Consider the following 72,089-nt stretch of genomic DNA (forward strand, 5'->3'; position numbering starts at 1 on the left):
GCATCATAATGTAGCCCTGTGATGGCTGATGATATTCCATACATTGTACATTGTACATTGTACAGTATTAGACAAATTAGAATGCCATGGAGGTGAACCCTCCAATAAATTGCATTGAGCATGGCTGTAGTCATCCAATAATGAATTGCTGTGACTGGCGGTGGTCAGCTTGTCATAAAGTTTCAAATGCCTTTTAACCACTTGAACCCCAGCATCCTGATTCTTAGGAGAACAGTCGCCAAGTGATGCAGATTTAAAAGCTCATAATGATTGAGAGCTTGTAGATCAGCATATTTGGTCAAAGAGATTTAATGTGGCGGGGAAAAGTCCAAGTAGTCCAGCTGCAACTCGGGTCCCTTAAAGGGGTACTGTCACCTAAAGGGGTTGAGGGGCAGATTACACTGTGAAAGCTCATGTCACAGTGTAATCTGCCCCTCGCCCCCCAACAACAGCTGACCAGTACAGTAAGTAGTCATACAGTCAGGCTTTACAGACAATTAATGTGATTGGCTTATAATTGCGCATCCCACAATGACATCATAAACATATTAACTCGTTTTTTAAGATGATTCTTAAAGTGACAGTAACCCTTTAGGTGACAGGCCCCCTTTAACTCTTTTACCGCTTTGGACGTTCCCGTTCGCCCCATTTTTCACGGCGGCGCGATGCCAATTGTACGTTCTTTCGCTCATTCTTTTGTACCTTGTTTTGATGTCTGCAAACTGATGAGGGGTAGCGCGGGTGTGTACAGTAAGCATCTCCTGTAATCCTGCTTTGAAATCTCCACCTCACGTAAACATCAATAATGTCCAAATTCACTTCTTGGCTGCTAGCTGTCATTCTATTGCTCTGATGCGACTCTGCGCCCTGAATGTATGGAAGCTGCAGCGGCCCATTTCACATTAATTCTTGCATGAGGCTGCCCTCTACTGCTAGTATGACCAAAGTGCACTATGTAATGAGAAAAAAAAGAAGAAAAAAAAAGATCTTTGTCTATAACCTTGCAAAGGTAAGCTGCTTTTGCTGGCACAAGACCCAATAAATAAATAATAACATCTGGCAGTAAGACTGTTAATAAAGGTGGAGTAAGTGGTTTTCTGTACTCATTGCTATAGAGTGTCACTAATAGTAGTCTCCAATAGTATAGTCTCCATTTCTCTCCAGTCCAGCTCTCAAACAGAAATCGCATTTTCAGGTCGGGATACCAATTATGTCCAATCAGGATCAGGATAGAGATCTCAGTCAGGATACAGACTTAAACAAGTGAAATTGGAACTGATGACACAAAGAAATTAACTGGAATTGGAACTGTTGCACAATTGGACCTGGAACACTATAAAAAGATTAAGCTGATAAATGGGAACTCTCTCCTGATTGGCTGAAATGTTGTCACCAACCTTAAAATGACTTTTTAAGAGCTGGAGAGACAGGGAGACTCCTGTGACTGAACAAACACTAGCAATGATTACTACAGGTATTTCTTCCCCTGCTCCTTTGAGCCTAGGAGATGCCAAACATAGTTAGTAAATAATGCAGTTATATATAGTACCGCTAGAAGTTTTGAAAACTTTACCTAGTTTGCTCTGTCCTCTGCCACTCCCCGAAAAGTGCACTGTACTCAGTCTGAAAAGGGCCATTAGAGTCCTGCTGCTATGCAAATAATATCTGAGACAGCTTACTAAGAACGATCTGATTCAAGACATAAAAATCACTTTGTGATCAAGAGCTCTGGTTTATTGCAAATATATGGAAGGGCGATACTCTGCACTCTATCGTTTTCTGCCTCTCCATCAAAAGGAATTCATCAAGACACACTCAGCAGGAAAACAGTCACATTGAGTTGAACTGTGAGGGTGTCCTAATCACTGCCACATCTGAAATTACATAGCTTTTGCGCTCAAACAGTATTGGAGCAGATTTATGGCCCCAGGAGAAAACAAATAGGCCTACACCAGATGGAAGTGCTTTAGATAAAATATGGAATTTAAATGGATGAGATATCATGGGTGCACACTGAGCCCAGCAAGCTCTTGTTAATCTCGTGCTTGTTTAAGTATATAATAAAGAACATAATGGTGTTGATTTATTTTCTATGTATATGAATTGGCTACCTGCCGAGAAGGTTTTATTAGATGCGACTTTCAACAGTAATTTCAAGTTTGACAAACAAATCAGTTCTCTGGTCGAAAGCAGTTTCTTTCAACTTGAGCGTTTGGCTAGGATAAAGAACTTCTTCTCCCAATCCAATCTGGGAGCACAGCTTGTGCAAGAAAAAGTGAGACCACATCCTCGTCTGACTCCACTGGCTCTCTGTCCGTTTTAGAATTGATTTGATGATTTAATTGTTTGTTTTTAAAGCCCTAAAATGGCTTCCCCCTGAGTCCCTGACCAACAAATTGAACAACAAAGACCAGATATCCCGGCGCCCGAAATCCCGGTTCCAGTGAAGTCTAATGTTCAGCACACAAAAGTTGAGCCCCATGAACCCCATGAGAACTTTCGGCATACAAAGACTTCTTCTGAAGTATGCAAGCTTTAGTCTTTTCCGATACACTGGAGAAAGTGTGCAAAGCATTGCTACGAATACATTTTCGGTGCCAGACACTACTGTCGCATATCTCAAAATGAATATTGTGTAAAAAGAAAAGAAAAAGTATGAAAAAAGAACAAAGGCAATGATTAATCGCCTGCAAAACAATGTTTAATACAAGTAATGTGTGGTCACACACAGACAACCAAACACTGAATTAATATCCTACACATGATAACGAATATGAACGTAAAAGCTCATTTAAATCACCCCAGAGCCATGTCAATAGACATCAATCATACTATACTGAATTACTATACAGCTCACACTCCATAACACTCACATGCGCACATACACACGCACACACGCACACACACGCCTCTGACAGTACTGATCTTAAATGGAGCTTGACAACAGCCTGCGTAAATGACTGTGGGCATTGATGAGCAAATTAATCCTGATTTGAATGGCTGGCAAGCAATCCACCGTACCTTACCTTCAAGAAACAGCCACTGTATACAGATGAAAGCTCTTACAAAAACGGTTCTACATCTACATGTATACAAATTTGAACAACTTTTAAAATATTCAGTTTATTAGTCCCACGCTTGATATAAATTGTTTAAAAGGTATAACCCAACTACTAACACATACAATACATTTGCACACCAGCACAGGCTGGTAAGAGTAGCGGCAGTCGGTCAAGAGCCCACCAGACAGTTGCGACTCCCCCACAATGCGACTGCAGTCGCCTAAAACTCAAATGCTGGATAACAAAGAAAACAGGTGCTGAAGCAGGCGAAATGCAACATTTGGATAATGGATTCATGAATCTGGAGGCCACATTACTCCAGGTACTTCAGGTTAGCTGAGGTTTGGCCCTAACATCTGGCCTACAAACAGTCTCTTGGCATTTCATTCGCAACCTCAACACTGAGGCATAGGAGGGCGCCTGAGGAACATAGGACCATTAAAAATAAATACAGCAAATGGTTTTAAAGCAAAACACCAATCCATTTCCTACCTTGCTCAGACAAGCCAGAGCATACAGAGAGAGGCTCAGAGAGCCAGGCTTTAAAGGGGAGTGTGTGTGTGTGTGTGTGTGTGTGTGTGTGTGTGTGTGTGTGTGTGTGTGTGTGTGTGTGTGTGTGTGTGTGTGTGTGTGTGTGTGTGTGTGTGTGTGTGTGTGTGTGTGTGTGTGTGTGTGTGTGCGCGCATGCATAGGCTATTTATTCATTTATATATTTGTCGCAAGTAAAACACTAGGAATTGTGTATGCAATGTGACAGTGGATGCCTGTTTGTAAATATGTTTTGCCATGGAACCCGAAAAGAGAAGATTTGTCAAGATTTGAAATTGCAGATCCAATAGATCTACAGATACAATTCTGCAGATGTACTGGCCCACAACGTCTCACTCCTCGCAATGTGAGTTTGTAGATCAGCTAATACTTACTGTAATGTGGCTTGTAATGTGGCTTAAGTAAATGTTCCTCATTTCGCTGGGGACCCCCTGGAACCCCCTCAAGGACCACTGGGGGACCCAGAACCCCACTTTGAGAACCAGGGTTCCAAACTATGCTTTGTGTTTAGCTGGTCTGTTGAAGTAAATTGGGTTACTTTCCCGTGAAGACCAGCTATGTGTTTTATAGAACATGATGAACATTGCTGTTTGTCAGACATGGCTGTGGCTAGTGCTCTCATCTACCTCCAGGGGCGTCACAAGGGGTAGGAAAGTGGGACTGAGTTACCAGGGCCCAAGGTGGAGGGGCCCTAGTAACTTTAGCTATTGAAAAATAGCAGATATACAAGCTCACAGCGCGGCACCGAGTGCCGCGCTGCGAGCTTGTAGATCTGCTATTTTTGAAAAGTTGTGAAAATGTGTGAAAATATTCGAATATATGTATTTTTTTAAGCGAACATTTCTAACTCAAATTTTGCTTCTGGGGGTTCCTGGAACTAAATATTTTGAGATCGGGGTCCGTGGCCAAATACATATCATCTTGGGGGTCCTTGACATAGGTTTCTTGCATACATTTTCACGATTTTTCAAAAATAGCAGATCTACAAGCTCGCAGCGCGGCACTCGGTGCCGCGCTGTGAGCTTGTATATCTGCTATTTTTCAATAGTTAACATTCATGGGGGGCTCGCTGTGAATCCTTGTACCCAGGGCCCAGAATTTGGTGTGACGCCCCTGTCTACCTCTTACTAAGATGAAAAGCCCACAGTGACACCACTGTGGTTTTTAAATGATGCACGTCTATGAAGGGGACATTCACTACTGGAGACAAAGGGTCTATTGTGATTGATGCTTTTCTACTAAAACACATTCTGGCAAACTGGCTGCAGAGTCTTGGTCATTAGTCTCTATTCCTGCCTCCTACAGCAGAGATCCACTTGATATTCAGAGTTAGAAGTGAGGCTCAGAGTAATGGATGCATTAGAAGAGATATTTGATGACAGCATGGCTATAGGGTGCTGGGCCCCGAAGGATAGACCTAGGGGTCTATCTAAATATATAAAGAGGCTTAGCCTAGTTGTAGCAGTATGGTTCCTAAGGTGTGAAGTCCATTGTCTTTCAGGACAACTGATTTACCCGCGTGGGACAATAAAGGTCTATCTAGGATGTTATAAACTTTTTACACTAGTCCTTACCCGTTCGAAGATAATGTGCTCCCAAATTGTGTGTGCACAGCATAGGATTTCAAAGTAACTTTGTGGGTGTTGTAGGAGCATCAGAAAAAAATTAGGAGAGCCCAGCAAAATGTAAGGAGCAATAATATGTAATGTAATAAAAGCAATATATAACGTGAACGATTGGTGTAAGTAGTTCTGTGTTAGGGGAACTGGCAATGTATTGTGACAGACAATGTTGTTAAATGTGTAGTTTACTATAATTTGGAATATAGACATAGTTGATCAGTAAAAAATGTAATAACAGTACATCATACTTTGAAATGAAAGTAGCACCACTACCAATAGTGGGATAGTTGGCAGTTGTGCACCTGCAATGTATAATGTATATTTATGATTAATAAAAAGAAATTAACATCAAAATTAGGTGAAAAGTTTTACTGGCAATGAAGTATGGGTTTTATGTATGTTTTAATATGTATTTGTATACAACAATGGCATTTTGGGTGTGGTTAGTGTTGTCCTCCTCATAGCTGGGAGGCAATCCGTCAAAAAACATCAACATTGTGCATTTGGTGACAAGTTTTTGATTTTTGGTATGGTGTTAGGTATGGTTATAAGGTTTACAAAAAACATCGCAAACAAGTTGGGCTCGCCCCCTAGTGGTCTGTTTGCAATGAATCAAATATTCGATACATCAGTTTTTGGTTCAAACCCCAAATAATTGATGAAAGAGATTTTTCAATGGATTATGTTACTATTGGGTATGATAAACAACATACTAAAAATTCAGGACAAAATAACTACCGGAAAGGCACCATTTTCAAGATGGCGTCCACAATGGCTGCCGGGAGCTGAAAATGCCTATAAACTGGGTTTTAATGTGTAAAAAATCATAATAAATCTGCACTTGGTGAAGAGTTTTAGATTTTTGGTATGGTGTTAGGTATGGGTATAAGGTTTTCAAAAACCATCGCAAACAAGTTGGGCTCGCCCCCTAGTGGTCTGTTTGCGATGAATCAAATATTCGATACATCAGTATATGGTTGAAACCCCAAATAATTGATATAAGAGATTTTTCAATGGATTCTGTTACTATTGGGTATGATAAACAACATACTAAAAAATCTGGAAAAAATAACTAGCGGAAAGGCACCATTTTCAAGATGGCGTCCACGATGGCTGCCGGGAGCTGAAAATGCCTATAAACTGGGTTTTAATGTGTAAAAAATCATAATAAATCTGCACTTGGTGAAGAGTTTTAGATTTTTGGTATGGTGTTAGGTATGGGCATAAGGTTTTCAAAAACCATCGCAAACAAGTTGGGCTTGCCCCCTAGTGGTATGTTTGCAATGGATCCAATATTAGATATTTCCCTATATGGTTGAAATCCAAAATAATTGACAGAAGAGTTTTTTCAATGGATTATGTTACTATTGGGTATGCTAAATAACATACAAAACATTTTTGAAAATGCAAGTTCTGGAAACAGATGTAAGTGCCACCGAGCTGGACTTCGCTGTACCACATTGTGCAAGTGTGATGGGGGCTGCACTAATAATGACGAGTGAGGTATTTGAATCAATATTGCTAGAGACCTAAAACCTATAGGGTTAGACAAAACAAAACACCTTTCTAGGTTGAGTAATAAATTAGGGCTTGCCACCTGCTTGCGACATCCAAGGAACCAGAGGAAAGAAAAACAAAAAACACAAAAAAAAATAAACTAAACAAAAAAAACAAAAAACACAAATAAACAAAAAAATAAAAATAAAAAAGGGGGAGAAGACGACAGCCTCCACGCGGCCTCCTCTGCAAGTAACAAGAAATGGTGCAAGGCCAGCTTGTGAAACGAATGTCGCCAACCAAGCTGCATGCGCATGGCAGACAATGCGTAAAACTGGTCTATAGGCCAGGTACAGGACTATGTACCTGGCCTAATTTTAGGCTCCCGTGAAGCCATTGAGAAATATTGCATTAGAGTTAGTTTCAACGGTATACTCATTTATCTAATATTTGAATTCATCGCAAACAGACCACTAGGGGGCGATGGTTTTTCTATGTTTTTTGAAAACCTTATGCCCAACACCATGCCAAAAATTAAAAACTTCCAAGTTATTATCTTTACATCTTAAATCCCAGTTTATAGGCAATTCAAGCTCCCGGCAGCCATCTTGGACGCCATCTTGAAAATTATGCCTTTCCAGAACTTGCATTTTCAAAAATGTTTTGTATGTTATTTAGCATACCCAATAGTAACATAATCCATTGAAAAAACTCTTCTGTCAATTATTTTGGATTTCAACCATATAGGGAAATATCTAATATTGGATCCATTGCAAACATACCACTAGGGGGCAAGCCCAACTTGTTTGCGATGGTTTTTGAAAACCTTATGCCCATACCTAACACCATACCAAAAATCTAAAACTCTTCACCAAGTGCAGATTTATTATGATTTTTTACACATTAAAACCCAGTTTATAGGCATTTTCAGCTCCCGGCAGCCATCGTGGACGCCATCTTGAAAATGGTGCCTTTCCGCTAGTTATTTTTTCCAGATTTTTTAGTATGTTGTTTATCATACCCAATAGTAACAGAATCCATTGAAAAATCTCTTATATCAATTATTTGGGGTTTCAACCATATACTGATGTATCGAATATTTGATTCATCGCAAACAGACCACTAGGGGGCGAGCCCAACTTGTTTGCGATGGTTTTTGAAAACCTTATACCCATACCTAACACCATACCAAAAATCTAAAACTCTTCACCAAGTGCAGATTTATTATGATTTTTTACACATTAAAACCCAGTTTATAGGCATTTTCAGCTCCCGGCAGCCATTGTGGACGCCATCTTGAAAATGGTGCCTTTCCGGTAGTTATTTTGTCCTGAATTTTTAGTATGTTGTTTATCATACCCAATAGTAACATAATCCATTGAAACATCTCTTTCATCAATTATTTGGGGTTTGAACCAAATACTGATGTATCGAATATTTGATTCATTGCAAACAGACCACTAGGGGGCGAGCCCAATTTGTTTGCGATGGTTTTTGAAAACCTTATACCCATACCTAACACCATACCAAAAATCAAAAACTTGTCACCAAATGCACAATGTTTACGAATTCCCTCCCAGCTATCATTGATTAGCAAGATTCAGAGTCGCAGGGGGTTGGCAACTGTGCTTGCTGCTACTGTACATTTTTAGTCCATACCCGTTGAAAGATATGAGGAAAGCCACCGAAAAAAACTATTTTCAATTAGTCGTTGATTAATCATTCAAATGTATTATTATTTATGTATTTATTTATTTTTACAGACAACATATAGGCTAAAACTACTGTACAGCAAATCGGCATTGATGTACTCTCTTCAATTCAGCAGCAGCAGGTTAAAGCACCTACTCATTCAATAGCACCATGGGTGCAGAAAGCACAGAAAAGCTTAATTTATGGTTTGTCTCAAGACACTCTGATACCTGTGACCTGTAGAATGATGTGACCATAGGCACTTGATCCATATGAGACACCTCCTAACACCTTTCTACAGGTCAATTGTATCAATATAACACTAAATTCACTAGAGTTCAACAGAAGTTTCAAGAAACTAGAAATACTGTTCCTTCGAAACAGTGTGGGCTCGCTTCCAACCCAACAAATAGGATACTTTAAGGTACTGTAAGGTACAGTAACTTACAGTATTGTACTGTACCTTACTATACTGTACTGCACCTTACTGTACTGTACTGTACTGTACTGTACTGTAACTTACTGTACTTTACTGTACTCTACTGTACTGTACCTTACTGTACTTTACTGTACTCTACTGTAACTTACTGTACTTTACTGTACTCTACTGTACCTTACTGTACTGTACTTTACTGTACTCTACTGTACCTTACTGTACTGTACTGTACCTTACTGTACTATACTATACTGTACTCTACTGTACCGTACTGTACCTTACTGTACTGTACTCTACTGTACCTTACTATACTGTACTTTACTGTACTCTACTGTACTTTACTGTACTCTACTGTACTTTGCTGTACTCCACTGTACCTTACTGTACTTTATTCTACTTTACTGTACTTTATTCTACTTTACTGTACTTTATTGTACTTTACTGTACTCTACTGTACTTTACTGTACTCTACTGTACCTTACTGTATTTTTTTGTACTTTACTGTACCTTACTGTACTTTACTGTACTCTACTGTAACTTACTGTACTTTACTGTACTCTACTGTACTGTACCTTACTGTACTTTACTGTACTCTACTGTACCTTACTGTACTGTACTTTACTGTACTCTACTGTACCTTACTGTACTGTACCTTACTGTACTATACTATACTGTACTCTACTGTACCGTACTGTACCTTACTGTACTGTACTCTACTGTACCTTACTATACTGTACTTTACTGTACTCTACTGTACTTTACTGTACTCCACTGTACCTTACTGTACTTTATTGTACTTTACTGTACTTTATTGTACTTTACTGTACCTTACTGTACTTTACTGTACTCTACTGAACCTTACTGTACTTTTACTGTACTCTACTGAACCTTACTGTACATATTCTATGTGTTCTAGAGGTGTATATTGAGTGCATATACTGTAGGTTAACAATCCCAGATCACATCTGTCCTCCACTATGTCTATAACCAAGGCGTTCTTCTATGTGGCCACTCCAGACTGAGGAGTGGAGCATGACTTTTATTGTGTTTGTGGATCTGATTTGAAAATGCATTGGTTGTGATATCTCCCTGAAAACCAACAACAACCACTAATACGGCTGATTGTCCCTGCGGGTTCTAGGATATATACTGTAAATCCCATTGCCCGGGATCCTAAAACCTTATTCTTTTTAAGTAACATTTCTAAAACACTACAAAACATGTCTCAAAGACAAATACAAGCAAACGTCTCCACAGTAACACAGTAACAGTTGTTGTGTGTGTGTGTGTGTGTGTGTGTGTGTGTGTGTGTGTGTGTGTGTGTGTGTGTGTGTGTGTGTGTGTGTGTGTGTGTGTGTGTGTGTGTGTGCGTGCGTGCGTGCGTGCATGTGCACATTGTAGATCAACTTCATAGCAGTATTAAGTGGTCCATCTATGTTTTTTATTAATAATAAAATCTGCAAAGTAACAAGTAACTGAGGCTGTCAAATGCTGTATTTATAGTAGAGTAAAAGTACCTCAAAATTGTACTGTAGGTACAAGTACTTGTATATACTTGAGTAAATGTACTTGGTTACTTTGCAGCACCACAGAACAGCCAATGACAGACAGGCCTTTAATCACAGCTGTCTCAATCAGTAGAGTGGAGAGGGACATTTATAGATATTTGTAGTTTTAACTCAGAATATATACATCACAAAGCTTAGATATTTGGATCAAATCAGAGAGCAGACCTGTGTGAACGCAATGATATAAATAGCATATCTGAAGTGTGAACATTGCAGCCACAGCGACTTAACATAAACATGGGTCCCTTTCCTCTGTCTACACTCTGTCCCCACTCACTAAACCCATTGGAAATGCATTGGGTGCTTAAAGTTAAACATTTTTATTTTTTTATAATTATTCTACAAAACATTTCAAAACGAAAAATACAAGCACACGTGTCCTCAGTAAGCTGAACACATAAAAATTTGAATGGTGTTGAAAGGTGTAAGCGTGTAGGAGATGAAGCGCGCCAAAGTTTTGAGGAGATACTGACTAGTATAGAAATATAGAAATAAACTAGAAATACTGTTCCTTCGAAACAGTGTGGGCTTGCTTCCAACCCAACAAATAGGATACTTTAAGGTACTGTAAGGTACAGTACCTTACAGTATTGTGCTGTACCTTATTATACTGTACTGCACCTTACTGTACTGTACTGTACTGTACTGTACTGTACTGTACTGTACTTTACTGTACTCTACTGTACCTTACTGTACTGTACTGTACCTTACTGTACTATACTATACTGTACTCTACTGTACCGTACTGTACCTTACTGTACTGTACTCTACTGTACCTTACTATACTGTACTTTACTGTACTCTACTGTACTTTACTGTACTCTACTGTACTTTACTGTACTCTACTGTACTGTACCTTACTGTACTTTACTGTACTCTACTGTACCTTACTGTACTGTACCTTACTGTACTGTACTTTACTGTACTCTACTGTACCTTACTGTACTGTACTGTACCTTACTGTACTATACTATACTGTACTCTACTGTACCGTACTGTACTGTACTCTACTGTACCTTACTATACTGTACTTTACTGTACTCTACTGTACCTTACTGTACTCTACTGTACTTTACTGTACTCTACTGTACCTTACTGTACTTTACTGTACCTTACTCTATTGTTTTGTACTTTACTGTACTGTACTCTACTATACCTTACTGTACTGTACCTTTCTGTACCTTACTGTACTTTACTGTACTCTACTGAACCTTACTGTACTTTTACTGTACTCTACTGATCCTTACTGTACTGTACATATTCTATGTGTTCTAGAGGTGTATATTGAGTGCATATACTGTAGGTTAACAATCCCAGATCACATCTGTCCTCCACTATGTCTATAACCAAGGCGTTCTTCTATGTGGCCACTCCAGACTGAGGAGTGGAGCATGACTTTTATTGTGTTTGTGGATCTGATTTGAAAATGCATTGGTTGTGATATCTCCCTGACAACCAACAACAACCACTAATACGGCTGAGTGTCCCTGCGGGTTCTAGGATATATATTGTAAATCCCATTGCCCGGGATCCTAAAACCTTATTCTTTTTAACTAAAATTTCTAAAACACTACAAAACATGTCTCAAAGACAAATACAAGCAAACGTCTCCACAGTAACACAGTAACAGTTGTTTGTGTGTGTGTGTGTGTGTGTGTGTGTGTGTGTGTGTGTGTGTGTGCGTGTGTGCGTGTGTGCGTGTGTGCATGCGTGCATGCGTGCGTGCGTGCGTGCGTGCATGCGTGCGTGTGTGTGTGTGCGCGCGCGTGCGTGCATGCGTGCGTGTGCGTGCACATTGTAGATCAACTTCATAGCAGTATTAAGTGGTCCATCTATGTTTTTTTATTAATAATAAAATCTACAAAGTAACAAGTAACTGAAGCTGTCAAATGCTGTATTTATAGTAGAGTATATGTAACAAAAATGGAAAGTAGAGTAAAAGTACCTCAAAATTGTACTGTAGGTACAACTACTTGTATACTTGAGTAAATGTACTTGGTTACTTTGCAGCACCACAGAACAGCCAATGACAGACAGGCCTTTAATCACAGCTGTTTCAATCAGTAGAGTGGAGAGGGACATTTAGAGATATTTGTAGTTTTAACTCAGAATATATACATCACACAGCTTAGATATTTGGATCAAATCAGAGAGCAGACCTGTGTGAACGCAATGATATAAATAGCATATCTGAAGTGTGAATATTGCAGCCACAGCGCCTTAACATAAACATGGGTCCCTTTCCTCTGTCTCACTCTGTCCCCACTCACTAAACCCATTGGAAATGCATTGGGTGCTTAAAGTTAAACATTTTTATTTTTTAATAATTATTCTACAAAACATTTCAAAACAAGAAATACAAGCACACGTGTCCTCAGTAAGCTGAACACATAAAAATTTGAATGGTGTTGAAAGGTGTAAGCGTGTAGGAGATGAATCGCGCCAAAGTTTTGAGGAGATACTGACTGATAGATAAACAAATAAACTAGAAATACTGTTCCTTCGAAACAGTGTGGGCTCACTTCCAACCAAAAAAATAATAGTAAAAAGTGTCAAGGTCCCAGGCAATGCTCTCTTTCATTTTACTGACGTAAAATGGTAATGAAAATACAATGTAGACAAGCAGTGTTATTACATGAACTTAACGTTATGGACAATTAAATCAAAATAAAATTAAAACATAATGTGGACGGTACCTTATGGTACTTTACCTTATTGTACTGTACTGTACTGTACTGTACTGTACTGTACTGTACTTGTACTGTACTGTACTGTACTGTATCATACCTTACTGTACCATACCGTATTGTACCGTACCGATTTGTACCGTACCTTACTGTACTTTACCTTACGGTACTTTACTGTACTGTACGTTACTGTCCCGTACTGTACATTACTGTACTTTACTGAAACGTACTGTACCTTACTGCACTGTACTGTACAGTACCTTACAGTATTGTACTGTACCTTACTATACTGTACTGCACCTTCCTGCAATGTACTGTACCTTACTGTACTGTACCTTACTGTACACTACTGTACTGTACTGTACCTTACAGTACTGTACTCTGCTGTACCTTACTGTACTTTACTGTACTCTACTGTAACTTACTGTACCTTACTGTACTGTACTTTACTCTACTCTACTGTACTGTACCTTACTGTACTTTACTGTACTCTACTGTACCTTACTGTACTGTACTTTACTGTACTCTACTGTACCTTACTGTACTGTACCTTACTGTACTATACTGTACTGTACTCTACTGTGCCGTACTGTACCTTACTGTACTGTACTCTACTGTACCTTACTATACTGTACTTTACTGTACTCTACTGTACCTTACTGTACTCTACTGTACTCTACTGTACCTTACTGTACTATACTCTACTGTACCTTACTGTACTCTACTGTACTCTACTGTACCTTACTGTACTATACTCTACTGTACCTTACTGTACTATACTCTACTGTACCTTACTGTACTGTACCTTTCTGTTCCTTACTGTACTTTACTGTACTCTACTGAACCTTACTGTACTTTTACTGTACTCTACTGAACCTTACTGTACTGTACATATTCTATGTGTTCTAGATCTACATTTTTGATTCTGTGTTTGGGAACCAGCAACTGTCAAATGCAATTGTAGTGGAGTATATTGAGTGCATATACTGTTGGCTAACAATCCCAGATCACATCTGTCCTCCACTATGTCTATAACCAAGGCGTTCTTCTATGTGGCCACTCCAGACTGAGGAGTGGAGCATGGCTTTTATTGCGTTTGTGGATCTGACTTGGAAATGCATTGGTTTTGATATCTCCCTGACAACCAACAACAACCACTAATATGTCTGACTGTCCCTGCGGGCTCTAGGATATATGGCTATGGGATTTACATCCCATCGCCCGGGATCAATCCTAAAACTTGATTCTTTTAAAGTTAAATTTCTCTAAAACTACAAAACATTTCAAAATGAAAAATACAAGCACACATGTCCACAGTAAGCTGAACACACAACCATTTGAATGGTGTTGAAAGGTGTAAGTGTGTAGGAGTTGAATCGCGCCAAAGTTTTGAGGAGATACTGACTGACTATAAATAATGAAGATAACATACGTGTGCTCGCCTTCTAGGCGAGCCCACAATAATGAAGATAACATACGTGTGCTCGCCTTCCAGGCGAGCCCACAATAATGAAGATAACATACGTGTGCTCGCCTTCCAGGCGAGCCCACAACTATGGTGACTGACTATGGTTGATATGGCTATTGACTATAGTACTGACTATGGTTGACTATCTATAGGTAGCCTATACTGAATATGGTTGAGACTATATGGTACTGTGACTATAGTTGAATATGGTTGACTATGGTAATGACTATGGTACTGACTATGGTTGGCTATTGGTTGACTATGGTAATGACTATGGTACTGACTATGGTTGGCTATGGGTACTAGCAAAACACAAAGTGAGAAGTGCACACCTACCACGCAGGTGAATACTGGCTATGGGTACTGACTGTGGTTAACTATGGGTACTGATTATGCTTTAGTTTAGTTGACTGTGGTTGACTATGGGTACTGACTATGGTTTAGTAAAGTAAAATAACTTTTTGAGAACCGTAACTGTAACTATAACTAGTCACTTTTTTAAGTAACTTGCCCAACACTTCAAACTACACACAGAACAACCAGAACTCCTTCCTGCACTGCCCACAGCCCTGCTAGGTAACCTGGGAAATGGACACGCCCGACACCTCGCCTTATGCTTTGCAGATGTGTTGGCTGGAGTTCATGTGTGACTGTCTGTAACCTCACTCCTGTCCCACACCTGTAAAGCAAACAGTGATGCGAGTCACATCCTCTTCAGTCTCTCACCATATGGGAGAAGATACTGAAGCCTCTGTTCCAGCAGAGTAACAGCTTCATCCGTCAGGCTGTCAAGGATGTTGATCTGTCTTCCTTCTGCCTCCAAAAAGTTTAGACTAGACACACACACACACGCACACACGCACGCACGCACACACATACACTACACTTAGTGCTAGCCATTTTGCACTGTTAAAAAATTAAACTGTTTCTCATCCAGGGGATATAGCTAAACTAAAGAGTGTGTGAAATATTCTTTTTCTGTGTACAAGCTCCCAACTTTTTTTCATTGAGAAATAGACATCTATATTCATTAGAATAGAGAAAGAAACAAAGGGGCAAAAAGTCAGATAAATAGACAACAACATCAATTATTCATAAAGTGTATTCTTAAAAAGAACAAGTAAAGAAAGGCAAAATATCCAAGTGCAAGTAAAGAGACATCACAAAGAGCCAGCCAGAACAGCACATTGCGATCACACACACGCACGCACGCACGCACGCACACTCCCCCCTGGCTGGCCAGGGGGAGGCATTAGTGGCATTTAGTGACAATTGAGGTCAGAGCAAAGTTAAATAATTTTACTCACAGGTATCAGGACTGTGCACAAGATGCAACATTAGAAACCCTGAACCTTGGGATGCTTGGGTCAGTTGGGGACAGGCACTGCAGTGCTGTGGACATCTTGAAGCCCGCAGTCAGGGGTGGATTAAGACTTCCGCACCTGGGGCTACAACCAGGTTTTGTAAGCAAACACATGACAGTATTTTAAGCACAGATATAGTGCCTTTATTTTAAACGGTCTTATACACCAAATAAAATGTTCCTGCTGTCGTCTTGTAGGTTCACTATTTATAATGTATTTTTATACGTTTGGATCCCAGGGAGAATTTCTCTTTTGGGTCTCGTACTGAAAAAGATTTGGAACCCAGGTGTTACTGTACGCTACCATGGCTCCTGTGCACTTAATTTCATGCTGGCACACAGAAACACATGCAAGCCCGATATCGCCATTTAACCATGGCTGAGGAAATCCTAAACATTCTACAATGACTATGAGGTGCTCGAAGGTAAATGTAGTGAGATATTAAACCACAGATACATCAACTATTATGGCGTTTAGCCCATAAAAGACCAACCTGTTACATGCTGGCACACAGAAACACTGTATGCAGGCCCAATATCGCCATTTAACCATGGCTGAGGAAATCCTAAACATTCTACAATGACTATGAGGTGCTCGAAGGTAAATGTAGTGAGATATTAAACCACAGATACATCAACTATTATGGCATTTATCCCATAAAACACACACTTAAGGTAGCTGGATTAAATCAGTTTCACCATTTCACCTCTCCTCCTGAGACAAGTTAATTTAATGGGGACGTTAAAGAACAGGTAGAGCGTCTGGAAACACTGAGGTTTCTTCTTTGAACCCATAATAAGCAGACTGATCTGCGAGCAATGGTGGACAAAGTATTCAAACCCAGTACTTGAGTCAAAATATCTACTCCTGGTAAAATATTACTCAAATACAAGTGAAAGCTGCTCTTTCAAATTTGTAGTTCACCCCCAAAATGACTTTTTTTCTATTGATTACTCATGCCATGGAGAGTAGAGTTCAATAATATTTTTTGGTTTTTGTCACATTCCTAAGACAAAAATTTGATTTGAGTAAATTTACCCCCATTGACTCCGGATGGGGACCCATTTGAAAAAGGGTCCCCATCCGGAACGAATGGGGGTAAATTTATTGTTATCACATTTTTGTCTTGCGACAAAAAACTAAAAATATTATTGAACTCTAGTCTCCATGGCGTGACTAATACATTGAGAAAAAAAAGTCATTTTGGGGGTGAACTACTCCTTTAAGTACTGGACTCGAGTACTTGCTTTTAAAAATGAACTAATAATATTAAATACAATAATATAATAATAGGCATATTCAAGAGCAAAATCATAATCCCTCTCCTTCAGCCGTTCTGGCCTGGTGTGGATAATGAACTGGCTGTACTCAAACTTTACACCCTATATGCATGTCTGTTTTCACCTTAGTGAGGGGTGTGTTCTCTCCCCTGGCAATTGGAGTGGCTTGCTGCTGTGGCAGTAAAGCCAAATAAAAATGGGCTTATATTGGCAAGGCAAAGTAGTCTGTGTCTGCAATTATTTATTAGCTGCATCTTTATTTGGTGATATAGGCTCGCAACAGCCAGACTGGGAGTTGTCCATAGACAACGCATTACGCGATGACGTAGTTACTTACTTTGACTGACAGGTCCAGTCAGTAGCCACCAGCGCATCAAACAGCAAACATGTCTTTTCCAGACAGAAATTCCAAAGGTGCAAACTGTTTTTATTAATTTATGAGATGCCGTTGATTTCAGATAAAACTTCGCTTAATGCAGCTTTTATTTGCGATTTGTGAACTTGCGTCGGACATGGGGTCCGCCATGTTTGTTTACAAAATGCGAGAGCTGTAGCAGCCGCTCGACCAATCAGGAGCGGTGTGAGGCGGGTTGCTCCAAATGCAGCCATATTGGAAATTTGAAAGTAAGTTCTCATAAGGACTTTTTGCAACTGTTTATTTTATTTATTTATTTTCCCTCTTCCCACTGTGATTGAGACACATGCAGAGATTTCGCACATCCAAGTACCAGTGGTACTTAATGCGTGTGCGCAGGCCCGGATTTATATGACATGAGGCCCCTGGGCAAGGGGAAATAAAGAGGCCCTCGTGCGCGCGCAAAAATTCCACCTCCGGTCCACCGGACCACACCGTGACCTCACCTTCGGACCGGCCCATGACTGTGTATCCTCATTGGCTCATTGGAAGGGTCTAAAGCGGATACAGAATTGGAGTTTGCGTGCATGTGTGTAGCCTATGTGTGTGGAAAGTACCGGATACATAGAGTGGGCGGGCTTTAGACTGCACTAAGCTTTCAGAGCAGCTACATGCAGTGCCAGTGCGGCCAGCAGAGCAGAAGCTCTCAATAATAAAACAAAATGTACTGTAACTAAACACAAATATCACTTTATTTGGATTGCAATACTTTAAAATGTCATCTTTAAATTTACTCATTCAGGGTCTTTTCAAAATGGCTTCCAAGTTCCACAACGCCTCCCTCTCCATAGACTTCCATGTAATTCATAGTGCACGGATCATGCACGCCCATGCCTAGATCATGCACCACGTGTCCACACTGTTCACAGCTTTCAAACATGGCTGCCATGTTTGTTGGTATGGGGGTTAAACATGGAATTTCGCGATTGCGATCATGCCTACTAAATGTTTTGGGGTCCAAAAAAAATTAAAAAAAAAAAAAAAAAATCTTTTTTTTTTTTTTTTTTTTTGAGGCCCCCCTCCCCTGAGGCCCCTGGGCTCGTGCCCACCCTAGCCCAATGGTAAGTCCGGCCCTGCGTGTGCGCATGAGTGTGTGTTTCTAACTCAAAGGCAGTCTACAGAAAGCATGACATGGCATTGCAGTAACATCACTATATCTCTGCATGTGTCTGTTTCTTATAGTGTAGATCATCTCCCTGGGTCTCTCTCGCTCTGTCTTTCCCTCCCTCACAGAGAGTTTGTGATATCAGAGAAGTGCTGTGAGTTGAGATAAAGAAGGAGAGGAGGGTCTCAGTGAAACAGTGTGACAGAAGAGTAGAGGAGCAGCTCAATTAGTGCTCTGCTGCAAACATTACCACAATGAAACACTCAGTCCGTTCTACTGAAGAAACCTTTCATTGTTGTGGGGTGGAAACAATGTACAGTATGTTTTATATAAAAATTAATTAACTCTATAACCGCTTTGGACGTTCCCGTTCGCCCCATTTTTCACGGCGGCGCGCCGCCAATAGTACGTTCTTTGGCTCGTTCTTTTGTACCTTGTTTTGATGTCTGTAAACTGATGAGGGGTCGCGCGGGTGTGTACCGTTAACACATCTCCCGTAAAAGTGCTCTCAAAAACCCACTGGACGTTAGCATCAATGGAGTAACAAAACACGTCCTTGTTATTTTCTCTGGGTCTATTGCTCTGTAGCGATTCAGTGGTCTTGACAGACGGCCATTTCACATTAATTCTTGCATGAGGCTGCCCTCTACTGCTAGTATAGCCAAAGTACACCTATTTATTGAGAAAAGAAAATAATAATAATTTTTAAAAAAATGAATACATCTTTGTCTATAACGTCGCAAAGGTAAGGTGCTTTTGCTGGCACAAGACCCAATAAATAAATAATAACATCTGGCAGTAAAACTGTTAAAATAGTGAAAACAGCTGATCTACAAGCACACAACGCCTCCCTTGCATCACTAGTTTTGTTTACTTTATGAAAAAACGTACACATTGAAACTTGGAGATACAAGGTTTCTGCCCGACAGCGACAATTTATCACTTTTTATACCATTTATACCATATTTAAACGAAAGTACAACTTAAGCTGTACATACTTTGTCTGTTGTATAACAGAATCTAAACATCTTATCAAATTAATCATCCAAAATCCCAAATAGGGATGCCAATGAGTTTAATAAAGGTTGTTTTCTCAGACTGATAGAGGAGTTTTCAACTCATCAATAGGGATGTACTGATTTTTACTCATTTTATTGGTTGACTTGTGTTTTTTGGACCAATAAATTACTTTTCTTAGCAGCTCATGTTGACTCCCTACTTTGCTGTGGCTGAGCAGTTTGGGAAATAGTTTACTATACTGCTCAGTCTGAGCTGTTATTGGCAATGGAGCAGACAGCTAATATGTCCCGTCAGCACACTTTAATTTGTACTCATGCTGCTTCCTATGTATTGTATTTGAAAATCGAACGATTGCCATGTTGGCAGATTTCTTTCATCTACGTATGTGTATGGTTTGGATCGGTCACACCAGGGACATGCTGGGCCCCTGATTCAGCCTGGGAAAAAGAGTTGGAGAGGCCCTCATTGCGCGCTATAGCGCTGCTGCTACTCAAAGATTCGCCATTTCAGATCAAGACAAGTGACAAGCCAGTGGGCCAATTACATGAGTTATATTTCGTCGTTGTCGGGTGGAAGCCTTGTACGTCCAAAACCGTTTATTTTGTATTTATCATTTTAAAAATGATTTAAACTAGTGAAAACAGCCGATCTACAAGCACACAACGCCTCGCACCGCGAGGCGTTGTGTGCTTGTAGATCTGCTGTTTTCACTACTTTTGTGCAAACAGTTTAATTTTTTTCCTAATGGCCGGCCTGGACCGGCCGGGAATGAACCGGCCGTTCGGGAGTTGTCCCGCTTTTCCCAATGGCCAGCACGTCCCTGGGTCACACACAACTAGTACACACGCCAAGCCCTGACTTGGAATCCCCAGGGGAAGAGGAAGAGAGGGCGGCTAAGACACCTGGAGACGAGACACTGAGGCGGAGCTCAAGAGACAGCAAACCAGCTGGGCAGAGGCAGAAAGGGCAGCCCAAAGCCGTGTTGGATGGAGAACAGTCGTTGATGGCCTTTGCTCCACTGGGAGCGATCAGCCTAAGTAAATTAAGTATGTGTATGGTTTTCTGTTCTCTAAATCAAACCGCATTGTGGATGTAGTTTTTATATTAATCAAAAAATGTGTCCCTTTTTGGGGTCAATCAGACCAGATTGAGCTCCCTTTCAAGTAATACTGTACCCTAATAGAAAGTAGGATTTACAGAGCAAATACAATAAACATCTTTGAATATATGCCCAATTGTAATTTTCACCCTGCTGTATTTGTATCTTGGCTTGCATGACACCCTTGTTAACGTATAGGAACTTAACCCTGCAAGGCCCGAATTAATTTCTACTGGCCCAAAAAAATTAAAAAAAAATCAGATGGTGTTGTAGGAGTCCTAATCACAGGAAAATGTAATGTTAAAAATTAATAATGCTTTTGTAATGTTTTATAGCCATAAATCATAAATCATAAATCATGCTCTAATTTGCATTTTGGGGATATTTTTCACAATAATAACACATGTACATGTTCTAGTCATTCTAATGATCACGAAAAACAATATTGCAGGCATTTTACTTATGTTTTAGTGAGGAATAGCTTCAGTTAAAAAGTGAGATGTTGTTCGTCCAGACGCTGGAATTTCAACTTCTCTGGGAGGTGTGAATGTCAGCCCCTGTGGGGGGTATTTATATGCAAATATCGTGGCCAATGGCATTGTAATACTAAACAATAGGATTTAATGGTGGTGTTAATGTGAAAAAAGAACAGGAAAACTAATTATAACATTTTTTAAAAATACTTGATCATACACTTGTCTTTCCCCCACTCTCTGCCCTCCTGCCATCCCTAACCTGGACACCAGACAAATCTGCCAGTGCTCTCTCTCTCTCTCTCTCTCTCTCTCTCTCTCTCTCTCTCTCTCTCTCTCTATATATATATATATATATATATATATATATATATATATATATATATATATATATGTATATATGTATATATGTATATATATATATATATATATATATATATATATATATATATGCCTATATATATATATATATATATATATATATATATATATATATATATATATATATATATATATATATATATATATAGACACACACACACACACACACACACACACACACACACACACGCACACACACACACACACACACACACACACACACACAGTCACACACACACACACACACACACACACACACATAGCTCTCAGAGATATTAGTCTGGCTATGCCATCCCTGCAGTTCAGTGGACATCATCAATAATCAACAAGATCAACTGCAGGTTCCAGCCAAAAGGAAGCAGCAGTAGTCATACATCAGTGTAGAGGTGGTGGAATGGGATCAACTGGTCCCAGTGTGAAGGTCTTTGCTGTGGGTATCCTGCTGTTCAATCTGCATTTTTGCACTCTGAGCCTCCAGGTGCATGCTGTCTTTAAAGATGAACTGTCAACGTTCCAGAGTATGGGGTCCACAAATACATTCTATGACTATGGGTACAACCGGTCAATGAGTATTAATGAGGGTAAATGGTTCAAAAGAGTGAATGGTTAAAAAAAAGGTAGATGATTAAAACAAGTTCAAACAAGGTAGCATCTACTTTGTTTGAACCTCTACAGTACCTGGTAGATGGTTCAAACAAGGTAAATGGTTCAAACAAGGTAGATGATTCAAACACATGTGTTGTAGAAAGTTGCAAGATGTTACAAGCCAGAGCAGATGGGCATGGTGTCATGACAAAGGCTTTATCCTGAATGTGTGTGGAGATGACTGATGTATCCTGTGCAGTCACACTCAGCTCGGAGTCCAATTAGTTTGGATTCAGGCCAGGTGTCACTGCTTAAATTAGCCATCACCCACGCCAAACGCCCACACACACGTTGTAGAATCAACAATGGTGAGCATAATGCATGGTAAAAAAAAAAAAAAAAAAAAAAAAAACATTGCCAACATTTTAGGCGGTTAGCTGATGCAACCACAGAATAATAGTCAGTTCCTAGAACCAACATTACAGGCAACTAATGAGTTGTAACTTCATTATACGATAATATATCTGTCTCGGTCTTCAATATTTCATGTAAGACCATGAATAATGGCCACACAGTAAAATGAAGATATTTGTTGCTACTTAGAATTCCAGACAAGAGTGGGGCAAAACATACAGAGGAGATGCTGTTAATTAAGAGTTACTTCCAGCTGATGTTTTTAATTAGATGTCCATAATTCTAAACTTGCACCCGGCTCTCTGCAGGAAACTTTCACATTATTTTTCTTAATATCAAACAGAAGTGTTTGAAGGGGGACTGTGTGACTGTGCATGTGTCTACAGCTATAACAAGGGGTATAGGGGTAATTAAAACATAGTCCAATCCCCAAAGTAAGATAGTGGTGATTATAATAGATTGGTAGACAGGAACCATATTATAGGCACTATTTCCACAAAAAGAAAAAAATATTTTGGAAAATTAAAGAAGTAGTCCAGACAAAAAAATACATATTTTCTATTACACGCCCCATGAAGCCTTAAATTAATGGAGATTTTTTTGTCTTTGTTTTTGCGCCAATAAGTTGATGACCGGCGAAGTCTCCGGAGACTCCTTCTGAGTAGCCACCCCGTCATCAAATTATTGGCTTAGGAATGCGACAAAAACTAAAAGGTCGCTGTGAATTCAAGGCTTCATTGGGTGTGTAATTAAATAAGTCATTTTTGGGATGAACTACTCTAAAATAAATGTTTGCCTATAATCACACGCCTAAAATCGGGACGCCAGGTTGAAAGTGGCTAATGAATGTATGGTTGTAGACAAGAAAACATGCATCTATAACATGTGTCATGATGGGCGGTTGGATTGAGATGCATTTTGGTGCCGAATCGGATTAATCTGCAACAAAAGGAGGTAGAGAAAATAATCCATAAAAGAACTGAATCTGCATGTGATTGCTAGGGGTGGTAATTGACATGCCCCGGGTCCCCAAATGATGCCCCTGACACGACAAAAAGGAAGACAAGGTGAAACCTACTGCACTAAGCAAAAGGCAGGGGTGTCCGTTGTGTCCGTGTGAATCTATGCATTCCCTGTCTTGCTGTTATGATAATTATTGTAGAACCAAAATGATATAATGTAACAGCCTAACTAGCTCTGGTTCTGACTTTAAAAGGATGACTGTGACAATGCCCTAAGGCACTGTTCTATGCCAATTAAGGGCCTGCCTGCCACCAAATTACCATCAGGCATTCAAAAACATGATTCTAAGATAAATGAAGACCTCTCCATGCATGCTAATTCGTATGAATTATTATATAGAAGGACGTCATTATTCATTTTGCTTTTAGGACTACAAGAGAGCATGTCAGTGTAGTGAGGCTCTTCTAGTGCATGGGTCATCAACAGGGGTCTGGGGCCCTTGCTACAGGAGGCTATTAGTGTTTCCGTACACAATGCCTTGTAAGGGAGCGCTTGTTTTCGGAAACATGTACTGTACTGTATGGTACTGTACTGAACCGGAGTGGCGTGACTCTCTCTAATACAAGGCTCTGGGCCACTCGGTCAAAGTGGGTCAAAGTTCATACTAATGAAGACTTCTTTTAAATATTTCAGCTCAGAATAACCACACATGCTTAGATTGTAACTTATAGCCTACATTTACTTAAGTACTGTACTTAAGTACAATCTTGAGTATTTGTACTTTACTTGAGTATTTCCCATCTATACTATAATTTTGCGAATGTCTGAGTGAGTGAGTGAGTGTCTGTCTGTCTGTCTGTCTGTCTGTCTGTCTGTCTGTCTGTCTGTCTGTCTGTCTGTCTGTCTGTCTGTCTGTCTGTCTGAGTGAGTGAGTGAGTGTCTGTCTGTCTGTCTGTCTGTCTGTCTGTCTGTCTGAAACAGCGTTTCTCCTCAGTGGCTGGAGCAATTGATCTGAAATCGCATCACCATTAGCATATGAACACACCTGACATAACTGTGAAGCCCGTTTGTCACTTTCACAAATCATATGCTGTATTTTCGCATTTTTATGGTGTATCTATATCTATTTAGCCTACAGTACCTTTTGTGACCACACATGTTAAGGGAGGGGCGCTGTTGTTCAGGCCATGCACAATCACACACAAACCCACACACACACACGGGGGGGTGGGGTGGGGTGGGGGGGGGGTTCTGGCCCTGTTACAGATGTTGTCCAAAAATCATGCAGATCGGTACACAGTATCTCTGTAGCTGTTAAATGGAACGGGTATTTCTTACATTGATGCTCCTACATATTAGCATGCAAGCACCAGTTAAAGTTACTTTCCATCCCTCATATACTGTGTGCACAGTGCACATCCCATAACCCACACACTGCACATCATTTCGGAGCTCATATCTTTGAACGGGTAAGGGCTAGTTTTCAATAATTTTACTTCTACTCCACCGCTGGCTGGAGTTATATAAAAAAAATTGACATAAGTCGGCCTCCTGTTGGAGCTTTAAATGGAGCAAATGCAGGGCAAAGGTTTTTCCTTGGCCTCTAGGGAGTGTGCATACAAAGATTTACTCTGAACGGTGGAATTATACTGTAGGTAAAAACATGAATCGGCCTGCATGTTATAGTGCCAATATGAGGCTGATTTGAACATTTTGAAGTGGCTTTTCTTCCTCTGCCTAGTGACTTGTTGTGTGTACACAATTTCACCTAAATTGCATGCGGTGTGTCTGTTGAGGCATTTTGTTCAAAACGGACCAATACTGCAAACTTTGGAAATGGAAGCCAATCTTAGCCAATCATGATGGAATATGGAAAATTGGACAGATCCATTTGATCACATGACTGTAGAAAATAGAGATACTGTCTACCGATTGGTTTGTAAAGGCATTGAAAGATTTTCATTACTCAGGATGAGAGACAGGTAGAGTTGACATTATCTTGCAAATCCAAAAACTTTCAAAAGATTTGAATATGTCCAGGAATAGGAAAAATCACAAGTCCTTTTATTAGTTAATTGTGCAGGAACTCACTAGTTGTCCCCACTTTATATGTATTCTTCTTTATTTCTAAAGGAGAGGAATGTCTGCACACTAGATAGAAGCTCCCAGGAGTAGTTTTTTATTTATAAAATCAGCGTGACAACGTTTCGACCCCTCTCTGAGTCTTCATCAGGTCTAAGTGAACAGCAGAGTAGGCTAGCCAGTTAAATAACCAGTACCTGAATTCATGTAACGATCATCTTAAATTTACCCTTGATTTTAGTGACACCAAAATTAGTTTTTTGGATGTCTGGGTGCAGACAGATCTCTATAGGAAACCCACTGATAGAAACACTTTACTTCGTGGGGATAGTTTTCACCCTAGACACCTTATTAAAAGTCTCCCTATTAGCCAATTTCATAGGGCCAGGAGGGTGTGCAGCTCAGATGAGCACTACAAGAGACAAGCTGATGATCTCACAAACAGATTCCAGGCACGGGGTTACAATACAGAATGGATTAATATCGCTTCTCAACGGTTTGAGGCTGTGTCACAGGAGGAATGTTTGAAACCCACTACACGACAACAACAGAGGAATAATTCACCTTTGTGTGTCACTAGGTATTCACCCATGGGCTTTAAGTTAAGGAAAATCCTGCTCAAACACTGGCACATAGTCCAATCTGATCCCAGACTTAAGCAGGTTTTCAAGGAACCTCCTAAATTGGTGTTCAGACGCCCCCCTAATCTGAGAGACCTACTGGTCCATTCATACACGAAACCCAGCTCTAACTCTAACTTTTTATCTGACATTCCTCAGGGCAATTTTAAATGCTCAAACTGTGCACAGTGTGGTTATACCACCAGATGCAAATATTTCACACATCCACATAACGGAAAAGAGGTGGCTATACGAGGTACCATTACATGCTCTACAACTTTTGTAGTTTATCTTATCAAGTGCCCCTGTGGGCTTGCCTACTGTATATAGGCAAGACTAACAGAGCTCTCCGCACTAGAATCAGCGAACACAGGAGCAATATTAGATGTGTGGATGAACGTAATCCAGTGGCAGCACATTTCAAAAAATATGGCCATAGCATCACCTCGTTCCGTTATTGGGGGATTGAAAAAGTAGAATCACAACCGTCTCCTCCTCCAACGAGAAGCATACTACATCTACACACTCAATACTATGTCCCCCTGTGGACTCAATGAAGAGTTCGATGTTAAACCTTTTCTGTTACCCTTTTTGTTTGTTCATTTACTGCTATTTTGGTTTGTATGCTGTTATCTTTGTGTACTATTGTGATTTTTGTAAATATTTATTTGTTGTTATAGTCCAGCATTATTGCCCTTACTATTTTGAGTACTTTTTGTATACTGTTTATTTTTCTTTTGGTCTTTTTGTTAGGCGCTTATTGAGGGACACTGTATTGTATACATGGTATCTTACTAGCTACTTTTTATAGCTTTAACCAGAATTAGTTCTGGTAGATTATTTAATTACAGGCTAATAGCCTTTTCAACTGCTCAAGATCTTGTCAATTTTTAACACTGCACTGTGTTAACTTCATATACAGATCTGGTGGGTGTTTCCTTTAAGTGGATCACCCCAGCTGTTGCGCATGTCATTAATGTGTCCTCTTTCCGGTTATTTAACTGGCTAGCCTACTCTGCTGTTCACTTAAACCTGATGAAGACTCCGAGAGGGGTCGAAACGTTGTCACGCTGATTTTATAAATAAAAATCAAACCTCGGTTCGAAGTGGAGCGGTGAATCTGAGCAGCTATACCCTGTGTGTGTTGCTAAATGCCTAAACTGTAAACTGTAAACTGTGCCTGTGAGTGAGTGGTGAGTGTGCCTGGCCTGCACAAAACAGCGCCCCTCCTTTAACTAGTGTGTTGTGTGTGGCCACTCAAGGTATTGCCAGGCTACGGACACGGCCAGCCAGCCAGCCACCCAGCCACCCAGCCACCCACCCAGGGACATACCCACGGACATACCTGTCTATTGGGAGCGCTTTCACCGCTCCAAAAACTACTCCTGGGAGTACGTATTTTTTGCCCAGCACCTGGTATCACTGTGTTTTGGATGTGCGTGCTCCCTTTTTGAACTCGTTCTTCTTTATTTCCACATTCTTTGAAACAAACTTCAACATGTTCTGCTTTGTGCAGTTATTATTGCTTGTACTTTTCTCTTTCCTTTTTTTATAATTTCTGAATAATTTCTGCAGGAACTGCTTTTCCAGTTTCATTAAGCGTCCCGCGAAGCTTGGCCAATGCCAAGCTCTGCGGGACAGACATACGGATGGATGGACACACACACACACACACACACACACACACACACACACACACACACACACACAAGGAGCGCTCAAATAGGGGGTTGCGACTTCCAAAAAGACATCTACAATCTTCCCATCACTTGTTCCTCTTGTAGATTTTCTTAGCAAAGTCGAGGAAGACGTCATGAGGAAGGTTTTGGGCGTGTTGAGCGATAAGATTCTGCAGCCGTTGGTAACTCTCCTCTTCATGTTTGTGGTAGAGAGACGACATCTGCAGCTTGCTGTACAAACACTTCACCTTTGCCACGCTGGCATCATCATGGCGACCATAACACGCCTCCAGCTCTACTCTCTGGTCTGGAGTCATCACCCCCAGGGCTGTGACCACCAGGCAGCTGCATTTATTATCCTGGATGTCCATCCCGATCTTCCCAGTAACAGCTGGGTCTCCGTAACAGTCCAGGTAGTCGTCCTGTATCTGGAAGAACTCGCCCATCTCCAGCAGGATGTGTTTGGCGTTGTTGTGCTCCTCTTCACTCTCTATTCCTGCCATATACATGGCTACAGCTACCGGCAGGTAGAAAGAGTAGAAGGCAGTCTTGTATTTGGCAATAGCTTTATACCTCTCCATAGTGAACCTGGTGAGGTCTATTTGACCAGGGGGAGCAGTCATCAGGTCCAAGGATTGGCCCAACGCTGTCTTGAAGGAGGTCTCTGTGAACAGCTCCAGAAGGTGAACATAGTAGTGCTGCTCCCTGCAGTGTCTCCTCAGCAGCCTGTAAATGGAGTGCTCCAGCAAAAATAAATCATTGATGGCATCCAGACCAATACCATCCTTTTTGTACCAGCAGGGCTGTCCCCTACGGGTCACAGACTTGTCCATGATGTCATCAGCCACCAGGAAAAACGCCTGGAGGAGCTCTATACACCAGCCAACCAGCAGAGCCCTCTGCACAGCATCCTGGGTAAGCTGGGTGGGTGGGACAAGCTTCCTTAATGAGCCAATCACAGACAGGCCTCGGTTCCTCTTGCCTCCGGGGGCATTGTACACCAAAACCTCTCTCAGACGGGTCAGAACTTCGGCTAAAGCAGGGTCAGTCATGTCTCTCTCTGTGAGTTCTATGACCACCTCGTCAAACTGATCTTGGAACAGTTGAGGGTCTGACAGCAGAGCCTTTTCACTGAGAGTCCCATCAGAGACGCTGTCCCCCTGCAGAGAGTAGGCACATGAGGAGGTCTTAGTTCCGTCACCCATGAGCACTGGAAATGAACAGAACAGTGTTCGAAGGTTTTGGTGAATCTGCTCTCTGAATAAAAGTGAGAACAGAGCAATAAATGACAAGTTCTGGTATGTGTTGCTGAGAAACCAAGGAAGCGCAGTGCCCGGTGTGAAGTCATTCGTATCTATAAATCCACAGATCCCCATATATGGAAATCCCTGATGTCATAAATATGACATATTTTCACAAATCTCTGCATGCATGTGTGTATCCATGACCTTCACAACCGATCACATTCAAACTCGCCATGTGCATCTCTAAGGACCCGAGGGAGCCCAGTGTGAAGTACGTCATGTCCACCATATGCACCGTGGTTCGAATGAACACACTAAAAATTCTTAAATCTGACATCATCATGTCATTCCCAACACGCAGCGAGGAGTAAATGTGTAGTCACAGTCAATGCATTCCATCAAACTGATCCAGTTGCATCCCAGCATGAAGGAAGAAGGCACAATGTGATGTACCGGTATCTGATTGCTCTTTCTTTATAGCCTTGGCTCAGTCAAGGCAGCCCACAACTGATAGATTGAGGGGAAAACAACAAAACATCACACCTTTCCCAGAGTGAATACATTTGAAGATGTCGCCTTCGCGTCTCCGTGTGTACAACCAAATAATATGCATATTTCCTGAAATAATTACGTTACGGCGGAACCTCGCGTACACTGAGCCCCCCCACACCCCACCAACAACAAAAATGGTTGCCCCGATCATCTTTGCGTTCCTGCAACTGAGCGCAATAGTATAGCTCCTTCCACATCGCTCTCTCCTTATCTCTATTTGGTGCTTTGTGGCAGCTTTACAGTGCCACTAACAGGCCTGGCATATATACTGCAGTGGTTTTGTAGCGTTCTCAGTGTTTTCATGAGGACATAGACTTTTCTTCAGATGATTCCGTATGTACAGTAAATGTTTTGGAAATGACTCAGTGTATCGTCCTTCGTGTGTACGTAGCCTGAATTGATAATTGCCCGATCGGGAAGTCTTTCATTTCAAATTGTTCACAATACATGATCAATCAACATAAACAAATTTTAATATGATACATTTGGCCCTTGCATTGAGTTCTATACGCTATGTGCATACTTGTAATTCCCTTTTCCAGAAGGTGGCACGAACATGTCCTGAACTACTGTAGGTAACATATAATTAAAACATTTGTATATGAATTTCAACAGGTTTAATTATGCAAACTGATCATTGTATTTACTCATTTAGAGAAAGAAAGCAGTGGTTCCGGTGCATTCCGGCAGCACCGCACCCCTGCTTAACACATTTATGTCTGCGTCACCCATGCAAGGTGCCAACCTACTGTACTTGCCAGGAGCAGTTAGGGGTTCAGTGACTTGACGATCTACAAGCTCACACCTTGATGCGTTGCATGTGGATATGCTTGTTGCCCCCCCCCCCCCTCCCCCCAAATAGGTACATACTGTAGGCCTGGTAGACAGTGCACCAGCAGTTAAACCAAACTTACCTTTACCTGCATCAGCAAAATCACATCAGATATTGTCATCCACTACTCTGTGTGTAGTTGATGTGACCTAGTGATATTTGAAAGTGTGTAGAATCACAATAAAGAGCTAACCTACTTCTGTCTTAGTTTTTAACAGAGACGTACATTAACCCATTTTCTATCAGCAACTACTCTAACCCATTTATGTCCGTGTAGCAGAAAAACATAATACCAGCTTGCAGTGGAGAACACACAACCCATTTCTGTCCTGCCTATATTGATGTATGTTTCGGTTCATGAAGGAAACATACACGCACGCACGTGCTCACACACACACACACACACACACACACACACACGTACACACACACACACACACACACACACACACACACACACGCACACTTGCGCGCGCGCACACGCACACACACACACACACACACACACACACACACACACACACACACACACACACACACACACACACACACCATAGGGACGTTAAAAGCCATTGTTTGTAAAAAAAAATACTGTATATATAATTGTGTTGTTGTTGCCATTTTAACATTAACCCCCCCACACTAATCACTGAACCTATCCCCTAAATGGCTAATCCTCTTTTACCAACCATATTAACAAGGCGTGTACGTTACCAGTCTACTAAAGAGCCTGGCTTGATAGCGGATAGCAATGCAGCACCCTAGAAACCTACAGTACTAGTTATTTTGTTACCTTCCCCGTGTCCAATCTTGCCAAAGGGTGAATCCTAATTTTGCAGCAGATGCAGGAGTGCCAAGCCAAGTGCATAGCTGTCTTCAACTTGATTGACAATGGCTGGATGTTAAGCCATGTCCCTGGGGGAGCTTATCAGAGTTTGCTCTCTAAACTATTTGAAAGCAATGCTCTGATTCTGTGCACACAGCAGTTATTACCAGTGATGGTTACTGCAAACCTCCACAAATCTTCAAGGGGAGATAGGGATGCAGATGTCAGTGCTTCACTGCTGGGGCACACATTGATAATTTTCCTTCATCTAGCAATGTAGCTGATAGCGCAGCCTCCTTGAATTCAGAGACAGAATCAACATTTGGACAGAGATGGTATTCATGGTCAAACAGATCGTACTGTACTAAACAGTCTTGTCAAATAACCCATGTGGTGTTTTCAGATGCAGTGTTGCCTCCAATATGTTGGTTTAGTCTCAAGACGAGACAATTACCTGTTCCTGTCTTCACTTGTTGCTTAACCAGAAGACCTTCGTATGCAGCTGCTAATTGTCTTGCAGTTGAACTGTTGATAAATCCACCACATGCTCCGATTGACTAAAATAAAAGCTCAATGTAATATTGATTTCCTTTTATGTGAGGAGGCAATGGCATTGGGCTCTGGGCATCTGTACAATAATGGCAGAAAAGATATTGTGTATTGTGCTGCAAATGGCAATGTTTTTTATTTATATTTTTTTATTGCTTTAAGCAGGATTTCTTCTGCAATTGTTTATGTACTGTATGTGATGTTTAGCCCTTTCCCAGAGGGTTCTTACTATTGAGAACATCAAAAGTGGCTTCAAGTCCACAGTTTCCTCACATCCTCTGAACTGTGGTAGGTTGAGCTATGTGTTGCAGCTCTCCAGAACATTGGTTACACAGCTGCTGATAACTTGAGCTGCAACTCCTGCAAGGTTCACATTCCTCGCCTGTCTTTCCCATCATCTCTTCAGCTTGTTTTCAAGACGCAGTAATTCCGTCTCTTTAGGTCTGTTCCGCTCCTCAAGGTTTTGCAATTTCATTTTGCCTGTTGCAGTTTGAAATATACCTTCATCCACCAGTGTATTATATTGCAGCGTCAGCAAACCACTGTATTAGTTGGATGGGGAAGCATCATGTGCAATGGTGTCATGTCAAGTAGAGATGGCAATGGCATGCAGGTAAGATGTATGACAACCCATCATATCTGATGAAGAAATGGGAGGAATTGCAGTTAACTGAGTAGTCTCTCTAGACAGACTGCTGACTCACACAATTTTCAAATGCTTACATCATACAGCAATGGAAGTGTAGAAAATTATCCAGGAGTAAAGTGCATGTCTCCTCTCCATTTCCATTTCGTCTTTGTAGTCGTGGAAATGTGTCCCTCTATAAATCAAATTAGTCAAACCATATATATCTTAATGATTATCATAAAAAATCACACCAGTGCGAAGTGAGCAGTGCAAACACATGGCATGTTTTGGCTAACATGTGACGTCATGGACAGAACGGGGCTCAAAAAAAAAAAAAAATGAAACGCACCTGTACAAAGGTATCAGACACGACACCCGCGCATATCTCCTTGTATGGGCCGTTCTTCAACGACACGGTCGTCATCACCTTCCCTTCCAGCGGCCTGGGAAAACTACCACAATGCACTTGGGCAGAGCCACCTGAGCCACAGTATCTACACTGTGTAGATCTGGAGATCACATCAATTCACAATTAAACACGTTCAGATACATATATTGCGACTCTGCAACCAAGCTGTATTGCATTCTTTATTAGCCAGTATCCAGGTACAGATTCAGCATTGTGCTCCAATCCTATATCATGATGTTCCAGCTCCTCATCTCGGAATTCCTTTAATAATTTGAGGAGTTCACTGTATCTGTCAGGGTCTTGCTTCAACAGAGCTCTTATCTGGCTGTTGTAGTGCTCAGAGATGCTCTCCTCTACAGCCACAGTGCATGCCATGGCCGCATTCTTTCCCAGCAGGGCTGTGGATGCACCTAAGAAAAACCCAGTGATGTTCCAGAGAGGTAATAATAATGTGGGACGAACTCTGTTCTCACCCAGGATTTCATTGAATTTTGCGAGATGTTTCTTTTCTTGATCCCACATGTGCTGGATAAGAGGTCCCATTTGAGATCTTCCCAACACTGCCATCTGGCCAGCGTAAATACGGTTTGCACCATATTCACCAGCATGGTCCACCCGTAACATTCTGTCCAACATTGACTTCTCTTCACTGTCTCGAGGGGGTGGAAGCACACTATAACCCCGCAAACTCATCAAGATGTGACCTCTGAATTTCGAATGTTGACGTATTACTGATAGAATTGACATTTTGCATCCACTCTTGCAGGGCAACCTACTTGTGCAACTCTACATATTAGAAAGCATAATGTCTTGTCAATCAGTCATGATGATGTCAGTCAGCTACTGAATGACATGACATGTGATCTCCATATATGAGCAAAAGGGACAGCCAGACAGAAACGGAGTATTCTGCTAATTACATTAGATTGATATATTGTGGTTCTGCATGTTGAGGGGAAGCATAGCTAACAGTAAAGTCTATGTCAATACATTTTTCCAGACTGTGGACTAGTTTCCCACAATTCCTTGAGTCCATGATTAGACTTAAGACTGCCCGGCTTTCAGTTATGTCTCTTCCAACTGTTCCAAGGTTATCAAGTACTTGGAGGCTAGTTTATGATGGCAGTCATCTATGACATCAGTACTATGATGTCAGTACCTGTTTGTCAGAGTACTTGGAGGCCAGTCTACTGTATGAAATCAGTACAGTGACATCACTCATCTTCATATTTGGACATGTCAAGAAACAGAAATGCACGCGAGTGTGAATGCACACATATTGCTGGAACCTTTATTGGTACATTGATTACAATGTTAAGCATTACTGTATGTTCATTGTCTCCACCAGCCGAAGGCTGAGGGAGAGTATGTTTTCCTCTCCGTCCGTGCGTCCGTCCGTCCGTCCGTGCGTCCGTCCGTGCGTCCTCGCAGTTTGTGAGCGTCAAATCTCAGTCGCCGTTGGCCCGGTCGCTGCCAAAGTGAGCACACACATTCCCTGGATGCCAATCTAGAACCTCTGGCCTAAATTTTTCAAATGGGCCTTTTCTAGCGCCAACTAGTGGCCGATGTTTGCTAAACACATTTCTGTGCACTACTCTTACAGATTTTGTCCAAAAATCCTACAAATCGGTAGGCAATATCTCGACAGTCATGTGATCGACACGGATCTGTCTGATTTTGCATATTCCATCCTGATTGGCTAAGATTGGCTTCCAAAGTTTGTGGGATTGAGCCATTTTGAACAAAATGCCTCAAATCACAAATGCAAAGTGCAATTATCATGAAATCGCGCACACACGTTCCCACTAGGCCGAGGAAGAAATGCCACTTATTTATTTTTTTATCAGCCTCATGGTGGCGCTATAACAGCCCGATTTGTGGTTTTACCTATAACTCCACCGATCAGTTTCAAACTTTGTAAGCGCACTCCCTAGAGGCTAAGGATAAACCTTTGCCCTGCATTTTTCACATCAGCCTTTTATAGCGCCACCTTTGGGCCGACTTATGTAAAACACATTTTTGGATATTACTCCTTGAGATTTTATACAAAAATCATGCAAATCGGTACACAGTATCTCTATAGTCATGTGATCAAGTACGATCCGTCTCATATTTCATATTCCATCCTGATTGGCTAATATTAGCTTCCAAAGTTTGCAGGATTGCTCCGTTTTTGAACAAAATGCCTCAAATCATCAACGCAGCTTGCGATTACCGTGACATTTGCCACACATATTCGCACTAGGTCAAGGAACAAATGCTACCTTTTTAACATTGTTCTGTTATAGCGCCACCAGCAGGTAGACTTTAGCAAAACACATTTTTGGAACACAATGCTTGAAATCATGCATGCAGCGTCCGATTGCCATGAAAGATCTAAGGTGAAGAACATATGCCACCCTTTTTACATTGGCCTATTATACAGTAGCACCACCAGGACGCACGGCCTGGTGGAGACCTGTGCTCGGAAGAGCACTGCTTCTAGTTTCGAATTGTTTTCTCTGCTCTAAACACGTTCTGTATGGTTGTCTTGAACATTACTGTTTGCCAGACATGGCTGCGGCGAGTGCTCTCATCTACCTCTTACTAAGATGAAAAGCCCACATTGACACCACTGTGGTTTTTAAATGATGCACATCTATGAAGGGGACATTCACTACAGGAGACAAAGAGTCTATTGTGATTGATGCTTTTCTACTAAAACACATTCTGGCAAACTGGCTGCAGAGTCTTGGTCATTAGTCTCTATTCCTGCCTCCTACAGCAGAGATCCACTTGATATTCAGAGTTAGAAGTGAGGCTCAGAGTAATGGATGCATTAGAAGAGATATTTGATGACAGCATGGGTATAGGGTGCTAAGCCCCAAAGCATAGACCTAGGGGTCTATCTAAATATATAAAGAGGCTCGACTTGAGATTGGCAGAGTGTTGAGCAGGGCCCCAAAAATGGTTACCGTTGTTGTTATCCCCTACAGTACAGAATGGCTAAAGGCAGGGGATTATGTTTACGCTCCTGTGAGTTTGTCTTTCTGTCTGTCTGGTCGTCTGCGAGCAGCTAATCTCGGGCACAGCTGGACCGATCGGCGTGAAACCTTGCATGCACACTCCCAGTATAGGCCAAGGAAAAAAAGGAAGAAAGATTTTGTTTTATTATTATTATATAATGTTTTTTAATAGGCATGGTTATAGTGCAACCATGAGACCAGTTTTTGCCAAAAAATAAAAGGTGCTACAATTCTTGCAGGTTATTTTTCCAACACACATTGGTACACCTTTTCTCTGTATCTCTGTATCTGTCAGATTTTGGAGCAGTTCTAACCGATCCTACATCTGGCTGTGTGTGTATGTATGTACCGGTATGTATGAGCAGTTGAGCACGGAATGTCCGTATGAGCACGGTATGAGCACGGAATGTCCGTATGAGCACGGAATGTCCGTATGAGCACGGAATGTCCATATGATCACAGAGATAAGCGACGTCAGTGTCCGTATGAATGCCCATGAGTGTCCGTGTGAGCACGTATCTTTATGTATGGAGATAACTAACGTCACTGACAGAATCCCCATACAAGAGGATATGCACGTGCGTCGTGTTCAGATTCCGGGTTCTTAAAAAAATTGGGGGCCTGTTTTGAAATGTTTCAAAGCCTCATGGTGGCGCTATAACAGGTCGCAATACAGCCCTGGATATTAACCGCCCCTACGTCTGGCTTTGCATGTTTGTATGGGTGTCTGAATGAGCACAGTATATAATATATCCACATGAGCACGGAACTCCATGTATTCCACCATGTATACCATGCACAGGTGTGTGAATTTTGAATGTATATTATGTAGTGTTATAGTCAGTTATGTGAATAAGTCCTCCTCTCCCCATTTCACTTCACCCGCCCGCCCCGCCCCGCCCCTCAACTCCTCTCCTCTCCTCCCCTATTGACCTTGAATATGGTCAATACACTCCTCTCCTCTCCTCTCCTCTCCTCTCCTCTCCTCTCCTCTCCTCTCCTCTCCTCTCCTCTTAAAGGATGATCTTACAATGGTTCCAGAGAGGGAAGACATACATCTCTAAGCAGAGAGCTCCTGTAAGGGTATTTCCAAGCACAGAGCTGTTGTACCTCACCGCAGATCCACTCAGAGCCATGTTATTCTGTTCTTTCCATCACATCTATGGTTTTTCATGGATTTGTGGAGTGAGAAAGAGAATTTAGCTGAGCAAGGACTAAAGCAAGGCGTTTCTTAAAGATGAGGTTTCAGTGAACATACATATTTTGTGTCCCAAAGGGCTTTGGAACAAAACTCACCGGAGGGTTTGTATTGTACTCATTTGGTTTTTCATCACTGTAAATCCATCCTCAGCGTGGCTGACGCCACACACAAAATAGATACTGTAGGCACTGACACAAACAGACACAGGGGTGGAGATACCGGGTAAGCTGGATAAGCGGCCGCTTACCGGCCCAGGACTCCTGGGCCCCGGCCGTCAAGCCTTCGACTTCCGGTCAGTCTCAGTCCAAATGACCATCAATCCGACTGACCGTCCGTCATAGTCCTCCTATCTCGCATTTGGGCCCCCTTTCTGTATCGCGCTGCCTCTGTTACACCTATTTCCTGTTATATTAACCTGGGTAAAATGTTGTGCATTGGGAAGTAAAGGGGGACACTTTATTGTGAAGGACAACAGGAAGAGAAGACAGATGCTTCTATCTTCACAGACAGTATGTTGTTGACGTGTAGTGAGACGTGTAGTGATGGCTGCTGTGGAGCCGTGCACATTCAAAACGTTTTGTATCAATTAAAATATGCCACAGACACTTTCAAACGAGACAGGCAGCGATACACAAGCAAGCAAGGCGTTAAACGGTGGTAGCCACATTATTGCCTGAACAGGTCAGCTGTTAGGAGTTAGTACTCTCTTTTCTAGCCTCTCTCTATCCTGCAGCTCAAAGCCTGTATCAACAGAATAATGTGGTGCGCGCGTGTGTGTGTGTGTGTGTGTGTGTGTGTGTGTGTGTGTGTGTGTGTGTGTGTGTGTGTGTGTGCGTGCGTGCGTGCGTGCGTGCGTGCGTGCGTGCGTGCGTGCGTGCGTGCGTGTGTGTGCGGCTGCGCCTTCACCGTGCGTAATTTGGTTGCATAAGATCTGATGCATTGCTGTGCGCTTGTGTGCTCATGCAGTCGTGTATAAAACTGTATATGCTACTACTATTGTGTATGTATAGGCTATGTGTGCCAGTCAAATAGTGGTCTGTAACTCTTTTGGGTTGCTGTATTATTGTATATAAATATGGCATAAAGGCAGAGTCTGCCACAGCCGGCGGCGGTTGGGGGGCCCGATCATTGTGGCTTGCTTACCGTTCTGACTTGTTCCGCCAGTGAACATACACGCACGCACATGTGTGCACGCACACAGACACACACACAGACACACACACACACACACACACACACACACACACACACACACACTCTCACACTCACACTCACACTCACACACACTCACACGAGCGCACTCACAGAACTCTGCACATTTCACGTCTACTGTCAAATGATGGCGTCATACTGTACATGTACAGTCAGTTGGGACTTCATCTGGGAATTAACCATCAATCAGACAGACAGACCTTCACACTGCATCACTAAAGAACTCACAGCTTTCCCTTGTTTTCTATTTTACAAAAACGTCCCTTATGTGTAGGCCTATCTATAATAATGGTAAGTGTAGGTAAGCAGAACAGATTGAATACCAAATATGGAGTCACGATTCATAGATATGTCATAGGTAACTGACGTCGGTCAAAGCATAAATTGGAACATGACACAATTGTTTGAAGATTTTGGGCAGAAACACTTATACAGATGCTGGTCTGATAAGATTGACACTAGTGAAGACTTTGTATAGGTCAGTGCCTTAGACGCAATGGAGGCAGTTCCCCACCTGCCGATGTTCCATTTTAATCTGAAAGAGGCTGGGGAGTTCCAGTTTAACCCGTCCGTCCATCGGTTTATCCTAAAGAATTATGGGGAGAATCCAGACAATTATAATGAGCAGCTGAATGAACTGAAAGCACTAAGACAGAGTGCGGTGAATGTGACCAGGGATTCTAAGGGATGCAACACACTGAGGAAGTACTTTGGTCAACTGCATTACCTACAAAGCCGTGTGCCTCTGGGACCGGGCCAGGAGGCTGCTGTGCCAGTTTCATGGAAAGAGATCTCTGGAAAGACAGTAACCCATGATGACATCAACTATGAGCAAGCCTGTATCCTGTACAACATAGGAGCTCTGCATTCCATGTTGGGGGCTATGGATCCTAGGGTGTCTGAGGAGGGCATGAAGGTTTCATGCACACACTTTCAATGCTCGGCTGGGGCTTTCACTTACCTAAGAGACCACTTTAGCCACAACTTCAGCGTGGATATGAGTGATCAGATCCTTAAGCTAAACATCAGTCTCATGCTGGGCCAGGCCCAGGAGTGTCTTCTGGAGAAGTGCATGTTGGGTAACACAAATAGCTTCCTGGTGGCGCGCATCAGTGCCCAGTTGATGGATTACTATAAGGAAGCGTGCAGGGCCCTGCAGAACACAGAGACTGCCTCCATCCTGGGCAAAAGCCAGAAGGGCTGGAAGAAATTAGTCCACATGAAGGTCTATTACTTTGCTGCTATTGCACATCTCCACATGGGGAAACAAGCTGAGGAACAGCAGAACCATGGAGAGCGGTTGTCCTACCTGCAAAGTTCTTTGAGCAAACTCTATGAAGCCATCAAACTGGCTAAGGGTCAGCCTGATATTGTTCACGAGGCCTTGAGAGTTTCCATGGATGTTATTGAGAGCAAGTTCAACTCTGCTAAAAAAGACAATGACTTCATCTATCATGAGACAGTTCCTTCTTTGGAGACACTGGGCTCAGTCAAACGTGCCCGCCTGGTGAAGGCCCTGCCAGTCAACCCTACTGATCCCAGTGTCACAGGACCTGACCTGTTTGCCAAGCTAGTGCCCATGGTAGTCCATGAGGCTTCCTCTCTTTACAGTGAAGAGAAGGCAAAGCTGCTACGTGACATGATGGCCAAGATAGAAAGCAAGAATGACACCCTAGAGCAATTCATGGAATCACTGGGGCTTGAGCTAGAGTCAGAAGTCAACCTGGACAAGTACAACCAAATACCAACTGTTTTGATGGAAAAGTGTGCTGCTCTCAGTGTCAGGCCAGACACTTCCAATAGCCTGATCCAGTCCATGAAAGTCCTCTCAAGTGTCTTCACCAATGTGGAGGCCGTCCTGAAGGAGATCCAGGATGTGCTGACAGAAGGTGAGGCTAATGTGCAAGCAGAAATGCACCTGCCAGCAAAGGCTGAAGCTCTGGCTGAGATCCGCAGGGACCTGGAGAAGTACATGGAGGCTCACAACAAGGCCAGCTTCACCAATACAGAGCTCCACCGTGCCATGAACCTTCACATCAGCAACCTCCATCTGCTTCGAGGACCACTGGATAGACTGAGAGATGCCCTCCCCAAGCCACAGCTCACTGAAGAGGAGGTAACCGGAATCCAAAGCATTAAGCGAATCCTGGGGAAGGTGCAGGAAATGAGAGATCAGAGGTGTTCACTGGAGAAACAGCTCCGTGGACTCATCCAGCAGGATGACATCACTTCTAAACTGGTCACCACTGAACGAGCTGACATAAAGCATGTCTTTGAGGAGCAGCTGAAAAAGTATGACCAAGTGAAGTTGTACATCGACCAGAACCTGGCAGCCCAGGAGAACATCCTGGTGGCCATGACTGAGACAAATGTCAAGTTTGCTTCAGTCCGCAAAGGCCTGTGTCGGACAAAGCAGCAGTGGAACACCACCGTCCAGACACTGGTGGCCTCTTATGAATCCTACGATGACCTGATGAAAACATCGCAGGAAGGTAAGGAGTTCTATGAAGACCTCGAGGCCAAGGCAGTGTGCCTACTGCAGAAAGCCAAAACACTCTGTACAACCAGAACGGAGAAACGGAAAGCTATCCTGGACAGGGATGCACAGAAAAAGCCTTCACCACGGTCCATCAGGGCCAAGCCCCCAGTGCAGTTCAAGGGCTCAGATGAAGACTCAATCTGCTTCAGCAAGGACGACCCAGAGTTGGCACATCTCAATGCAGCCATCCAGACACTGGAGGAAGGACACTTTCCCAAGGAGATTCACAACCTCCCCCTTGAATCCCCCTCCCTTTCAACCACTGGTGCTCGTCTAGCCAACCCACAGACCTTCCTATCCCCTGGTGCCAGCCTGGGCATCAACACATCTCTTCCCTGGCCTAGTGCACCAAGGAATAGTGTCCATGGCCATCGTTTTCCTGCCAATCTACCTTCACAAATTGCTCCATTTCCTACTTGGGCCCTACCCCATACACCCTTGCTCCAGTTGCCCCGCCAGATACCCGCTCAGGTGTCTCCACAAACTTTATCCCAGGAACCAGTGTCAACTGCTCAAGCCCCTCAAACTGGAATAGTGGGGTTTGCTCCTGTCAGACCCTCCACCACTACAGTTGATACCATCCAGACCTATAATCCCAGCTACACTCCATCTCCTCTCCTTCCTGTGCCACCTGCAGCCTCCTCCGGATACATTGTACCACCACCGATGCCAGCATATCCCCCATCCCTCATGCCAGCAGGGGTGCTCATACAAGGCCCAGGCCCCTCACCCCAACTGCAGCAACAGTACCCCCAACCCACAGAACAACAGCCACCCCAGGGATACCAGGATGCTCCTCGAACCCCTATCCAGGCCCAACAGGGCTCCACACTTCCCCAGTATCAGAAAACATTCCCTGGTCAACCTCAACCACATCCTCAACATGTAACTATTTTACAGTCTAAAGGCTATCTGACACAACAATGCTACCCCATGCATTATCCCCACACAATGCCAGGCTCCATGACAAGGCCACCTCAGGGCCAGGTGTTATCACACATTGTCCACCCTCAAATACCTCCCACTTCTCTGGGCATACCAACTGTATCTCTGCATACTACAAACCAAACTATTCGAGAAAGGAAATTGGCACCTGGTCCCAGACAGCCAGTGCCACCCACAAATCAAGTGTTCTCCCCAGTCTTCTCACATAATTCTCACATAACATCTAATCAGCCATTGCAGACTAGATGGGTGAAAAGACTTGCCCTGCTTCCACAAAAGCCTCATATTGGCCCTAGCAGTCAGGGACATCTGCCATGGAGTTCTGTGATAAAAATGCAGTCACACTCACTGTCACCACATAACCTCCATCCTGGTGAAACCATCATACCACCCATAACCCAACAGCCAATGCAAATGTTTTGTCAACCCCAGACTCAGCTTCTACGGTCAGCTGCAAAGGATTACCCAGTAGGGTCACTTCTGATTCCTCAGCACCCACTAGCCCCTCAGGCCCAACTGCATCCTCAGGCTCTTCTACCCATGGCCTATCCACAGCAGCCCCCAGTCTCCACCATGAACTCTGCTGCCCCAGGGACTAGCAGTCCACCAGGAGCTCCACAGCAATCTACCACCATGTGCACACATGGTCCACAGGTCTCTCCTTTACACCACATTTGGTCCTCTCCTGGAGGTCCCCCAGTGGCCCAACCACCTCACACCATCCCTTCCTCATCCTCTTCTGCTCTGGCCTCTCTGGGACTGACCTCTCAGCAGAACCCCTGTCCAGATCCCACCCCAGGAGGTGCAGCTTCACCTCCATTCACCTCTGCTCCTGCTTTCTCTCCTTCCATCTCCCAATTCCTGCACCACAATACCAGTACAGATGACCTCCTCTCTGGTTCTGAAAGCCAACCTAGAGGTGCCAAGGCCCCCTCCAACGTCCTCCAACCCACCAAAGCTGACTCTCAGGATGGGGACCATCGCAAGAAGAGTAAGGACATCTTATTAATCCAGAGTGACCCCTACCAAGACCCTGAGCGAGTTGCCCACCTCCATGATGAACTAGAATGTTACCGGGCCCAGGTAGAATCCCTTGAGCACCCCTCGAAATATGAGGGAGGTCTGTCTGTGTTGGACGCCTGTTGGAAAGAGCTTCATGACCAGCAGGAGAAAGATGCCCAGCAGCTGTCCATAGCAATCGCCCGCTGCTACACCATGAAGAACCGTCACCAAGACATCATGCCCTATGACATCAACCGTGTAGTGCTGCACTTAGGCAAAGATGACTACATCAATGCCAGCTATGTGGAGGAGCTGTCGCCTTACTGCCCACGACTCATCACCACACAGGCTCCTCTCACTAACACGGCAGCCGACTTCTGGTTGATGGTGTACGAACAGAAGGTGTCACTGGTGGTCATGCTGGTGTCTGAACAGGAACTGGACAACGAAAATGTTCCGCGCTACTTTCCGACAGAGTGCGGCCAGCAGCTCTCTCAGGGACTGATCACACTCACCCTGACTACACAGAAGACTACACCCACCCTCGTGGAGCGCATCATCAGCCTTCAGTATGATGACCAGAGCCTGAAACACACCGTCATCCATCTCCAGTTTACCTCTTGGCCTGAACTAGGTATACCTGACAGTAAAGACGACCTGCTACAGTTCATTCAGAAGGTTCATGGACACTACCTCCACCAGAGACCCTTAAACACACCCATCGTGGTGCACTGCATCTCAGGTGTGGGACGCACCGGGGCCTTCTGCCTACTGTACACAGCCTTGCAGGAGCTGGAGGCTGGAAATGGAATGACAGACCTGCCTCTTCTGGTGAAGAAGATGAGACAGCAAAGGAAACACATGCTGCAAGAAAAGCTCCACCTAAAGTTCTGCTATGAGGCTGTTCTGAAGCATGCAGAGCAGGTCCTCCAGCGTCATGGTGTAACTAATGTCCCCCCCTGCAGCAAGACTGTCAACTCTGCAGCTACAAAGCCTTACTCCAGACTGGAGTCACAGCAGGATATTGTCCTCGGAGGAGACATGCCTATCAGCTGCATCCAAGCCACCGTTGCTAAGCTTGGCATCCGCCCCCCTGATGCTACAGATCTTGCCACAGATGTTGGTGCACCTTGTGGCCTGGAGGAACAGTTCTCCACCATGCCTCCTGACCTGTCTCTCTTAGGGGACTTCCAGCCAGCCCAGGACCCCTCATCGCCTGCAGAAGCCCAGCCCCCCTCCTCCAGCTCATCACTTTTCCTTTCCCCAACGAAAAAGTATCCCCCACCACCCTTTGACATGCATCAGGCCACCCCACCATCTTCCCCTTCAACCAGCCACCAGCCGATCCCGAAGGCATTGCCCAACGTCAATCCATCTCATCTCTCCTTTGCGCCGGTTTCTACATCCCTGGAGCTGCTGGCCTCCCTGACACCTGAAGCTTTCTCCATGGAGGAAAGGGGCACAGGGAGACGGGTTACTAAGCAGAGCTTCTTGGATCCGGCTGAAGGCCACGGTCGACAGGGTCAGGATAGAGGAGACGACCCACTCAACACCCTGGACCCACTCTGGGGTCTCAACCAGAACTGAGTCGGCTAACATTGACTATCTTTTTGCATTTCTCTCCTATTACCCAGCATCAAACCAGCCCTTAGATAACAGCACTAGGTCATTAGCATGTGATTGCATATAAGGAACTTAAGATATTTGCCCACATACAAAGCGAGAGGTGCATAAGAGAATTCCCGCAAATGATCTTCAAATTAAATAATACAACAATTGAATGGGTTTCCCATTAAAACTTTTTTTTAATGCAAAGAAGCTTTATTGGCATGATAAAACATACTTACATTGCCAAAGCAAGTGTAAAAATCACACCCAATGTGAAGTGAGCGGTGGTCATGCTTGCATAGCATCTTCAGACTAGGATTTAAGTCTAGGATGTACAGGCTATGCTACACACACATTTTGCTATGGCAAAACGCTGAGGAAAAAGGCTACAGACATACGACATATGACATCACTAGACAAACATGATGCTACGCACACACATTTTACTATGGCAAAACGCTGAGGAAAAAGGCTACGGACACACGCACAGCTACGGACACACACACATTTTGCTATGGCAGAACGCTGAGGAAAAAGGCTACAGACATACGACATATGACATCACTAGACAAACATGATGCTACGCACACACATTTTACTATGGCAAAACGCTGAGGAAAAAGGCTACAGACACACGCACAGCCACTTATAGGAGCGGTTTACACCGCTCAGAAATGTAAGATAATAAAAACAGTTAAAAAGGGGAACATAATACAGTTGGAGGGGGTACAGTATTGTGTAAACAGAGCTATGTCACATGTCGGTGTTATGTACATGTTATATATAGAGGTTATATGCATAAAGTGAATGGGAAATCGATTGCAAAGTGAGTGGCAAAGTGAGTTTAAAGTTGTTTAACATAGTTTAATGCGATCAGATAGGACTGTTTGGATGTATGTGCTGTCAAGGCCAGAAAGTAGTTTTTTGCCGCTCAGTAGGCGTTCCCGCATAACTTCCGGGTATGATGATGATGATGTCACGCGCATACCCTTTATACAGGGTGTATAATAAAGCTTTAACACAAAGGTTAACATGTCTGTTTTAGTTTTATTCTTTTTATTTTATCATATATATAATTTTATTTCATAACATACTGTAAATATAGCTTCAGCTCTGGAGCCTCATTAGCGTGTGCCCAGTTAAGCTATTCACATTGTTTTTTATTAACTTGGCAAACTCTAGCTCTGCAACACTTAACCAGAAGCTCATTCTAAAATGTTCCATATACAGTATAGACATAGTGGTCGGATCTGTGGCTCTAGACAACCGGATCTGGGCAAGTGGGCATGCCCCCTTTTGTGCTCATACAGTACCTGTATATAGGCTAGAGTTGATTTATTTGTTTGTGGCTGATACCATGACTACGCATTGAGATTAGACACTCCATATTTGGGTGTAGCTGCATTGGGAATTAATATAGGATATTGATGCAACGTCTGTCATGTCTGTTGCATCAACTTGGTAGAGTTTGGGAAAGGATGACGGAACTGTGTCAACGTCATAGGTTGAATCCACATTGTTTCTCCAGTGTATACATGCTGAGTAATAAAAGAGAAAAGAAAGGTTCTTATGAGCAAGGTTTACTGTATATAATGACAATGATAATGGATTGTATTTGTATAGCACTTTTCAAAACAAAGTTACAAAGTGCTGCACAGAGCAAGCAAGGTTAAAAAACAACATACGGCAAAGCAAAAAACTAAGCATAAAACAATTTGATACACAAACATCAACATAAAAAAGAACAATTATGAAAAACATTTGGTGTAAAGTTATGTTTTAAGAAGTGAAGTGACTTAAACTGAGGCAGGGATGGTGCTAACCGTAATTGCACCGACAGTGCATTTCACATCCTGGGTGCCCAGGCGGAAAAGGGTTACCAGGTTAGAATTTTAAAAGGGCCTTATCTGAGGACCTAAGGATGTGCCCTGACTCACAGCAGGGGCACCATATCCAGTAGGGGCCAGCCCATGCAGGACTTTGTAGGGCATTGATAAGCAACATTTTTAAATCGCACCTGGAGCAGAGCAGCCAGTTTTTTTTTTTTTTTTTTTTTCGTGTTGGTGAGCAATCTAGCAGCCGAGTTCTGTATCAATGGAGTAACTGACTTACTCCAGACTTATAGGCAATGTGACGTAGGCAACAAAAATGGCCTACGGTAGGTAGGTCACTCTCTTGACATAGGCCATTATAGTACTGGGACAGGAATAGCATGATCTTTTCAATAAGGATATAGGTAAAAATATAAATGTAGGCCATTATTTTAAGAAGTTGACAATACATTGCGTACACGAGCGCTTTACCTGTATTATTATTAAATATAAAAAAGAACATGTGTTCTATTGTTAATACTCTCAGCTACATCTATATACTGTACAATTTAAGGGGTCTCTGTGTATCTGTCTGTGTCCGTCACCAGAAATATGTCTCGAGCATAAGTCGGACATACAGCATCCGAAACAGCAATTTGGACAGACCAGAGGTTTCAGAGGAACAAAAGAATCCATACAAAAAGAAAAAGAAGTGGTCAATCTGAAACACTTGACATGCGCCTTCCTAGTAATAAGTTAACAAACACTCACTGATGGAAGTACTCTAGTAACAAGTAAAGTTTTGTATATTAATTTTAACTTGCCCAACACTGCCTCCGTTGTATTGAACAGCCTGGCTGACCAGCGCAGCAGACATCCAAGGCTGTCAGACCATAAATCAGACGTGACTCTCAACATCGTATATTGGTACAGCGTGTCGTGACCCCCCACCAACACCGTCACCACCTCCTCCACTGTCCATGAATCATATTAGGAGGATAATGAGCCATTTAATGACCTATGTGTTGATTTATCAGACACACTAGAGAGGCCAATTTAAAAAGATAACACCATAAGTCAGCCACTGACCCAACTGCTTGTGGGCTGACTGCCCTGTGTGCGTGCAGCGTGCATGCATGAGCGTGTGTGTGTGTGTGTGTGTGTGTGTGCATGAGCGTGTGTGTGCGTGTGTGTGTGTGTGTGTGTGTGTGTGTGTGTGTGTGTGTGTGTGTGTGTGTGTGTGTGTGTGTCGTACTCTCCGCTGTTAAGCAGATTGTCATTAGGGAATGACAGCTTCGTCATATAGCAGCCAGCTTCAAAATCTCTCCCAAAATAGTACCACAGAAGACGACGTGGGGGCAGGACAGATAAGGTAGGCTATTCTATTTTCACACCAGACTTCCGCTGTGATGTTAAACCATATACTTTGTTGACCGGTGCAGTCTATAGGCCTACTTACTTGGTTTGGTTTGGTTTGGTTTGGTGTGTGTGTGTGTGTGTGTGTGTGTGTGTGTGTGTGTGTGTGTGTGTGTGTGTGTGTGTGTGTGTGTGTGTGTGTGTGTGTGTGTGTGTGTGTGTGTGTGTGTGTGTGTGTGTGTGTGTGTGTGTGTGTTTCCTATTACTTTCCAATTGGCTACGACCCCCACTTTGAGAACCTGTGCTACAGATCACCTTCTCCCCTTTCATGTCTTGGGTGGTGAGAGGTAGAGCAGTGAGGCTCTAGGCGACAGCTATAGTTAATCTGCTCTTGGCCAGGCCACTCTCTCCTTCCAGCATTGTCACTATTCATGCTCCAGCCTCTCCCAGCAACCTTCTCCCTCTCCCCCAGGTCCTGATGCTGCTGGCCAAAGTTCCAGGCAGTGGTACCTCATTCATTCTTATTCCCATCCAGCCTGGAAGCTAGCCATCACGGCTCTTTAATTCCAGCTTTCTGGGCGCCTGTGTGTGCGCCTGCATGTGTGTGCGTGTTCACACATGTACACACAGTCAGAATATCTTTCTCAACTAGCTTCAAGCTAAATCTCTTCTGTTTCTCCTGCCTCCATTTCTCTCTGTTCTATAACTTTTCAGTCATGTTTCTATCCAGAGTGAGAGAGAGCATTTTCTAGCACCAGGGGGACTGGGTTCATCACACTCCATGGCTGTCTGCAGGATGACCTTCAGGCTTTGGGTTAGCAGTGTGGGAGCCGATGTAGCAGATCCGCTATTTCGGCCTTGCAAAATTTGCGGACGACGTGTTTAAATTAGGAATATGCCTGTACTATGGCCGACCGCAGGCTATATACAGTATAGTATACAGAGTTATCACTCTCACCAGCCTCAGTCAATGATACACTGCTGCTACCACATGCAGCATTAAGCCTGCCTATATTTACTTTACTTGAGTTTACTTTAGTTGGATGGATTGCTGCTTGTCACCCAGCCAGTTAGCTCAGCAAGCAGTGAGACATGTTTTGTTTCTGTCTTTTGGCCACATTTGTCAATAAAGCCCAGGACAGAATGATGTATGAATCTGCAAACACTAGATTACGACTTTTAAAATGTGGGTGTGTGTGCGTGCATGTTATATTTTGATGTTGATGCTGTAATACTTGGTTATTGTTTTTCATTTTTGTATGTACTGTAATGTTATGTTATGTGGACTGGACTCTTGGAATAATAAGCCTAAAAAGTAACCAGAAATAGCCGATCTTCAAGCTCACAACGTGCTTTGGCTAATGTTCCTCCCCAGCCAGCATTTGAACATTTTCCAAAGAGACTACCCAAATTCCATTGGTCTTTATTTACTAACACACACAGCAGAGGTTTACATGTGTCACACCCACTCCATTTTGTTTACTGGGTAAAGTGTAGCTTACAGCTCAAGGGCATGATGTTAACTATTGAACAATCCTGCAAATTGAAAATCTTTCTTGAGAAATTACACTATCCCTTATCCTTATGCTATTTAAAGTCAATATGTCAGTGCATGAACCAGACATTATCTTCCAATATGTGACATAATTTCTCATACACATCAGGTCTCAGGCTTATGACCTTTCCAATGACATAATGTTTTGTCCTATAATGAACCTCAATTTTCATCTCTGTTGATTCCAAGCCTCTATCACTGAGGCTGGGTCAAGTACCTGGTATAGTAGTACAGTCAGTAGTAGTTGACCCAATAAGTCTTAAACAGCAACTGACAGTACCAGAGACACAGGGCTGATTCTATACATATTTTGAGTTTTACTATCATTGGTATAGGCTACTAACATATCTATAGGTGGTGGCACTGGATGGGATTGAAATGATTCACGATGAGATGGCTCAAATATAATCCAATATACCTAAAATTATTATACATTTCCAATTACTTTTTTTCACTCTTGCAACAACACATCTCCATATTTCCAATTTTCACTTCCGTTTCCTCAGTGGAAAATATCTCAATACAAGAGCAGATGAAGGCCTGTGCCTGTGTGTGTGTGTGTGTGTGTGTGTGTGTGTGTGTGTGTGTGTGTGTGTGTGTGTGTGTGTGTGTGTGTGTGTGTGTGTGTGTGTGTGTGTGTGCGTTTGTGTGTTTGCGCACGTGTGTGTTTGTGTGCGTGCGACGTGCGTGTGCGCTGTGCATTGTTGATAAATATGAGGGATTACAACACTATAACCATTCCAATCTATCACCTCCGACTGTAAGCCTGGAAGAGGTAGAAAGAACTGGCTGCATTTCTCAACTCAGGTGTTTTAAAGGGAGAAGAGAATCTCTGATTGTCATGGAAGTGATTCCCATGGAGGGATAGGGATTGTATAGTGGTTATGTACGCCTGTGTCTGCAATGTAAGTTTATGCATCATGCAAGTGATATCTTTATTGATCATGAAATAAACATATGTCATTCAACTAGACTGCTCTCTGTCGAGGTGCCAACTTGAGCCTTGTGCACACGTGGCCATGTATGGCCTACTTGTGCGGCAGCAGAGCGTGCCCTGTTATTTATATCAGGTCGCACTTGTTGATGGTGACATCACCAAGAATGCTGGTCCCTCATTGGCTGTTGATGGTGATGTCACCAAGAATGCTGGTCCCTGATTGGCTACGGGCGTAAACACAAACAGATACACCACATACAAGATCACAGAACGCAGTACTTGCGCGCTCTGCTGTCACAGGTAATAACATACATCTGACCCACCATAACCAAAAGGATAACGCAAAAAAGCTTACTGCTTGTTTTTGTATTGGTGTGAGATTCTCCTAAAAAGGCAGTTTCTCCAGTCATCAAGTATTATTCAAAGAAAATAATACATGACAGAAGTGAAAAAAGAAAGAAATAACACAACAAAAAAAACATTTCCATCCATTCACCCCATTAATTCGCAGGCTACTGTATCTCCCTCCTTTGCTTTCTTGTCTTTCCTTTTTATTTTTTCATCTACTCGATTTTTATCATTGTCATACAATTAACATGCAATTAACAGTGACTTTAATTCATAATAATTGGATCAAGTGACCTGGTTGTTTATTTGGATACAGTGTTACTGTTGTTATGGAAAAGAAAATGTTACTGATAGTGCCATACCTCCATCAGCACGTTGGTTTAATCTACGGCAAAGTTAGAGAGTTTGGACAGGATTCTCTGGATAGGTGAGAAAAACAAAACTTGGGAATTATGGCGAATCCTGTGATCTACAAATATAGAAGGCATGGCTCCGATGTGAATGTCGGATTTGAAAAAAAATCAGGAGGTGTATGTCTCCAAGTACTGGCGGACAGACAGACACGCACACATAACGACCCTGTCGTAGACGGCTAGCCTTTTGCAAGTGCCATGCCGTACACACTACAGCTACACAGTGATCAGAACAGATCATTATTTGGCAAACTTCATTCAAAGTTTCTCAAGAGGACTCATTGGAAAATTCAAATGACAAACAGCTACCTGTGATTGGCTGGAGGAATGCTCAAGATCAAGCAAGTAGTGATCTTATTACTGAAATATCTAATGGCCTAAACCATCACTTTACATTACTTTAAATAAAACAATGCACAATACACAATAATAAAACATTACAAAATATGTTTTATTGAGGAGGAGGAAGCACATGAGTAACATTGCATCACCTTCTGGCAGAGATTGTGTGCTTTGATTGGCTACATTTGATTGGTGAAATGGAGTCATGTGTCAAAGCCCATGCAAATCGTTTGCTATTGTCGTCTCTGAGAATGAAACAAATAGAACATGCATTTAATAAAAAGGTGCAACAAAAAATAAAAGGAATCAGAACGTAGACAAATCGCTTGAAATATGTTACTTTTACTCTGCACGTGGCCCAAATGTAAAGGAGTAAAAGTAACAATTTGAACGCATTAAAACTGCACTTAAAAGTGCTAAAGTAAATTGTAAAACCTGTTACTACCCACATGATGATGTCAGTCACAAAGGTGGCTTGCATAAAGGTGTGCCTATCCAACAATATCTGCTGGTGTGGTGATAAGCCTGCTTTTACACAAGACAGTCTTGAACAGCTCAGGAACAGGGATCTCTGTAAACTCTATAAACTCCCCATCAGTCTTGGGTACCAAGATGTTCAACTCAGAGCTCTTGCCGCTGATGACCTCACAATCCAGCGAGTCCTTGCTCAGGTAGACATGGCAACCGTCCGTCTTGCTGATGCTGATGGTGGGGCTTTTGCCCAACACCTGGATCTTGACATCCTTGCAGTTGATAACCTCTATGGTGCTCACCACGTCATCAAACACCAGGCCCATATTCTTACAGGTGTCTATGGTGATGGATGTGACTTTGCCCTTGACCTGCAGTGTGGTATCATTGCACTTGAAGACATAGACTGTTTGTCTCAGCTCTGTGTCGCTGATCACCAAACCCTGGGCTTCCACCTGGTTCTCCACTTTCCACTTCTGTCCATCCAGCACCAGTATTGCAGCCCTGGAGCTTGTGGCATTGGATGGTTTGGGTACGCTGCGGACTGGCACACCATGGGCCCTCAGGTCTTTGTTCTTGTGGGTCTTCTGGTCGTCTGACACATGCTTCAAGCGAGTAGTGAGGGGGCCAACACCCTTGTTGATGGCATCAAACAGAGCTTTGCGAGACTCAGAGCCACCACCACTTCCAGCGTCCGTAGGTGGAGGGGGGCATTCGTCAGCAGGAGCCGCAGAGGCCAAAGCCGCAGAGGCCGAAGCCGCAGAGGCCGAAGCCACAGGACCACTCTTGCTCCACGACAATCCGGTAGTGTGGTGCTCTTTGATGTAGCCCTGAAGTTCTGTCCAGGTTTTATGGTAGGCCTTCACCCACTCCACGTGTGTTTTGTTGTCCTTGAAGTCCTTAAGCACACGGTTGGTGTTGAACATTGCGGCGTCCTGCATGTCTTTCACATGGGGGCCTGGCGTTTCAGTCACGCCAATCCAGCCAAGAGCAGGCACGCTATCACTGACAGCGCAGATGTGTTTGTAAAATGTCGAGGAGCGGCTGTTGTTGCGGAAATTCTCCACATTCTGGATGAGCTCAGACACTGGCTTCAAGAGGGTGGCCAACACATCATCAGAAGGCTTCTGAAATCTGGATGCTGTAACAAGGACTTGTCTCTGACAGGAGAATGCTTGCTTCATCGCTTCCGCCTGTTTCAGGACATCATCCCCAATCTGCTTGCTGAGTGAGATGTACTGAGCAACGGGACCACTGATGATGTCATCAAAGGCCTGCACATATGCTGATACAGGTGCACCCGATACAGGCAGCCCAAGAGACTGCGTTGGTACAGAACCTGCTGGAACAGATCCTGCTGGTACAGATCCACTGGAATAGCGTGCACGCGATCCACCAGCGGAGCATGTTGATACAGATCCGCCAGCCGAGCACACTGATACGGATCCCCCAGCAGTACACACCGATATGGGTCCCCCAGCCGAGCACACAGACTTGCCACTAGGGCCAGCCATGGTCTCCAGACGGCTCACAGCGAACTCCAAACGCTCCAAAATGTTGTTTAAGTCTGACATGCGTACGTGCAAAATGAGTTTGATGTCTAATCACCCTGTTTTCAGTGGGCTTCCTGTGAATTTGACATCATATTGATGACGTCGTGTAGACGTCAGTCTTGGCCAAATAAAGAAGGACAGACAGAAAAACACCTTTTCTGATATCGGACAATGCCCTGAGACTCGCAGTGGCAGGGAGGAGAGACCATGGGTTTCAAGCTTTGTTCACTGGAAATGAACTATGAAGCCACTTCCTATTAATGGCCCACCAGATGTCATCATTTCACCTACTGGTGTCAAGACGTTATAAACTCAATGGGACTCAATGAGGTTTTGAACTTACAATTTACAATTTAGGCATTTAGTAGACACTAAATGCCTACTCTTGACTTTGATGTTATTGTGGGCTTGCTTTAGCGAGCACACAATAGTTGTCTTCAATCTAAATTTATTCTGCCACTTTTTTGGCATCCTACTTCTTCCACATTCTTTAAGCTATTTTGTTCAAACTTCAACTGGTTCAGCTTTACGCAGTTATTACTTGCGCCAGCAGATCGCGCAAGTACTGTGTTTGGCAGTCTATGTAGATAGTTAGGTAGCAGTCTGTGTTTAAGCCCGTAGCCCACTCAGGGACCAGCATTTCTGGCTACATCATCATTAACAGCCAATGAGGGACCAGCATTCCTGGTGATGCCAGTGGTGATGCCACTGGAATCGTCAATGGTGATGGTGAGCGCACCTCATGGTGTGCTCTGCTGTTGCACAAATAGGCCATACATGGCCTACTTGTGCACTTTTCTCTTACAAAACGTAATGCTTTTTGAGTTTTTTGAAGAAACGGATGGACCGAATATAATTTAGAAAGATGGTGGATTTGAAATTGCTGACAAGTAGACTTCGTCTATGGTCTGTTGAAACTGATGGCGTGACGATATTATGACGTCACCCTTTCCTCTCTGATTGGCTAGCCTGAGATTGGCCACGGGCGTAAACACGCACACACACGCGCGCGCACACACACACACACACACGCACGCACGCACGCACGCACGCACGCGCGCACACACACACACACACATACATTTGACAAACGTATGTATGACCCGCCTATGGCCTACTTATGCACACGCAGGCACGCTATCACTGACAGCGCAGATGTGTTTGTAAAATGTCGAGGAGCGGCTGTTGTTGCGGAAATTCTCCACATTCTGGATGAGCTCAGACACTGGCTTCAAGAGGGTGGCCAACACATCATCAGAAGGCTTCTGAAATCTGGATGCTGTAACAAGGACTTGTCTCTGACAGGAGAATGCTTGCTTCATCGCTTCCGCCTGTTTCAGGACATCATCCCCAATCTGCTTGCTGAGTGAGATGTACTGAGCAACGGGACCACTGATGATGTCATCAAAGGCCTGCACATATGCTGATACAGGTGCACCCGATACAGGCAGCCCAAGAGACTGCGTTGGTACAGAACCTGCTGGAACAGATCCTGCTGGTACAGATCCACTGGAATAGCGTGCACGCGATCCACCAGCGGAGCATGTTGATACAGATCCGCCAGCCGAGCACACTGATACGGATCCCCCAGCAGTACACACCGATATGGGTCCCCCAGCCGAGCACACAGACTTGCCACTAGGGCCAGCCATGGTCTCCAGACGGCTCACAGCGAACTCCAAACGCTCCAAAATGTTGTTTAAGTCTGACATGCGTACGTGCAAAATGAGTTTGATGTCTAATCACCCTGTTTTCAGTGGGCTTCCTGTGAATTTGACATCATATTGATGACGTCGTGTAGACGTCAGTCTTGGCCAAATAAAGAAGGACAGACAGAAAAACACCTTTTCTGATATCGGACAATGCCCTGAGACTCGCAGTGGCAGGGAGGAGAGACCATGGGTTTCAAGCTTTGTTCACTGGAAATGAACTATGAAGCCACTTCCTATTAATGGCCCACCAGATGTCATCATTTCACCTACTGGTGTCAAGACGTTATAAACTCAATGGGACTCAATGAGGTTTTGAACTTACAATTTACAATTTAGGCATTTAGTAGACACTAAATGCCTACTCTTGACTTTGATGTTATTGTGGGCTTGCTTTAGCGAGCACACAATAGTTGTCTTCAATCTAAATTTATTCTGCCACTTTTTTGGCATCCTACTTCTTCCACATTCTTTAAGCTATTTTGTTCAAACTTCAACTGGTTCAGCTTTACGCAGTTATTACTTGCGCCAGCAGATCGCGCAAGTACTGTGTTTGGCAGTCTATGTAGATAGTTAGGTAGCAGTCTGTGTTTAAGCCCGTAGCCCACTCAGGGACCAGCATTTCTGGCTACATCATCATTAACAGCCAATGAGGGACCAGCATTCCTGGTGATGCCAGTGGTGATGCCACTGGAATCGTCAATGGTGATGGTGAGCGCACCTCATGGTGTGCTCTGCTGTTGCACAAATAGGCCATACATGGCCTACTTGTGCACTTTTCTCTTACAAAACGTAATGCTTTTTGAGTTTTTTGAAGAAACGGATGGACCGAATATAATTTAGAAAGATGGTGGATTTGAAATTGCTGACAAGTAGACTTCGTCTATGGTCTGTTGAAACTGATGGCGTGACGATATTATGACGTCACCCTTTCCTCTCTGATTGGCTAGCCTGAGATTGGCCACGGGCGTAAACACGCACACACACGCGCGCGCACACACACACACACACACGCACGCACGCACGCACGCACGCACGCGCGCACACACACACACACACATACATTTGACAAACGTATGTATGACCCGCCTATGGCCTACTTATGCACACGCAGAGCGCACCTTGTAATTTATATCAGGCCGGACTTGTTGATGGTGACGTCACCAAGAATATGCTGGTCCCACAATGGCTGTTGATGACGTCACTCTGTGTTATTTTAAGGTTTTTCCCATTGGTAACTTCACCCTGTGTTTTGTTAAGGGTTTTCCCATTGAATAACATAAACATAGATAGATAGATAGATAGATAGATAGATAGATAGATAGATAGATAGATAGAACACGTTTCTTATATGATGTGATCTAAGCGCCATCTAGCAGCAGTGACGTCAGCACTTCTGAGCTCTATTGACACATACCTAAGCAATCTTACAATGAATGCAGGGAATCTCAGTACGTACATCTGTAATTCACGTATCTTGAGAACCGCTCGACCACGTCGCGGTTGCAGACGACCCGAGGGAGTGCCGTGCCCGGTGCAGTCGTTGGAGAGATGGTTGTCCAGAACCGCCCATACAGATTTATGTTCCTTTTTATTTTTTTCTCTTAACTCTAATTATTAATGGTAAATAGGGGATTCCAGGTTAAAACACATTTCCTTTTTTATTTGTTTCAACACGCTCAAGCTCTCGACACATCACAATGAATTGTAAGTTTGTAGACCAAAACGGGGGTCTGTGGCCAAATTCATATCAATTTGGGGGGTCCTTGACATGAACATGTTTGAGAACCACTGGTTTTGACCTCTTCATCACTCTCCATAAGGGGGTCTGGTAATGCGGCGGCCACCCCTTTGTCCCATGGGGCCCTTGGGTTTAGCAAAGGCCTCTTTGTGGGCATGTTGCTTGGGATGGACCTCATAGCACAAGTCAGCAGTCAGTTCTGCCTCGTCCCTGAAGCATGTGAGTGCCTCCACTGTGCCACCAAGCGTGGGGAAGGCGACATACTGTAGTAGGGTCTGCTGCTTGGGGTCTACACTCATGTCTGTCTGTGATTTGTTCAGTTTCATCTGCTTCAGTTCTTCTGCGGCAGTAAGGGGCAACGGAGCAGCCTGAGAGGTCAAATACTCCTTATACACACCGAGAGACACATCATCCTTCGTGGTGGCAAAAACCTCCTCCTTAATGTGGTCGGCGCCAAACTCTCTCTTCAAAGCGGCTCTGGTAGCGGCATATAGCATTTTATGTCGTACAGAAGAATGGTCCGGACACCAGGCCAGGAACACCCACTCATAACCCCAGTCATTGGTGGAGTCCAGCCGGTAGAGGATGTAGCAGGGGACATCGTCCTCCAGAAGAGGCAGCACAAGCGAATCATACTCATCCCACTCCTTTGTTGCTTGCCTGGTGTCGCCCAGCACCAACTGCTCATCCTCAATCACTATCTTCAAAACTCGGTACTGGTCTCCACACTTGGCTCTGGCAAAGACGTCTTTTACATTTGTGCCTGCTAGAATGCCTGTTTGATGTGACATTGTACCTTTAATCCAACAGGGGCCGATGGAGCCGATCAGTCAAACCACAGCGAAGAAGCAGGGAGTGGACTACAGTGGCTTGCTCCACCCTGCCGGTGATGTCACCAACAAAACTGATGTGAAAGTGAAGTCCTAGTTTGTAGCTAATGCCTGGTAAGTGGAAGCAGTGTAAACATATACACACAAGCTTCTCTGATGCAAAGGTTGCCTGGTTAATAAACCAGACCGAACACAACACCACCCCCTGGCGGTAGTGGTGTTGTAGTACGGTCTGGCACAGATCGATTGAGATTCTATTTCCTCAACCAGCTTCAAGGGTAGGCCAATCAGGGTTGTATGCTTGGGGCACGTGGTTTCTGTAGGCTTGGGGCACGTGGTTTGGGGCAATGACGTAGAAATGAAAGCTCTTCCTGAAATCCAGACTCTCTTCCCATAACGAAGTGTGTGATAGAGGCTGGCAACGCCAGGCAAATGCAAAGGCCTAAAGGCATCTTTGGAGAAGCAGCCAATAAAAGGAAAATTAGGCAATTAGTGTGATGTCACAGTGATCTCATCATTATGCTGACGCTGATGTGTTGCTATGATACTCTTAGAGAGATAGAGGTGACTGCAACACTCCACATTAAATAAAAGGTCTTAGAAGAGAAATGCCAGCATACAGGGAATATCCTTTTCACATGCTTTATTTCTTCCCCAGCGTTGTTCAGAGCTCTGTCCAGATATGTAAATAAACCATGTGAAAGGGATATTCCCTGTGTGCTGGCATTTCTTCATGGCTTCTTGCTATGAGACTCCACATCTGTACAAGTACTGTGTCAGAGTACCTGCAATACCGCTACTGATCAGTAGTTGAGCAACTTACACAGTATAGCTTTAACTAAATGCATGCATTTCTTTTTGGGAATGTCTGACATGTTTGATATTTATGTTGGATCTTATCTTATCACACTTTTACAATTACATACAATAAGAAAAATCCCATCTGTGCGAAGTGAGAGGTGCTCACTTTGCATGGTATCAAACATGACACACGTGCATATCTCCTTTTATGGGCCGTTCTGTCCGTGACATTAGTTATCTCCATACATGGAGTTCTGTGCTCATACGGACATACATACACACAAAGACAGATGTAGGTGGGGTTAGCATTAAACCTGCCATCCAAATTTTACTTTTATTAGATTATTTGTCGTACGTCAAATATAGAGCTTGGATATGCTGTTTTTACTAGATGAGGGCCTATAGTGCTGGATATTCTGGCACAAAGGGGACATGTTGAAAAGGTGCCAAACAACGTTACCATGTGCATCCATTTACTCTCTGGGAAATGGAAACATTTGCATCGCTGCAATGTGGATATTTATGTGCATCCCCTTAATCTAATCAAAATGGAAAATGTATGGTTCCAAGCCTGGGTCATCCATTTTTATTACCAGGCTACTTTCAATAAATTACTTTCTCTGCAGATGTTGTTTTATTCTTATTTCCTACGTCAAAAAACAATGTGTCTGTTTCTGGACGTGAAATGAAATTCTATTTGGTCCTGTATTTTAATTTCAAAACGAGGGAGAAGTAATGTATTGATTGACTGCACAAAGAGCTTTGGGGCAGAACATTTTATTTTATTTTATTTTTTTATATAAGTTTTATTCCTAAGTCGTCAATTTGGGCTGCCAATGCCAATTTTTACACGCACCCCGGATACAGAACAATGCTCTGTGCTTATTCATTTATACAGAGGGAATGAGTAATTAATTTTAGTCGTGTCCTCAACTAACCCTGAGTTTAAACACCTTTACAATTATAACCTGATTACCATTAACCACAGGGAATACGATCTCTCTGGGTTTTGTGTCTTTCTTCAAGGTCACGGACTGGAGACCAAAGCACCCCCTTTCTAAGCAATGAATTGATCAGCTTTAGCTGCAAGAAAAATATCATGTCTTTGGGGCCATAGGGACAGAGGCTAAGAGTGTAAACAACCTTTTATCATGTGCAATTAATGAGTAGCTGTGATCAATCACGCCTCCTCTGTGTGTCACGTGTATTAATGACTCTCTCAGTCACAGGAAAGATTAATTATTTACAGTGCAGGGGTTTTCAAAGTGGGTGACGGGGCACCCTGGGGTGCCGTGACGGCAGTCCAGGGGTGCGGCGAGATAATTTGACAATATTTGGAATTTATTTGGACACTTGAAAAAATATTTAGTATCATTTTAAACTTGAAGTACAAAGTTATTTCCAGTCAGTTCTAACCAAAATGGCTATTATCTCAAAGTTTTACTCGCAACATAATCACTAAAATATCGTCACTGTCGGGCAGAAACCTTGTATTTCCAAGTTTCAAATGTGTACGTCTTTTGGTAAAGCAAAGCCCTGCTTCATCATACAAGACTGTCGCACAAAACTAGTGAAAACAGACGATCTACAAGCATGCAAGGCGTTGTGTGCTTGTAGATCTGCTGTTTTCACTAGTTTAGTATGTTTTAGATGATAAATACAAAACGAACGGTTTTGGATATACAAGGTTTCCACCCGACAACGATGATATGCTATAAAATAAATATAAGGTGCTGGGAGTGAAAATTATAATGTAGGGGTGCCTCGGATTATAAAAGTATATTTATGAGGTGCCCTGAGACCCTATAGGGTTCAAGTGGTTCATATTGGTCAAAATATTAAACAATTGTTTTACAAATATTTTGTTTCTAGCAAGCTAGAAGGGTGCAAATCATAATTGAATGCATCACAATTCGTCAACGTCAGCTACAGTAGGGTGTGTGGTTGCAAAGGGTCCTTAATGCCAAATCAAATGTGTTCAGATCTGATCCGAGTCTCCTGCAGGAGGTGCGTCCGAAGCCTGTCCTGGATGCATTAAGTCTCCAGATGTAAAAATCACACCCAGTGGGAAGTGAGCAGTGTCTTCTATGAGTTAAATTAATTAAGCGTCCCGCGAAGCTTGGCCAATGAGCTTAGTGTGGGAAGGACATAAACATACAGACAAAGCCAGATGTAGGAGCGGTTAGCACTGCTCAAAAACAGATGCTGAGGCTATACTAAGGCCCGTCTTGTTTTCGCTCGAAATATTTAACTTTAATTCTATTATGGAAGTTAGGCTCTGATTGGGATGAAACCTTGCCCGAATTTGGAGTCATACTACATCATAGATAGCTATGTCATAGACGACTGACATCATAGATGACTGACATTACAGGCTCCACATGAAGTCCGAGATCCACGTTGGAGCCACGCTGTTCCCATGTGGATCCCAATATCCTTGGCCTTATAGCCTTATTTTTGAGCGGTGCTAAGCGCTCCTACATCTGGCTCTGTGTGTATGTCCGTAAGTCCGTCTGTCCCTATTTAAATCATTCATTGTCAATGACGATTATTGACAAGTTTATTTTATAAGCCCTCATTGACATTGATAAATATTGACAATTTGGGTTTTATTGCACTTATCAAAAGATCGCTACGATCTGCATCTGCTAAAAAGAAAAAAAAACGGATCAGGTTTCCAACAGGAAACAGTATGTAGGTGTGTGTCACGTCATACTTTTGCCCCTACTCTTATCTCTGGCCCTATCAATGCCAAACTTTGCATACAAACTCCTTGGATGGCAAATCACAACCTCCGCCCCTGATGTCTCACATGGCCCTCTTCTAGCGGCACCATCAGGCCGATTTTTGCAAAACACATTTTTGGACACTGCTCCTACAGATTTTGGCCTAAAATCACACAAAGCAGTACACAGTATCTCTGAAGTCATGTCATCATGCCCATTATCCCATATTCCCTGCTGATTGGCTACGATTGCCTTCTAAAGTTTGTGTATAAGACGTGGCGCTTACCTCCCGATTAGGGAGTCTTACTGGTTTTACTTACTGCTTCTACTACACCACTGGCTTTGGTTTACACCGCAGAAATGGCGGTGGCACTCGCTACAGGGGAGTGCTCGGGAAAATGGTCTATATTTTCTCTGCAGTGAATGAGTTAACGTGTTTGAAAATATTCGCTTAAAAAGCGGTTAAGAACCACCATCTAAACTAACTTTTGCTCTTGGCCTGCATTTTCATCCTATTGATAATTTGAGGGCATCATCAACCATCAGTCTCCTGTTGCTTCTGAAAGCAGGTGCACCACATGAATGACCTTTCACCTGTGGGAAATGAGCAGCCTAACCTGGATGTGTTGTTTCTTATCACAGCCAAGGAACCTAGCTGCATCATTCTCAGCTGTATGCAAATGAACATGAGAGGAGATGAGTGACAGCTCTCTGATTAGAAACGTTACATAAGTTTCACTGTCAGACTCAGTGGCTGCTTTTGACTTGTGTGGTGAACCGGTTTGAACCAGTTCCCAAGATGCCGCTGATGAGTCACTGTTGAGCCCTTCTGACACAGCTGACCCTGGATTATGAATGAGTAGCTGTATTTACGGTATAAAATGATTGAGATTGAGATCAAGATGTCACACAACATGCGGCTCGCTCCTAAATTGGTCCGGAGCGAATGCAAATCCGTAGTGAATCCCCGTGCATTTATGCAATTTCCAGCAAGTTGATTTATGTTGGTTTGTTCAGGCAGTCAGAACATTTGCATGATGAGGGTCAAGATTGTCGAGGTCTATGAGACACAGAGACATCTCAAATGCCACAGCATTTTACATTGAACACATACTGCCAGGGACGGCCTATATAGCCCTAGTGCACTAGCCTGGCAAGCCAGCCTCATACTGTGCATTCACTCACTCGTTCCTTCCCACAATATGAGTCTGGACTTTGGGTTATAGGCAACTTGAAAAGTGGGCGGGAGTACTTGCCTTGACAGACAGACTCCTCTAACCAATCAGCGTAGCAAAACATCTGCCGACATCACAGTGCAGCCAGTCGGAAGAACGGTAAACAAACACATCTTTTCGGCCGATGAGCTCCGCTAGCACATTTTAATTGTTGTAATTGATTCCAACTCAGAAATAACTTCACTTATTACTTGTTTTTTGGGGGCTGCCCATAAGTCCAAAATCTCATTAGTCCTACATTTCATTAGTCCGAATTTAGTTAGGGTTAGGTTTTAGGGTTAGGTTTAGGCATAGTTTTACTGAGGTTAGGGTTAGGGTTTGGGTTATAGGTTTAGGCATAGTTTTACTGAGGTTAGTTTAGGGAGTGAAGACTTCAATATATTGTCCTAGGCCAAGTCAATGCCTAAGGTGCAGTATAGAGAAAAGTGCTTTCGCCATCTTGTTTTTAAAAAGAAAGAATGTTGCAATTTTAAATTGGGCTGGTTCCCCTAGTTCATAAAAGAGAGATTGTGAGACTGTGCATGGCACGATGGTCAAATTTCGTGAGCCAGAAGTGTTCTTATTTCTGACCGCATACCAATGGCTTTCAGATGTATACATTGTTCATAACTAACAACCCTATTCTCCCCCAATAATAGATCACAGTTATTGTCCACGACATTGCAAGCGGCGCGAAGGCCAGCGGACCTTGGTCCTGCTCTTCGCGCCCGAGCGCCGCAGGCCCGAGTTACGAAGCCGTGGTGGATGTAATCGTTCTATTTATGCCCAGGCCGTAAGGCCTGGGCAAGCGCACGATAAACGCCATGTTAATTTACTTACTTACAATAAGCAGATAAAACATCACAATAATAAACAAGATAATGTGTCAGTACATCAACAGCAATTCAACAGCAGCAACAGCTATTCAACAACAGTAACAGCTATTCACTTTACATTTCAATAGATCCCCTTGGAGATTAAGTAAAGTGGTCCTGACTTATCACACCTTGGGTGAGAAAGACATCTGATGCCCCATCAGGCCCTGTCCTATTGTTCCCCCCAGGGGTGAGATGTGTTGATGATTCTGCTGAGTTTCTATCTGTCTACTGTTCTAGGGACATTAGTCTCCCCTTCATGTTCAGCCCCGCTGGGAACATTGTGTCCAATTTGTCTATCCATCGTCTCTCATGGTGTCTCCTTTGGCCCATGGTCCAATGTGGGTTATGTTCTAGCCCGGTCACAGAGAGGGCTTCTATCCCATGTGTCCTAAAGTGTCGTACAATCACTAATGTGTTTTGTTTGTCATTATTAATATTGTACTTGTGTTGGTTAATTCTATCTGCTATCGTGTTACCTGTCTCTCCTACATATTGTAGGTTGCATTTGCTGCATGTGATCAGGTAGACCGAGTTGGTTGTGTTCTGGTGTATGTTCTGCTTTATTTCATATACTATTTTTGTAGTTTTACTTTTCACCAGCCTTTTGGGTTGAAAGTATTCTGGTGTGCGTGGTGGTCTGTTTGAATCCACCAGTCTGCTTTTAACCAAATAATCCTTAAGAGTTTTGTTCTTTCTGAAGGCAGATATGATTGTGAAGTCCTCCAATAGGCCCTCTGCTCTGTTCTCAAAATTTCTTTTCAGTCTGGTGTTTGCTATTCTACTCTGTGTAGAGAAGGTTGTTACGAGGGCAATTTTTGGCCTTTCGTCCCTCTCTCTTATAGTTTTACTGAGGTTAGTGTTAGGTTTAGGTTTAGGCATAGTATTTTTCTCCAGGTTAACATCACCAGATGCTGACTAATGGGATGTAGGAACAATGAGATTTCGGACCTATGCCACGTTAACTGTTACTCCATTGTTGTTTTGAAAATGCCGCAGCATGTATTCTACGTCACCATCTACACATGGACCAATCAAGGGAAGCTTTTCACTTGTTGTGCGGACAGCAGTTGAAACACCGTCACTGATTCGCCCCAATTATTTTCTGATTTCTCATACTCGGTGCCTATAAGCCGAAGTCCAGACCCGGAGGGAAATCTCGCTTTTCCGACGGCACATCATTTCAACTAAGGGTTAGGGTTAGGTTTTAGGGTTAGGTTTAGGCATAGTTTTACTGAGGTTAGGGTTAGGGTTTGGGATAAAAATTATAAAAAGAGAGAAAAAAGAAAAAAAAAAAGGAAATGGGACAGCTGGGCACTTAGAACATGTGGGCAGTCTTAATGTAGGTGCTCACTCGTCCAGTTGTCCAGGTGCCCACATGTCCCTAGTGCCCAGATGTCTCCACCCCTAAGTGCCTACTCTTCCAGGTGCCCACTTGTCCACATGCCCACATGTCCCTAGTGCCCAGATGTCCTGGTGCCCACTCGTCCAGATGCCCAGTCATAACAAAGATATGGTGCCCAGATGTCCCTAGTGCCCCGTCCCACTAGTATTCGTAATTTCTCCTCATTAATTATGTTCTGTTGTGTGTATTTAGAGTTGTTATTAATAATTTGAAATGAATGTTTCCTGCATTTTTGGATGAGCGGGGAACATAGAACCTTTTTTTGTGGGGGTAAGTGGGGAACACAGAACCTGGGGAACATAGGACCTTTTTTGGGTAAGCGGGGAACATAGAACCTTTTTTGTGGGGGTAAGTGGGGAACATAGAACCTGGGGAACATACTGTAGAACCAACCTGGGGAACATACGTACGGTCCCTTGACATTCACCCGCGTCGAAAAGATGTGCCGTCCAAAAGATGACACACTCCCATACTGGGGAAGGAATGAGTGAGTGAGTGCAGTATCGGGGCTGGCTTGCCAGGCTACTAGTGTAGTGGTTCCCAAACCTTTTAGCCCGTGACCCAAAAGAGAAATTAGACATTTACCCGGGACCCAAAACTAGTGAAAACACCAGATCTACAAGCACACAACGTGCATGCGCAGTGTGAGCTTGTAGAATGGCAATTTTCACTATTTCTTCATAGGAAAGCTGAAGTCTCATTATCAAAACTAGCACAGCACACAGGTGCAGCCAATGACAGTGTGACATTAACATGCACATTGTCGTGAAATATACAGACAGACTTTAGAAAGCCTCTGCCTAGACAACATGTTGGCTGCGGTCTAACAAAACAAGACAGCGTGTCCCGTTTGCGATTTCATTTTTTCTTAGTTTAGTTCAAAAGTAAAAGTTGTGCACGTCCTAGAAAGTATGCAGAGACTGACATCACCACAGCTGATGTCACGGACAGAACGGCCCATACAAGGAGATATGCATGTGTGTCGTGTTTAATACCATGTGGTGAGATTTTAGGATTAGTTTTGGCCAGCAAGTTGGGCAAACTGCTTTTTTAAACTGTGCATCTTTGGATGCTGAACTCAGTTATGACCCTATGCTGAGCACAGCTCTCTAGTTTGTACAGACCATACCACTCATAACGAATGGAATTGGAGAGTTCTGACCTCTCCATCAAAGTGCATCATCTCAGAGCTATGCTTTGATATGGGTGCATTTAAGTCCATCCTGGCTGAGCTCACATTCTCGCATTTAATAACTGCAGGAGTGTATTCTGATTTCTGATCAAACTGCTTCTGCAGTAGGAACTACAGTAGTAAAATAATAATGCTGCCAAGTGCTGGATGCAAGTCCGTAATCCATGCCAGATTTTAGATTTGTCGTATATGGCAGTGTCGCACAAAAGTAGAAAAAAAAAACAGCAGAACTATATTCCTTTAACATTTTGAAATAAGTAACTGTTTTGGACATACACCTTCGGATATCATGCCGAAACACTAACGTACCACATACACTACTAACTCACGCGGGTGCACCCACAATCGCTCACACAAACTTGTAATATCTCAGGCTCTTTCGCCTCACGGGCCCACACTGCTGGGTTTCTATGCGGCCTACAGCAGTGGTTCTCAACCTTTTCTGCATCAGGACCCACTTGAAAATCTCAAAAACTTTCACGGTCCACCCATCTGACCACTTAACACGGCACCTGAAAGGCTGTTAAGTGGTCCAACGGGTCAGCCGCATGAATTTCCAGAGCATGTTTGTTTTAATGTTCAATCAATCAATCAATCAATCAATCAATCAATGTGTTACGGCTTGGATCAATGGAACTAATGTAGTATTTAAGTTAATATTTATCTGTATCACAATGAAAGCTATTTTACATATATTTTTAAATAGCCTATTGTTATTTCATCATTAAAATGTTGGGGGCCCACTTGCAATATCCTCACGGCCCACCAATCAGTGGCCTACAGCCTGAGTATGAATATCAATATCAATCCTATGGAGGGTTTCTGCTCCTATAAGGCTTCCACAATGAGAAACTTGCAGATGCGTATCAGTGTGATTCACATTGGAGGCGGGAGATTACAGTTGTCCAGTAAATGTGTTCTTCATACGTATATCGTCACAGTCTTTTGGAAACCTTGTCCAAAATGGTTAGCTTTCAGAAAATAGAAAGGAATAGAGCCTGTGTTCCAATGGCTTCATTGAAGTTATAAGCTCGTGTTGTCATTGGTTCAATATAAAAACCCACAGACACACTGAACCACTTTCTCTTATTTTTCTTATTTGTTTATTTTGTATTTTTGAAAGATAGCTCCCTACAAGCTCATGACTTTTGTGCTCAATTTATGGGAGCAGAGATATAGGATTTCTGCATGACAGCAACTATATGGTTCCTCACTGCTGGGTTCAGATTACAGTGACTATAGGAGCAGTGGTTAACAATGAGGGTGTTTTATGTGTTTGTAAAGGAGTCTTGATCTAACAGTTACCACGGATACAATATCATACATGGAACACACAGGCAAGACAACTGCGAATAGAACATCTGCTTCCCACACACGCACACATGCATGCACACACCTAAGCACACACACACACACGCACGCACACACACACACAGAATACATGTTTCTACAAAGTGTACTGTTAACTGCAAACATGTTGAGACATTACGAAAGAAGACAATCAATAATAATGATTGTTTGCCTTCAAGCTCCACTGAGCTCTACTGTATACTTTTTATTCTGTTATATCCAAAGGTGCCTTTGCTTGAATCTACTTGAGCTCTATATAAATTATAGTCACACTCTGTATTTCTTGAGAAAGAAAATACAGATTCTGCTATCAGCCACTATCAAAGCATGTTCAATTCACTCCAGTTTAAGAAATGTTTTAATGAACTCTATTAAGAATGTGAACCACCTTGTATAGTAGTGAGCTCAGCTTAGAGCCACGTGAAAAGAGTCACTCAGTGCCTGTTCGTAATTGCATTTTTTCAAATTGGTTAAATGTGTAGTTCACCCCAAAATGTATTTTTTTTCCTATTGATTACTCACGCCATGGAGACTTGAGTTAAATAATATTTTTTTGTGTTTGTCGCATTCCTAAGACAAACATTTGATTATAGTAAATTAACCCCCATTGATCCCAGATGCTCCATCCGGTCTTCAAACTTTTCCACCCTAGAAGGAGGTTTCACTTTGTTGTGTTTTCAACCCCCAAAATCGCCGTTGTCCTCTAAACGGATGGCATATCTGAGATTTTATTTTGCAGTTTTTTATAGAAACGGTGCCATCTGAACAGCACCTAAAAGTGTGTCTTTTTTATTGTATTGTTCTATTCAGACTCTCCTTGTACATTACATTGTACACTTGCTACATGTATGCCAAATCACCGTTCGTCCCACCGGTTACAGATTCGGCACGCGCGTTCCCCGCCGCAGCGCGGAGTGTCGTGCCCGGCCTCAACCCGACACGACATGCGGTTTTCCCGAACGGGCGCGAAACGTTCGGAATCACCGTATGTGGAGCTGATTGTTGACATCAGGCTGATACGGAGGAAAACGGCGCAAGCGCTGACTCATTGTGACATCACTTGATAAAAGACTCTGACATCACGTACGCCACATGAGTCAACAAAAATGCCATGGTTATGTATTGAATATCATCAGTATGACGTAACCGAATAACGGGTATGATGGGTATTCCCCACGGGTGGCAAAGCAAGCAGGCTGCCCTATTACTACTCAAGATGAAGACAGACAGATACAGAGATATCCATATATGGGCATAAAATGGACACAGACAGAAATATATCTCCATATATGGGCATAAATGGACACAGGCAAACAGTTATAATGGGGTTTGCATGGGGTTTGCATTAAAGGATGGGGCATTCATTCCTTATTTACATCGTTCCCGAGTAGGCCGGCACCCGACTAGACGTTTGGCCGCCCAAAGGGCAGAGATCTCCATATATGGGCATAAAAGGGACACAGACAGACAGATACAGAGATCTCCATATATGGGCATAACATGGACGCAGACAGACAGATATCTCCATATATGGGCATAAATGGACACAGGCAAACAGATGGTCAAAACAGATCGTATGACAACAGGTATAATGGGGTTTGCATTAAAGGGTGGGGCATTCATTCCCTATTTACATCGTTCCCGAGTTGGCCAGGTCGCTGCGAGCTTCTAGTCTTATTATAAAATGAGGAAACCTCTGTCTGTCCTGTCCACATTCAATTGTCTCCTCGGTTGACCAATATATCTCACATTTCACATAAGAAGAAATATTGCATTTGTAGAGAGTATGGAAGCCGATTTTTCATTTTTCCCAAATGTAAGCTTTGTAATATAATTTGTGTCACTCAATTAAGAGTCAAGACTGCTGTGGGTGGAGACGGGGAGTGACTCAGAGAGCAGTTAATTAGAGGTTAATTAATCAGCAGGTGTTTACAATTGTCTCATTGTGGTCTCAGCATGCTGTAGCTGGTCTGGCTACACACACAACACCAAAGAGAATGAGCTGTCTCTCTCAGCTGTGCAAAGTTATACATTACTTTGATAATATTTGGCAGACCCAAGGCTGGTATACACAAATCATATATAGACTTGGTGCAATATGTAGTGTGTGGTCAATAAATCCCATAATAAGCTTTAATTACAAAACGGTCTCGTCAATTGAACAGAGATTTCATATACATTATGTTTTTCTCATCTGTGGGCTGGTATACAGTGTCTTCAAATTGATTGAAGCAGATTTGTGTACTTTTCCCAAATTTGAGCTGTGTACAGTATTAGCAACTAGAAAAATATTGTTCCTTCGAAACAATTGTGGGCTCGCTTCAAGCCAGAAAACAATGGCTATAAAAGTACAAAATGTCAAGATCCCAGGCAGTGCTCTCTTTGACGTTACTGACGTCAAAGATTGGTCCATTTTGTTCCAAAAATGTGTTGTGCAAAAGTTGACCCGCTGGTGGCGCTATAACAGGCCAATGTAAGAAGGGTGGTATCTGCTCCTTGACCTATTGGGAATGTGCTTGCAAGATTTCACGCACATTGCAGGCTGTGTTCATGATTTGAGGTGTTTTTGGCTTTGGCCACTTTATCGCTGCTTGCAGCTATATTCATTATTATTTTTTTTTTTGTGTGTGTGCACTTCATAGGCATATTAGATAAAGGTCCTTAGATTGTGTGTAGAATGTTTCATGCAAATTGCAAAAATAAATCCTAACGGGTTTAAGCGTTTCACAAACTGCTCAAAATGATATAGCGCCCCCCTTTGGCCAATTGGGGTAAGATTGGGTTTAGTGATATTTGGACTAACACTCTACATCTTTGCCAAATGCCATGAACATGTTACTTTGCATGTATGATTTAGAGGCAGAAGAATAATTTGCATAAAACTGCAATATTCATTGAATTTATTTTAAAAAGCATGTTTCAATTTTAAAGAAATCCGATCTGACAGATCTTTAGATATCGGTCCAAAGTTCACGTAAAAAAAGTTTTGTGCACGTGGAGTGAAAATTCCAGAATAAAAGCGGGTTTACGCGTTTTACAAACTGCTCAATATGGCGGAAAATCGGGGGGCGGAGCTTACTTAACGACACAGATGTCTTCCGCTCGAGTCAAAGCACGCGTGTAACAAGTTGCATGTCTTCAAACGAAACGAGTCATGACTTATGCCCGTTTGAAGTTTGAATTTTCAAACGCTTCGTATAGCGCCCCCCTTTGGCCGATTGGAATAAAATTGGTTTCAGTGATACTTTGACTAACCCTCCACATCTTTGCCAAATGCCATGAACGTGTAACTTTGCATGTATGATTTAGAGGCCGAAGAATAATTTGCATAAAACCGCAACATTGATTGAATTATTGATAAAATATATTTCACTTTAAAAGAAATCCGCCGAGACTAGTTTGACCGCATTGGTCCAAAGTTCATGTGAAAAAGGTTTCATGCGCGTATCGCAAAGATCCCAGGAGGAGATAGATTTTTACTGTTTTTCATATAATTCCAAATTCTGAGGGATCTAAAGATCAGAGGTCAAAAGTCAGAGCGTAAAAATTGTTCGGCATGAGGAGACGCATACGTGTATACAGGTTTCATGGCTGTACGTATAACAGAGCATGAGCTATACCTGTTCAAAGTTCGCACTTTCGAAGGCTTCCTACAGCGCCACCATTTGGCCGATTGCTGTAAAAAGTAATAGCACACGTCGCCACAGTAAGCTGAACACATTGATGTTTTTATTTTCATTTTCTCACTAAGTATGTAGGAGTAGAAAGGAACCGAAGTTTTGAGGAGAACTTGATATGACGGTTAGATATTGTCACTAGAAAAATATTGTTCCTTCGAAACAATTGTGGGCTCGCTTCAAGCCAGAAAACAATGGCTATAAAAGCACAAAATGTCAAGATCGCAGGCAGTGCTCTCTTTGACGTTACTGACGTCAAAGATTGGTCCATTTTGTTCCAAAAATGTGTTGTGCAAAAGTTGACCCGCTGGTGGCGCTATAACAGGCCAATGTGAGAAGGTTGGTATCTGTTCCTTGACCTATTGGGAATGTGCTTGCAAGATTTCACGCACATCCCAGGCTGTGTTCATGATTTGAGGTGTTTTTGGCTTTGGACACTTTATCGCTGCTTGCAGCTATATTTATTATTATTATTTTATAATTTTTGTGTGTGCACTTCATAGGCATGTTAGATAAAGGTCCTTAGATTGCGTGTAGAATGTTTCATGCAAATTGCAAAAAAAATCCTAGAATAAAAACGGGTTTAAGCGTTTTACAAACTGCTCAAAATTATATAGCGCCCCCCTTTGGCCATTTGGGGTAAGATTGGTTTCAGTGATATTTGAACTAACCCTCTACACTATTTTGTCATGAAAATGTTACTTTGCATGTATGATTTAGAGGCAGAAGAATAATTTGCATAAAACTGCAATATTCATTGAATTTATTTAAAAAAGCATGTTTCAATTTTAAAGAAATCCGATCTGACAGATCTTTAGATATCGGTCCAAAGTTCACGTAAAAAAAGTTTTGTGCACGTGGAGCGAAAATTCCAGAATAAAAGCGGGTTTACGCGTTTTACAAACTGCTCAAAATGGTGGAAAATTGAAGGGCGGAGCTTACTTAACAACGACACAGATGTCTTCCGCTTGAGTCAAAGCACGCGTGTAACAAGTTGCATGTCTTCAAACGAAACGAGTCATGACTTATGCCCGTTTGAAGTTTGAATTTTCAAAAGCTTCGTATAGCGCCCCCCTTTGGCCAATTGGAATAAAATTGGTTTCAGTGATACTTTGACTAACCCTCCACATCTTTGCCAAATGCCATGAACGTGTAACTTTGCATGTATGA

At 42.8% G+C, this 72,089-nt stretch overlaps 5 protein-coding genes across 5 annotated transcripts; 1 reads left to right on the forward strand and 4 right to left on the reverse strand.

The window, feature by feature from the left end:
• Nucleotides 1–28,147: 28,147 nt before the first annotated feature.
• On the reverse strand, nucleotides 28,148–29,266 carry LOC308288695 (farnesyl pyrophosphate synthase-like; the record flags this gene model as incomplete). The annotated part of the gene is made up of 1 exon (XM_080730165.1): nucleotides 28,148–29,266. The coding sequence occupies one exon, from the start codon at nucleotides 29,264–29,266 to the stop codon at nucleotides 28,148–28,150; it is 1,119 nt and encodes a 372-aa protein (XP_080586291.1).
• Nucleotides 29,267–33,224: 3,958 nt separating this feature from the next.
• Nucleotides 33,225–33,785, reverse strand: LOC308287922 (5-demethoxyubiquinone hydroxylase, mitochondrial-like; the record flags this gene model as incomplete). The annotated part of the gene is made up of 1 exon (XM_080729256.1): nucleotides 33,225–33,785. Exon 1 carries the CDS (start codon nucleotides 33,735–33,737, stop codon nucleotides 33,225–33,227), a length of 513 nt encoding a protein of 170 aa, XP_080585382.1. The 5' UTR covers nucleotides 33,738–33,785.
• A 5,230-nt stretch (nucleotides 33,786–39,015) lies between these two features.
• Nucleotides 39,016–44,592, forward strand: LOC308288696 (tyrosine-protein phosphatase non-receptor type 23-like; the record flags this gene model as incomplete). Its single annotated transcript, XM_080730166.1, has 2 exons — nucleotides 39,016–41,943; nucleotides 42,436–44,592. 2 exons carry the CDS (start codon nucleotides 39,016–39,018, stop codon nucleotides 44,590–44,592), a joined length of 5,085 nt encoding a protein of 1,694 aa, XP_080586292.1.
• Nucleotides 44,593–51,866: 7,274 nt separating this feature from the next.
• On the reverse strand, nucleotides 51,867–53,420 carry LOC308288698 (adenylyl cyclase-associated protein 1-like; the record flags this gene model as incomplete). Its single annotated transcript, XM_080730168.1, has 1 exon — nucleotides 51,867–53,420. One exon carries the CDS (start codon nucleotides 53,418–53,420, stop codon nucleotides 51,867–51,869), a length of 1,554 nt encoding a protein of 517 aa, XP_080586294.1.
• A 3,497-nt stretch (nucleotides 53,421–56,917) lies between these two features.
• On the reverse strand, nucleotides 56,918–57,640 carry LOC308288699 (twinfilin-1-like; the record flags this gene model as incomplete). The annotated part of the gene is made up of 1 exon (XM_080730169.1): nucleotides 56,918–57,640. The coding sequence occupies one exon, from the start codon at nucleotides 57,638–57,640 to the stop codon at nucleotides 56,918–56,920; it is 723 nt and encodes a 240-aa protein (XP_080586295.1).
• Between the last annotated feature and the right edge of the window lie 14,449 nt (nucleotides 57,641–72,089).

Source organism: Nannobrachium achirus (genome assembly GCF_963921795.1).
Source record: "Nannobrachium achirus genome assembly, chromosome: 7".
Classification (NCBI taxonomy): Eukaryota; Metazoa; Chordata; class Actinopteri; order Myctophiformes; family Myctophidae; genus Nannobrachium; species Nannobrachium achirus.